The sequence below is a fragment of the Saccostrea cucullata genome, unplaced genomic scaffold (assembly GCF_032062105.1).
Source record: "Saccostrea cucullata isolate Sc308-1 unplaced genomic scaffold, CSIRO_AGI_Scuc_v1 ctg73, whole genome shotgun sequence".
NCBI classification, from domain to species: domain Eukaryota; kingdom Metazoa; phylum Mollusca; class Bivalvia; order Ostreida; family Ostreidae; genus Saccostrea; species Saccostrea cuccullata.
In genome coordinates this window covers 295526-367614 of record NW_026930974.1, presented here as the reverse complement: position 1 = coordinate 367614, position 72089 = coordinate 295526, and the positions used below count along the sequence as shown (strand labels likewise).

Here is a 72089-nt window from a genome sequence, read left to right as displayed (position 1 = left end):
TGTCAAGTAGTTAGTGATTTAAAATGTAAACAATACTCATAAAAAAATACAAATAAAAAGTAAACTGTTTTACGAAGGACTCGCGAAATGAAATGTTAAGAACTTTTCTTAAATTTAAATACATGTAAGTGTATTGTGAAAATTTTGCATCTATTTGGGTTCACTTGTCTGCACGTCTATTTTTTTTTATTTTTAGAGAACTGATAATTATTTCACAAGATTAACACTATCCACAATAAAGTTAAAAATAAAAGATCTTTTATAAACTTTTGCGTATCATTTAAATAGTGCATGCCAGGACATTGCCCCATCAGAACTGATACCCAAATTTTGGTATAACAAAATTGTGCTAATGCTCCAGCAAACATTTAGGATCAAATATCCATTTGACACCCCATATTGCACTGAGGATCAAATATAATAATTTGACACATCATATTGCACAGGATTCTAAAAGATTATTTAAATAACATAAAGACTAACCACGAGAGATCGGTGGTTGACGTATGCAAGACCTGAATTTCATTTTATTTTCAGTATGTATTTTCATTGACACTTCTCTTTAATTTGTGGTGATTCTTTATACATTTTAAATCACTATGGTATCAAATTTTCATTTTGAATACATATATGACAATTTCTTCGGAGGAGAAAATTTTGTTAGAAATAATGACGCAAACTGTAAACTTATTTTCACTGATATGAAAGAGGAAGTGAGCATTAGAATATCTTTCTGTAAATTTTTTTCTTAATTGCTTAAAGCTAAAAAGAAAACGAAGTGTATGAAAAACCATATCAGACCAATATTTAAAATCATAAACTCAGATGTCTTGTTTTATACAATTTTTTGGGGTGGGGGTGGGGTTCTCTGTGATTTAAAGTTTTTACGGTAGAAAGAATACAGTATTGTTTCTCCTTCTTTATTTAATATTTGTATATATGATAATTGATAATTAAATGATGATTATGGATAAATAATATTTCCAATTTCATAACAGAAGAGTTCATACGGTATAAAACAATGTATGCTTATGTCAAGGTCAATGGTGATAAAACACGCCGTTTTTATTGCTGTGTTTATATTTTGAAGTGTATAAACAAAAAGATGCATGAACAACGACCTTTTTCAGATTCATTATTTTTTCTGTTTCATATTCTAATTTATTGTAATTGTTCTGTAGAGAGAGAGAGAGAGAGAGAGAGAGAGAGAGAGAGAGAGAGAGAGTTATCAAAGTTTTTGTGCTTTTCTCATGCAATTCACTAAAAATTTTACAATCCTCGAAAACCCTGAGTTAATTAATTTAATGTCTATCACTTTTTCAAATAAAAGACGAAAAAATTGATAAAAATTAATAATTAATATTTTTTGACATTTTCTGAAAGATGAAATAATTATTGCTAAACATTAATTAATATATAGCTAGAATACAGGTATAAAATTGTGTTACACAGAATGAAATTTTGTTATTGAGAACAGAAAACACTTAGGAAACGTTTTAAAAAAGTACAATTTATGCATATGCCATTCTATAGACTTTTGGTTAAATCTACAAACTCAAGGACGCGAGATGATAAGACCAATTCTAAAGAAATAGCAGAGGTCATGGCAAACTAGTAAAAAATAAAACCATAGTAAATGTTGTTTTTATCTTCTTCTTTCTCGTAAAATAAACAAAAGGGTAAATGAACGGTTAATTTATCATTTTTACGCCACATTTTTACATTATTTACAAATATTCTCCTGCTCTTCTAAATAAATTAGAAATATTTTTGTTAGAATAGTTCATGCCTCTTCAAACTGGTTTTTTAAATAACTTTTTTTGAAAATGGAAGCATTGCATTATTAATTTAAATATGAAATATGACTTCCTTTAAAACAAAATTTTGGAAGATTGTTAATCTAATGCAAAGAGTTGGAAAAGGTTGTCAATAATCCAATATCTTATAAAAGATGGAAAGAAATAATCCAGACTTTTTATATATCCTATTCATTAACTTATTTTGATTTATGTTTAGGTCATGGAATTGGGAAAAAAAGTATCTTAAGTTGTCCATGACAAGAAGGGGATATTTTCAAGAACGTTTTTTTTTCAAAGCTCCCTTGCCAATGCAACAATAAAAAAGAACCGATTTAACTTAAGATATAAATATTTAGAAGGTAGGCTTTGTACAAGGCATGATGTTACCCCATTATCATTGATACTCATGTTTCGAGAAAGTAATACTGTGCTAATCAGATAGAAAACGTTGTGGATTAAGTTTTCTCTTAAAAGATCATATTTCAGAGGTATCTTGATATCGGATAATTATGTTTAAGACTCAAAACAGTATTCAGTACGAGGACGCGATGTGTATGTAAAAAGATATCTGGGAGAAAGAATTTATATAATGCAATTAAGAGTTTAATGAATAAAATACTTTATGACATATTTTGAAGATATATAAAGCTATTTAAGCTTTTAAAAGTAAAAATAAATCTATGAAATTGAATTTAAAGGAAAACAAAGGGTTTGTATTATCCTTTGCTAATCAGTCAATTTGTCCCATCAACTTGGAAAAGCAAAAACCAAATACAAATAGCCGAAACATGGATATTTTTAAGACCTTTGAAAGCACGGGTCAAGGCAAAATCTTAGCATGATGGATCTAAATGAGTATTGTTTTGAACTTGTTTCTTCTGACAGAATGTAAACAGAGGGGTTAGACGACCACTGACCTTAGATTGATCGATTTTTTTCTTCACATTTTTGAAATTTTTATTCACAAATTTATATCTTCTGTTTAACGAGAGAAAAGGTATACATCACTTCTTTCTGTAGATTTTGTGGATTCGATTAATATACTAATACATGTATGTATATGTTAAGTTGGAAAACAAACAAAAAACACACATGAATGCATGGGTCGTTTCCAAAAAGAAATAATCTTGATAGTTTTTTTTCATGATTGTGATATATTACAATCTGCAGTAAGTAATTATAAAACTTTTTATCAGTTTGGTAATGTAACAATACACAATACAATCTATATTAAAATTTTCATTAAAATGATTTTATTGCATTTTAATAAATAAGAACACTGTGTAATTCTCATCTTTAAGATTGAACATTCATGCTAACTTGATTAAGACACCTATTTAGACCATTTTCACTTTCTTTTTTGTGGGGCGGGGGCATGTTTACGCATCAACATTTAGAAATAGAATTAATAAAAATGATTTAAAGACACTTTCATAATATTTTCTATTAGTTAACAGGAAAAAAAGTGTTATCTTGCTGCTTTTTTGTCTTGATGAAATATACTTGTCGATATTTTTCACTAAATATAAGTATATTCTAAAAATGTTTTATTTAGATTTATTTCAACTGGGGTTCTTCAACTCGTTAGATTTGCCATTTATATTTAAATGAAGAGGAAAAAGTGTACTTATAATTGTGACCAACTAATATTTAACTATTTAGAAAAAAAGTATCTAAATGCATAGATTAAACACACAAATTAAGTACAAATGAAGGTTAAAGAGAATTCATCCTTAGCAGTATTCTTGGCTTGCGATGTTTTTGTTTTTGTAAAATAAATCTGAAAAGGACAGTGACTTTATATTTTATTGCTAAATGTGAATTTAAATTTTAATATGAAATAATGTTATACAAATGCATAAGACCACCAATAACTGAAAGAAAATTGAGTATTTTGTTGAGATATTTTTTTCCAAAAAGAGCATTAAAGCATAATCCCATGATTGCTTAGTTTGCTTCAGTATCTAAAAAAGTCGTTTTCTGAAAGATATGTCCATATATTCTTTTAACCATGTGCACCCTTTCACAGATTGCGTAATAATTTTTTTTACGTTATATTATCGTTCTTTCATTTCTCTCCTTCTATAATGATCACCATCTGCTTGTCCGTAAGATTTAGAATATAAGGTGCACATTATAACATTATAAAATTTGTACTTCTACAACAGAAGCATAAATGTGCTGTAGAAGATGCTGAAGGTAATTGTGTGTAAAGACATTAACCTGTGCCTAACAATTTTATGGCACATAAACCATGCACTCCTGATGACGAATCTGTTTCTTAACGAGAGCGATAGTCTCGTGAAAAGTATTGTGTAACTTTTTATTATTAACATGATTTCAACTAAAGCAATATAATGAACGAAAATTATGTAGAAGTGAAATCAATGTTATACGTACCATTACTACTTTAATCATCTACTGAGGTACAAAAGTGAGGTATTGCAAGTCTACAATAAAGGCACCAAGCATACATTGTGACAATTGTTACCAAAATGGTCCGTTTTTTATGCATGCCCAGATTTTTTTTTTTTTTTTTGGTTTAGGTACAGAATAATTTTTTTTAACACTTGCATCAATTGCTAAAATAGAGTTTAATTAAAGTTAGGCACCTTTAATGTCATTTTTGTGTCTTTCATGTTTGATAAACTCGGATATTGCTCTATACGAATTGATGCCTGTATAAGGATACTGATATTCATATTTATTTTATGTTATCCAACGATAATGCGCCAATAAAAGCTACAAATTCCAGTTAAAACCTGGTGCTTTATATTTTGTGGTTCTTGAGATAATCTCGACTCATGTCTTTGCACCAAAAATCTGAATGACCACAGATACCAATAAAAGAAGGCTTAAACTTATTTGATAGAAATTGTGTCTAAACCATTTAGCTGTAAGAGGTCATTGTTCTGCACAATCAAAATCCCGATATGTGACTTAGTAAAATGTATTTTGTCTCCGAGCTTGCCGATGTGTCAATTTAAGATTTTAACACCATAAAACATGTTTTACAAGGTTAAACACCTCCATATAGAGACATCATAGGCCGTTGCTCCAATAACGTATATGTTTAATCACAGGAACACCCCATACATTAAACTGTTTTACTCAGCTTTGACCACGATGCCTAATAAACGTGAAAGGTGAGAAACCTTGTAAATCTGTAAAGGTACAATGCACTTAGCTTGCAGTTGCACTAGACTACTGCTTTGAATTAACTAGGGCAAAAAATGTATCGATCTTCAAACTGAATCAAGTTTTTCAGAGATAATAGTTTTTGATTGTATATTTTTTTGAATAAGAACAACTAGTACCTCCAAATACCATTGCAAGTTTGTTTTGAGCTTTTTTTAAAGAATATTTTTCGAATAAAGCAATAACATGTTTAATTATGAATGCTATTATTAAAAACAAACAACAGTAACTTTGTAATAATTATAAATAAATATCATAAAAAATATTATGTGAAATTATTACAAATGGAATTCGAAGTTGTTTTCAAAGTAGATTTGTCTAGGGAACATACTGTCCATCTTATCAATATGTAGGGTTCATGGTGGATGTCACCAGTCAAGAGGGAATGCTTGCTTCTCCTTGGCACCTGATTTTATCTCTGAATTATTTGAGGGTCGATATTTCATGCTCTGTATGCATATTTGTATTGTTTTAAATGATTAATTGGTTGATTGTTAGTTGTTTTACGCCCCATTCAAAAATCTTTCACTCACTAACATGTAGAGACGTCACCATACTACTGTGAGGGGCTTCAAAATTTGACCTTTACTCGGTACTTCCGGCCTTGAGCAGCGAGGGATCTTTTAATGTGCAAACACCTACCGTGACACGGAGCCTCGGTTTTTAAGCTCTCCTCCAAAGGACCCGCAACTTTCACTTCAAGGTGTATAATTGTTTTTGTTTTTTTTTAATTGAATCAAAATAATTCTTTCAGTAGCAAATTTGTCCTTTGTTTTTAGGTTCAATGGATTTGTCATGAGCAAGCTCAATGAACGATAAGTAAACATATCCAGGAAAAAAGGGATTGGAATCTAAAAGTGCGTTATGCATTTCACTTTTTTTGTTTTTGTGGGATTTTTGTGTTTGTTTCAACAAGTTAAATTGTTTATTTTTGTTAATTCTAAATATCAAGCTAAAAATTTTAAACAAAGATTACTATGCCCATTTTAAAATTGGTTAAGAAATCGAGTATATACAAAAATAATGCGTTGTGACGCTGTATGAGGTCATCATTACACAAGATTTAACGGAGTTATACATTACAAATATTATATTATAAATTAAAGTTTGCTGAAGTACAAAGCAATGAAAGATAGGTTCAAGGTAAAATATCACGGCAATTAAAAACAGATTTAACATTGTTTTAACTTATGTTTTTATTTTGCAAAATATAAACAGAAGAGCAAAGCGAACAACGACCTAAACTTATGGTTATTTTTATTAACCTTATGAAATATGTACTCATGCTCTGTTTAAGGTAAGGAAAAGAGAGCTAACTCTTCTAAAATTTATTCTCTCGTAGACAAGCATATGGAACTTAAAAGAATGAAAAACATTTATACATTTGTTCTTAAAGTACAATAATATCTTTCAAAAATTACAAAAATGAAAAAAAAAATGCATTTTCCTTAGTTCTTCTAATCATGTTACGGGCAGTATGGATAGACTAAAAGTTGTGCTATAGCTTTCTTGAAGAAAAAGACAACTTGAAAGAAACCTTGCATAAATCTTTAAATCATATCTTCATATCACTTTGTAAATCAAATTGTAAGTCAATAGATTTTTTATTTGTGATGAGTCGATAAAATATAGGTGACAACTGCTTCTTCGCCAAGCGCTCGGTGCTTTGAAGTGAAAATTTCGGGTCCTTCAGATGAGACCTTAAAAACCGAGGCCCATTCTCACTCCAGACGTTGGCACGATAAAGAACCATCACTTCTCAATGGCCCTGGGTGCCTAAAAAGGTTGAAGTTCTGTACCAGTATATGGTGAGGTCTGTATAAGAGGTTCATTCAGTAAGTAATGCAACACACAGTATATCAGGATAAATGTTCAGGCATTTATTTATATTTTTCCACAGTTAAAAAATTCTGTTAAGGAGGTCTAAAACACAGAAAACCCCATACAATTTCCTACTGTCGTCGTAAAGAAATTCCTGTTCAAATAAGCATGGTCACTACACTGAGCGGTAAACTCTTTATAAATTATCTCTACCAAGAAGACGAAAATAACAGTGTATGTAAAAACAGTGCTTTTTACATGAATCGCAGAACTCATATTAAAGATATGAGTGTATGTATGTAGAAAAAAATATCTTTAATGCTGTACTTTTCAGATGGATTCAATAATTCAGAAGAAAAAAAGGAGAGTTAAAGATATATGTGCAAAATGCTAAATTTAAATGGAAAGACATCGTTCAGATAATAAACATTTAATCGTCACAGCATTTTGTGGAATTTTGACAAAGGAAAAAAAAAATAATATTTTTATCAGATAGGTGTCCTTTTTATGTTACAAATGCCTTAGAGAAAACATGCGTTAAATGTGACAACGGTCTATTTAAAAAAATGTTTTTAATAAATAAAAGATTTCTTAAAATTGCTTGATAAATGACAAAACATATGTGCACTTTTTAATAGCCAAAAAATAGGATTAATAATAAACATGTGGGATCAGAGAATAGGTTTCATTTTATTATGATAATAACAAGCAAGGACTCCAAACACGTTTTATTAGTTTTTGTGTATTCAGAGATGTCTATTAGAATATGTACATATATATCAAAATAAAGAACTAGCAATGGTAACTTTTATGTTCTAATAGCACTAAGTAAAGTTAAACAGATTTCCTGCAACGGTAGTCCAAAATTTGATGACCATGGAACTTTCCCTTTGGCCTGATAATGCAGTTGCATATAAGCTTATAGCAATAAATAAGATTTTGAAGAAAAGAAAGAAAACAAAATTTTTCCGACGCTCACGTTAGATAGATCTAAGCCATTGTGAGATCTTTTTATTCCCAAAACACATGAAATCAATCAAAGGAAGATTGTACAATGTTTGATATATATGTAATGGAAAATGATATTCGTCAGTTCCTTTGGGACATCCCTAAAGATGAGTATGCTGGAGATTTCTGTGCACGGATACAAAGTTAAATTTTGTTGTCTTGACAGTTAAAATTTAAAAATATTAACTATATACGTACTTTTTTAATTTTTAGATGACTTGTTGCTTTATTTGTTGAACGACCCTCGTATAAGTGAAACAACGTAAAACAACAATTAATCAATCAGAAAAAAAAACTCATAAGACATATTTCGTTTTTTTTTTTCAATTTTCAAATCTTCTTCTTAACTAGTAAAGGAATTCTGTATTCCCTATACTTTGCAATGATGATCATTATCTACAGAAAATCTTATTCAAATTTATCATACTTTAAATTTTCACTCAATTATATCTCGCAAGAAAATCAGGTATTAACAACAGCATGTTACTCAACTCGTTATACATGCTTAATGTGCGTCAAAATATTACCGGTCCATTTTAATATCACGAAGAATTATCAAGGCTATGCATGAAAATATTTTTTGAAAGTAATAATGATAGAAAAAGTTTAAAACTGATTTTTAAATTTAAAAAAAATGTAACCAGAAATTAATCTTGCAATATATTTTATTATATAAAAAAGACACGTGTGTTTCATATGCATAAGTATATTGAGAATTATATATATATAATATTTTTCTTTTATAAAAGATAAACATTCTTTTGATAGTCTTAAACATAATTATTTAGAATAAATAAAATTACAATAATGGCGTAACACTCACTACATGAATATGTATCTAAAATTATAAAAAATTAAATTTAATATAGATAATTTGGGGTATATTTAAAGTACATGTAACCATCACTTAATGGTTTTTTTTGGATACTATTCTTGAGATTCACGTGAATAATTAAAATGTAAATTAAGGAGAACTAAAAAAGGAAATATGAGTAAGTTTTATTTATTGTTCGTGTACATTACAGAGTTACAAACACATTAACCATTGTTTTGTACGAAACATAAAAAATATAAACGACACAGTCAGCATTCAACATCTATTTTTAGAACCAAAATGCACTTACTTGACTTAGAACTAAATTTAAAAAAAAAAGGTACTTCAAAACAAATACACATGTCAATAAATCATATTTTATTTTTTATTAAACATTAAATACACAATTAGAATGTACTAATAGTTGCGATCGGTATTCAAAATATTTATCACCGATATAGCTAATGCTAATATAAGTATACACTTTTCTTTTAAAAAGTCCACATTTTATTTGAGCATTCAGTTTCGCTCGATGCTTTTTTTTTCTCCGAAGAAAAAAGAAGCATTTCTACAGAAATAGAATTCAAAGTACTTCTATTGTAAATATTTGTAGAGTGATATTCTTTTTAAAATTTAAAAAGTACAAATGCGAACAAACAGTGCGCCTCGATAATATACCTGATTCAAAGAAATATAAAACGAGTCACGAACGCCCTCAAAGACCTTCCGTGGAAGAATCAAAATACAAAAAGGAAGAAAAATGATAGGTTAGCAAACAAGTTTTCGATTGATGTACATTTAGCAAAAGGATACTTGGCCACCCAAACTGGATTACAGATTTTTTTCAACTCCTTAAAACAAAAAAAAAAATCATCTACGAAAAAAATGAAAGATAACTGCATATACCTGGTTAAATGACTTTTTAGTAAACCAATGATTAGGTCACCTTTAAAATAATGTTTGGTCTCCTGACTCAGGGTGAAATATTTGGGTGGATAGGTAGATGGGATTTATTTCTGCCAGAAATTTTTTACATCAATGCTGATTTTTCAAATCTATTTTTACGTTATTGAAACATTGCTTCGGACCAATTTAGACAGTCGGAAGGGAGAGAGCAATCAGACAATCTTTGAGCAATAGACTAACCGAAATGATTTAAAGAATCATCTTAAAACATCACAGAAATGATAATTTTACAAGTAATTAAGCCTTATAAAAAAAATCATTGAGAGGCCTTGCAAAGCATTGTTTATATTACTGCACAAAATTTTACTAAAACGATAAACAATTATATATGAGTCGTTTTTTTTTATTAAAATAGAAAATATAAAATCTTTTAAAACATCAGGAAGGAAAAGTTAACAAGTTCATGTTTATAATTCATTTAATTTATTTTGAAAAAAAATGATTTATGTGAAAAGTTCATATCATAATTCAAACCGGGAAAAAAATTGCAATCGAATTTGCATAAATAATACGATTGCGAGATGTCGGCTATTTGTTTTACTTTCCTGTACTTCTGTTATGTTTAACAATGGTATGTGCAAAGCCACCGCCTGAATATCTTAACACATAAAGTGGTTTGTAATAATTTCCTATCATGATTTCAGTTTTCATAAAACGCGTTCATCGTTAACTTGATAGTGTCATTACAAATAAACCCTTCATATGTTAATTGTTTATTCTGGCATGATAAATGAATTGTCATCTCTATTCAAAAAGATATAATCCAGTTTCTTTGACTTCAAAGCAAAGAATGGTGGTTGATAAATTGTCCGAAAATTTTATTTTATACTTTTAATTTCAAATTTGTGTTTTTGCGTCTTTATAACACTTAGTTATCATAATATTGTTAACATTAATGAAGCAAGCATGTCAGGAAAACATAAATTCTTTTGGTTTCGCTCTTCTTAAACCAAGTTAAAAGAAAACAAAAAAATTGTTGTGGAAATTCTTCAAATTTCCTTTTCATTATATGAACTTTATACTCTTCGTGCGGGTTGTTCGTAGGGGACCTATCGGGAAGTAAATATTATGAAAGTTTGTGTATCGTACACATTTGAACCTAGTTGACACATTTTTCTTTCTTTGTAGACTTCAAATGCAGTAGAAGGACATTTAATAATTAAACCACATGTTATTCCGCAGCTTCAAGAATATCAAAACTTGATATTTCAATCTAAGATGTTTCATTTTATAAAAGCTTAGTATGTGGTTTGCAATCGTACCTGAATGCACTATTAATCTGACAATGCCCTTTCATACATGTATCGTATGACTACAGGTAATATCGAAAAGGTTTAGATGTAAGGTTCAGTTAAATACACTTCATGCTCTGAAGACAAGGAACTATTATGCGTTTTACGTCACAGCAGTAATTGATATAAATAGGGCTGCCGCCAAGGACGCTTATCATTTTGTGAGATTTCCTTCGACTAATTGTTAAATTTTATTTAATCTGCAATTCGTCTTTAAACATGGTCGTTTCAATGCAGAAATCTATGCAGTGTACTGTAGTGGGTGATGGATTTGTTGGAAAATCCTGCATGGTGCAGAAAATGGCGAGTGGTCAGTTTCATAAGGAATACATTGCCACTTTGAAAGACCACTACAAAACAAGCATATCTATCAACGGTGACCGTTTTGATATCAACATCACCGATATTGCTGGAGAGGTGAGCAAATTTTCAGTTTGAATTAAAATATAATAGAATCGAATTTTTTTAATTCTTATTTTTGTTTTTTTGACAGCAGAAGTAAATAAAGCATTTTTTTTTCTTTTTGTAGCATGAAGACCTATCTTCTCTGAAAATACCCGACATCTACATTGTATGCTTTAGTTTGGTTGACAGAGATTCACTGGATAGTGTAGAAGACTTTTGGATACCTAAAATTGAAGCACTGGAAAAGAACATTCCAGTAATTCTTGTAGGAACGCAGATGGATCTGAGAAAGTCCATGAAAAAAGGACACGTCAAGACTGAAGAAGGTCAGAAAATGGCTAAGAAACTGGGAGTCGATTATTATGTTGAATGTTCAGCGAAAGAAAACAATGGAATCCTTGAAATTTTTCAAAAGGCTCTGCTGGCTAAAGTGAGAAATGACAAGAGGAAATTAAATTTAATCAAGCGAATGCTGAACAGATGAACAACAGGGGACTCTTTTTCTTGAGAAAGTGAACCGTGTTTCACTGTTGGTAAAGCAAAACTTTTGCAGAACCAAAAATGCCGAGATGTTCAGAAAGTGGTTGCAAACCTGTATATTTTCTCATGATTGATAAGGAAAAGTATTGAGAGAGAAATACTCTTGTTCTTCATGCCGAATGCTTGTGAAAATTCAGCGAGCTGAAGATAAGACTTGTTTCTATGTCATTGTATGGTTTTTGCAGAAACCTTCAGAATCAAGAATTATATATATGTAACGAAAGACTTGACAGTATTTGAACTTCACGTGGAAGCTGCATATTTAGCAATTATCAGATTTTAAATGTTCTGTTATGAATATGTTACATCGAACTAGCAAAAATAAAGATTGAGGTAATGTGACTTGGTTTTAGATTGTTTGTTTGAGAACACAGAAGTTTGTTCTACGCATGTTTGCTTCATTACAAATTTAACGTGAAGAATCAGAACAAAAATGATAACGTTAAATCCTTTACTGCTGTGAAGAAATATATATACCTTAGGTTTACATTACAATCTAGTATAAGTTTGCCACAGTCGAAAAATGCTCAAGGTTACCTTATGCTATAAAACTTACATACCCATGTAGATGTAAGTGGCGTGTGTCATTATCCTTGAAACCCGATTATCGAATGCATTTTGTCAAATTACTATATTACTTTACAAATAAACTTACCTAGAAGCACCAAAAAAAGGACTCAAGCGTCTCTTATTTAAGAAACACATTGCTGATCAGGTGCCTCTTAAATTGTCCGTTTATAGTATTTAAAGATCTTTTGCACATAAATTAAAACTTGTGAATAGATTTGATGAATTTTCAAAAGCCCCTACTACAATGTACATGTACACATGCCTTTAAACATTCCTTACATGATTTTGAGATAAAATCTGCAAGATGATAAATTTAGATATACACACTGTTAGTAGAATAAAAGGCTTTACAGAATCCCTTTATTAATTCCTGGTATCTCTCCTTGACTTTTGGGCGTTATCGATGTTTGCAAGCTTCAGCAAAATAAGTTCTGCACTTTTGGCTTTTCGTGTCAGAGCGACCTTCTGTCTACGTAAGAGGCACCTGTCAAAGGTATATGCTGTTCTGTGACGGGTACCTGTTTTTTATACCCCTCTTTGTTTCATGAATTTTGTGTACTTTAACTTTATGGATATCTCAACAGAATCTGTTTACCGGTGTTTCAAATTACAGACTGAAGGATTCTTTACATTTCAGTAAGAATAAGCAATGAAACAAAGTCGCTGTTGTTCCTCTACCTCTGGGGAATATTCTTGTAAGGTACGTGTATAACTGTGCACTTTGTAAGGGAGAAGTGTTGACTTAAACATTTTTTTCTGTCAATTTCAATGTATAAACGTATTATATAAAACTTGAAACAGCCAAGAAAGGGATACACGTTGCATTATTGCCAATTTTGAAGTTTTATAGAGGAATGCGAAGCGCATCCAATACTAGTATTTCCATAAATATGAAACTTGCTTTAGTCAGTAGATACCAGATTCCAATAATAAACATTACATACATGTGTAGAAAAATAATGAATTGTTTCAGACCGCGTTATGTATTTTGAATTACTGATCAATTTCACACTAGTATGGTGAATCAAATAGTTATTTAAAAATAAATCACTATTAGTTATGCTTTCCAGCATTGTCGCAAATTGAGTATATGAAGATAAATACAATTTTCCCAGCAAAAGTATTTCATTTTTATAAAAGCTGCATACCATCGAAGTAAAGCAAGGGAACTGAAAGATTTCTATTAAGAATGCACATACTTTATTTTCATATGTTTGTATTTCTTCCCAGGTAGCATATATTTCAATTCCAAATTTATTACTTTACGTGTATCTTTTGAAATGTTAAATAATAATTGTCAAGATGGTGATAGTTCTAAATTAATTTAAATTATAGCCTAGCAAAATTTACAAAGCATTAGTCTCTTCTGATAATATTTTTCATTTATGTATTATAATCTTCTTAATTCAATCAAGAACATGAAAAATTGCAAGAATTTTTTTTACATATCATATATTATAATATTCTTAATGCAGAAATATAAATCAAACTAATTGCTTGATTTTTCTAGTACATTTCCAAAATTAACGTTGACAATGTATGTAAAATGTGAAAAATTAAGTTAATAAGATTGATAAGCCTGAAGAAAAAGGTAAAAATTGTTTTATGGGCATGTGGTGGCATTATTAACATTATTATTTTCATAAAAAATATCTTACTCAGAAATTGGAAATTTAAATTTAAAATATCGTACAATGAATTTATGAAGGACAGTATATGTTTTTGATTTGAATTATTTCATAATAGCAATTTGACATAGATCCATTTATAATAATTCTTTGGTACGTGATTGTCTGCCTTAAATATTTTAAAACCTAGACTGTTCGGTATATTTTTGCTAGAACAGGTTAAAACAGGCAAAAATTTCCGAAATGATAATCGAGAAAAATATAAGGAAAATAATAATAAGGATGTTATTGAAAATATTTTTGGTACCAATTATTGATAACGTATCATAATATTTCCTTACATTATAAATTCGAAACTTAACTTAAATGTTCAACAGCTCAGTTTCTTCTTATTTTCTGATGAACAGTATAAGCCACTTTTATTCTTTAAACATTTTGGGATGTCTTTTTTAACATATTTTCAACTATCAGATTTGTTTCATATCGTAGAGGTTAATCTATCATAATTTTGACTTTTGGGAGAGCAAAGGACAACATTCTATGTTGCAAACAATGTTGATATTCTTTTTTTTCAGATAAAATGTCATTTTTGTAAAGCGAAAGGTCACAGTAAAATATAAGTATATTTACAAGTTATTCAACTTTGCATTGTACACTTTTTAATAACGAATAACAGTGTTCCCCCATCTACCCTCCCTGGGAATAAATTAACAATATATGCTTGCAATGAAAGAGATACTACATGTATACCGGTACCAAGAAACCAATGCCGATTTCTCTTTTGAACAGTGCATTTTATTTCAGTGAAAATATTAAAAGAAATGCAGACAAGAAAGACCAAAAAGATTCTTTTATAACAGCTCTTTATCATGGATGCTTAAAAAAAATAAGTTTTAAAATGCACATTAATTTGTAAAATGAAAATGCTCGATTATACAAAACCATCAGATTAAAAAGTAATTAATGGGTAGTTAAGTTAAACATGAACATAATTATATTTCATATAAACGTGACCAAAATTATTACAATGATATCATTCAGTCTACACTACTTATAAAGCATATCATCAACTTAATGTAATAATATTTGCTGTAATTATAAAAACGTGATTCATTCTCAATTGAAAACGAAAAAAAGAACCATGCTTGAAGTGGCTTTCCTTTATTTATGGATCATGTCTTTGAATATACAAATGTAAATGCTTTCATTTTGTAGAATACCTCTGATATATCTTTGTTCGTTTTATTTTAAGGTTTAAAATTATTTTGATAACTGTATGGAATGTAATTGCGTTACATTGAATATTAATCTATTCTAATATCTAATCTATGCTATTTCCATTTTTATTTTAAAAAAATGAATATACTGAGTATCAAAAGTTTTATATACATTCTATATCTCACATTCATAATCATAACTATCATTTATGTGGTCTCTCTCTCTCTCTCTCTCTGTCTCTCTCTCTCTCTCTCTCTCTGTTCTCTATGTTTTTCTCTTTAAGCACTCTTTTGTTAACATTGAAATTACAAAACAAGAATTATAACTTCAATGTGTTCATTCTGGACAACAACAAAGTCAGATATATTTTTAAAAAATAAAACATAGATTCATATTATTAAAAATACGAACATTTTGTATTTATGAAAAAATCAATTCAAAGAAATTAATTTGACTCATTTAAGAAGACTTTGAAAAATATACACTCGGACTGTAAAAAAAACTTTTACACTAAAAATTAAAGTCAATAAAAATAGCATCACAAGATATAGAGAAATGGACATAGAGTGACCAAGTGCTTGAAATAAAAATCCTATCAGAAAGGTTCAGCAAAAGGCAATTCTAGAGTTCGTGAAACTTTTCCTACATCTGTACTTCAGAAGCAATTGATAGACATTTATAGTTTTAATAATGTGTTCCCTTTCCCACTTGTGTCAGTTATTTCATAGCAAATTAAATGAACCATATACATGTATGTCATAGAAGATTTGTGGCAATTTAGGATGTAAGCGATATATTCTTAAAGAGTTTGTTGTCAAAACTTTAATGGAACATCTTAATTGAATTAATTGAAGTGGCAATGAAAAGAAATATTCTTTTAATAAAATTGTTTAAAATGCATTCAATAGTGAGAAAATTTGTTTATAACACATTTACATTTAAATTCATATCCCCGTGTAATATCATATGACATTCCTTTAATAATTTAAGGGTATGTATCGTTACTTCTAACTTTGAACAAAGATGTAAGTTTCTACACTTTAAGGTAGCTTTTGTGTTTATGGCCTTGTCTCAGTTGCTCTTTATTACAGACACCTGTTACGCGCACTGATTGATGTGTGACGAGTACCTCTTTTTCTTTATCATAGACACCTGTTTCGGGTACCAGTTCATGGGTGACGGGTACCTGTTCTTTTGTGTTCCACTCTATCCCTCCACTGTACTTTAACTCCAGCCGATAACAATCTAAACAGAATCAAGTGATTCCTGTTTACAGCATCGGGTGACATCATTAAAGATTCTTTACATTTCATCGATAATAAACAAAGCAACAGAGACGACATTGTTCCTTAACCTTGCCGGACATTCTTTCAGGTTGTAATAGTGCAAACTGTCAAACTTTGAGTGTTACTTGAACAGTTATTTTCCATTCATATTCCCAGCCTCACACAATGCCGTCGATGGGAAGATAACTTTAATCTTGCTGTCTGCATGATAGTTTTTGTTTAAATTTTGACATGAAGGACTTTTTTGTTTATCTTTCATTCATATATTTTACGATTTAAGAAAATATTTATGTGTTGAAGAGGATGGATTTAATTTCAATAAGCAGATATACGATATCAAGGACTAGTCCCTCATTTTTTTTATATAAACATTTTATTTTTATAGATAAACAAGTAGATTATTACATTGGCAATGGGATAAATCACGTAGGACTTATTTGTTGATTTAAAACAACACTTAAAAATAAATATCAATTACGAATACTAGTCGAGCTTATCCGGTCGCCAAGCTAATGTCTCTACTCCTGTTGTCTTTTTATTTATTATGATTATTGTGTAATGACATGATTATGATTAGGAATTTTCACATACACTCTGAAGAATACTCCTAATATTCAGTAGAGGAAATCATTTTAAAAAATCATTCACGTACTGAATCGTCTTCATTTAATTCCATAGATTCCAAAGTGATTCCTATGTAATTTAACCTTGATATCTCAAACACTCGATTATTTGATTTTTTTTCTTCGTTTGAGGTAAAGAAGTTTGGTTGTAAATAGTTTTGAAAATGAATTTAATAAATAGCGCCGATTTTATCCAAATCAGTCATTAATGTTATACAATTTTGCGATGTATATGTCAAAACGAATCAACCTTGAATTGCTATTCTTGCTATTTTATTTAGATTGACCAACATGTATAATGCAAGTCTTCAAATTATATGATATAGTATGTAGGGGAATCGTAAATAAAATGTATTTTTAGACAATCTCCACGTCCATAATCCATAATTTTATTACAAAATATACCTAATCTTAATAAGAAAAAATATGAATTAAAGTTTAAATAAGGTGAAGTAATGAATAAAGCAATTGTTTGATGGGTTTGAATTGGACAGAATAGGTAAATTAAAAAATTCGGTATCGTTATTCTAAAATTATTAAATTGTTAAATAGATTTGGAGCGTTTATATTTAAATGTACAAACATCAAAACTGTAATGGCTTTAATCTTACATTTTTTTCCTACTGAATAACTCATTGGATGATGTTTTACACCCCATACGAGAATTTTTCACACAACTAGAGACGTCACCGTGCACGTCATCAGTGATTGGATTCAAATTTAAACCTTTACTCGGCATTCAGGACAACTGAGTTCTTTATAGTAAACAAGCCTATCATTACACAGGAACTCAGTTTTAAGTTTCATCGAAATGTCTCATGACTTCAAATGAAACCAGGCACCCAGAAAGAGTCCTCACCCAAGATAAAGTCTAAGTTTTAAATCATTGCGACGAACGAGAATCGAACCCTTATAAAGACGCGAACGCCTTACCACAAGGCTATTGTTCATAAACCCTAGCTTGCAATAATACTTTCATGTGGTGAAATAGGTGTTCTGAAATAAGATTTTTTTTAAATTTTCCAAACAAAAAAACTTTGTTCTATAAATAAATAGAATATAAATTTAATCCGACAATAAATGTTATGATATTATAATTTCTAATTATTAGTTATTAGCATCTTTGAATGTTCTGTGACAAGTAAGAGTATTCCTATATGCGATGCCATTAGAAGATAATGAATATTTTTTATGGACAACTCTTTGTCTAAGTATTCAAAACAATAAAAAAGTCAACCTCGAAATGTCATTTATTACTTATTATACTTATTATTCTGGTAATCAGTACCAGCCCTCGATTATCTTTTGAATTGGAAATGTTCCACGTATTCTTATCAGATTTAGTATTTGTCCCATGACCAAGGACGTCAATTTGTTTAGTATATTCTATAATGTTATTTATAAGTTTGAAATCATTGTCCTAAACGTCAAGCTGTCATAGTGTAGACCTTGTCAATTATTATGGCGATAGAAAACAAATGTAAAATGTTCTTAAACATTTGTCTTATATGAAGGTAAACTTTAAAGAAACACATTATTGATAATAAATATATAATTAAGAAGTAATCAAAACAAAGAGAGATATGCTAGCATTCTGAAAATTGACAAATTGGAGATCGTAACCAATAAAGGAAATAAATCACTTTTTATGTTGGATTTTGTTGTTTTTTCCATTTGATTTTTAAACACTCTATTTACAGAGTAAATTTTTTGTTTGTTAAAATTTTCAAATTTTGATTATTACCTTTAAAATTGGTCCTCAGTCCTATGTTATGTGACGAAGAATATTAAACGATGAAAAAATACAGAAATGAAACATCGCTTATTGATATTTTTTCTATAGCAACCATTTATTACCTCTAAAAAATCTCACATTGAATCATTAAAAATATTTTAAGAAAATTTTTATCTTTTACTTATTACATTTCAACTTATAATGTTTGTCTGATCGAGATGGATTAAATGCACCACAGTTGTTGTTTTCCCCTAAAAAAATTATCATGTATTTGAAACAAATAGTCTTCAATTTTCGGAACCAATCTCTCTTACTTTTATGCATGGTTGCAAACGTTACGGAATGGACTGAAAACAATTTGGTTTTTCTTAACTTCAGATTATACTTTTTAGGATATGTACACATTTTAGGATATGTACACATTGTCAGTAATATTAAATTGAAAATTACTGCCAATTTTTGCCTGTTATGACTTTTTGATACTACCACATATATACCTTTATATAAACGAATTTGAAATTACTTGACCACATGTTTGTCTGTCGTGGCTCAACACAGGTATAATGGATGGACTCGTTTCAGATTCTTTTTATTTATTTTCGAAATGGTTTATTGGTAAAATGATATTGATGCTATCAGACAAATGTGCAAAAAAGGCTAAAAAGCAAATAATATTGATGATGATATTTAAAGAATTATAAACAACGCAATACAGCATGCGGCTTCTGAGTTTTATTATTGAGTCAAAGAATTAAATTAAAATTAATTTTTCATCCCTAAATCCTCGAGAGAGAGAAAGAGAGAGAGAGTATTTTTAAAGGGAAGCCGTAGTTCAATGCGATCGGCAACAAGAAATAAATCTGTCATTATCTTTTGTTCATTTGTACCGTTTCACTATGAATAAATAAGTAATCGTCTTAAGCTTATACGTTGGAAATTCATTATCATTTTATCGTCATCGGGCAAAAGAAGAAAATTTACTTTTTGCGTCACTTGGTTTATTCTTTTAATGTGTCGCTATCAGATATATCGGATATTTTTAGTGGAGGCGGTGGTGAGGGAAAAAACCCATCTCACCCTCCTACAAACACAGAATTGTCCAAATCTGAGATTAACGTTTCCCACACGAAATTGGTCATTTCTATTACCAAAGAGTTCACTTATTGTCATATATGTAATTTGACAGTGCTATCTATTTTAAAATGCGGCTTCAACAACTTTAATTTTAATTATTTTAATGCTTCTTTTGTTTTGTAAATCATGATATCAATTATCGTTTGTTTCTTGATGATATTTTCTTAAAACATGTGTATTATGCTAATTTCGGTTGTAAAATTCTAAAGACAAAAAATTATGAAAATTTAAAACACATAAAAATAATCTGTTATAAGTAGATCTATCGAATCGATTTGATTAAAACATATGTAACAAAAACTGTACCTTTCTCTAAATTGCTTCTTTTTTACGTTTATTTGATATCTTTAGCTAATTTGGAAATTTACAAATTTTGGTAACAGCTAACTCCCAACATATATACATTTGGTGACTTTGACATTTTTTTTACCCTTTTGAAAAACAAAAGGCATTCTTTTAAACTTAAAAAGGTTCTAAAATCAAGGACTAAATGTAAAAATGAAATCTAAAATGTTAATTGTAAATAAAACGGAATGTCAAGTTTACGGTTAGATTTTTGTTTTAGGGTCATCTGAAATGTTAAAATGAAGTTAGATCATTATGACGTTGTTTTTGTATCGTACTGGATGAACTATCTAAAAAGGTCATTGTTTTACTTTTCACTTTAAGACCATGTGAGATTTAAGTCTTTTTAGAAAGGACTTGATGAACATCTTAAACTTAAAATGTGTCTTCAGTTGATGAAATGAGTGTGAATAATTTTAAAAATCTACATTTTTATTGATTAATGTTGAACTATTTATCAATGTAATCCATTTGATTTAAATGTAAGAATATTTAGGATAAGGTTGACGTCATTTTACTTCAATTTTTGCCATTTCTATCACAACATTATGTAACGATTGTCAACTCAAGAATTCTTAAATTAAGATATTTCATAGGTTCAAGAAGTTCGGTATTAGTAAATTTACATTTTCAATTAAGATAAGACAGGCCAAGAAAAAGCAGTGGCAGAGAAAACGTCGAATCATGATTGTCCTAGCGGAGTAAGCGATTATGTATGGAATCCAACAAATCTCAGGAAATCCCTTTAGTAGAATAATTTCCTTAGGTTCAGAATTTAAAAGTCCCTTTGATTCAAAGGGAATAATGATGTCACCAGGTGCTTGCTATGTACTACATCTTTTGTAGATACATCTATATCGAGACTGTTGAAACATAAAATACATTAAATTTTATTATTTGGTTTTTCAATCCAAAAAAAAGTACTGATTTTTAAAAAGTTTTTTTATTGTTTTAATTAGCAGTTTACAATGTGGTTTGGCTCTGCACTTGCCATTTCCCATTTCCCTGCTCAACAGTATTTGCTTTGTTCTTTTCTACAAAAGGTATGAAACAATTATGTCTTTCATGTTATTTTGACAACTTCATTTGATGTATTGACAGAAACGTTAAATATTGAGAAACAACAAATTATATTTCAATGAGATGGCACTACAAAGTTCCTTGACTGGTTGGAAACTAAACACAAAAGGACAGTTGGCACCTGCTCAGATTCCTTTTATCTCTAGGTATACTTGTGCAAAAAAATGTTTCATGAAAATAAATACCTTCTTTGTGCGTCTTGTAGCATCTCTGGTGCCCTATGTCCCTCTATGTAGCCGCAGTGTCGTAGACGATGGATTGTAAATTTGATACATCTTTTGTTGTTTCCGTTCATGCTGTCTGTACTTCAAAGATGTCTGTACTTTAAGAGGTTGTTACAACAAAAGGATACACTGATATGTTGTACGTATCTAGAAACATTCAGGAATGCATTCTTGCAAATAAATGCATTGAATGAAAAAGATTTCATAAAGTTCAACTGTCCGTAATTAAATACAGATGGAATGTGGAACGTTTCAGTTTATGTTTACCATCAAACCAATGATGGGTTTAAAAAATAATAAAATCTGAAAAAGAAAAGAGCCGAATAGAAAACTTTTAAAATAATGATTCAAAAGATCTAATCGAAAGTGGACAGTTAAGTGTAAAAATTTAGTTGAGATAGCGAAATGCACGTAAAAAGGGCAGAACAATTCTTTATATATAACGCTTATATAGAGATGTTAAGCTTATTTTACTTTTGTATAAATGAGCTTTGTATCATATAATTGTCATTTCTAGTTACAGAAGCTAAATTGTGAATAGCTAAATTTACCAATCGCATTGTAAACTATTGCAACTTTGTTTTGATGTTATCGAAATATATATATATATATAATTATGCAATGTTGTATCTTAGTTGTATTCATTTTACATTTTTTTTTATTTTGAAAGTTTTTTGTCTCTATTTTGACTTTTTGTTATTTAACCTAGTATGTTTCAATCTCATATATATAATAATTTATATATTATGTTTTAGAATGAACTGGACATTTATACTGTATATGATTTGAATTGGAAACTAAAATAAAAGGAAGCAAGGTAATATAGCAATACAATAAATATTTGTACTGAGGTGCCTTATTTTGGTGTCAAAACATACATGGAAGATTATTGACAATCTCATATTGCACACAAAAACTGGCAAATATTTAACAAAATATTGATAGGTGTATCAGTGCAGTGTCATTGATGTATGTGTGATTGAATTATTTACCTGTCAATCGGGCACTGTGAACTTTGATAGCTTTGGGTTTAATAGGGTCAAAGCAAAAACAGAGTACAGCGTACAGGTAGAGGTAAATTGTTTTACAGCATTCCTCGTTTTTTTGTACCGTCATATATCTTGAAACTGTCGATTTTTCAACATGAACTGTTATAAAAAATCATTTGAAAATATAAAGTACAACATTTTTCATTTAAAATTTGTGAAGAATCCATAATTATCAATGCTTAAATGCTGTCCAAAACGAGGCCCTGTGGTTATACACGTTTAAATTCTGAGCTTTTTTCTCAACTAAATTAAAAAAAATATAAGCAGCCACACCAATGATAAAAAGATATTTTTGAATAAAAGGTTGAATAAAAGGAAACCAAACATTTTATAAAAAATACATTGAATAAATGATTTACAAGATAACATATACAGTACATAAAATATAGGACAGCCCTTTCCTTTGAAAGGAGCAATTATTCAGCATAAGAAAGTTTGACGTATATTTCAATGTCGTTAAGCCACTGAATTTACATTACAATGTACATTTGGAGTAGACTGTTAGACATATTCTTCTCCTAGAATAGAATTACAGATGTATGATATTATAACATCCTTGGTGATTTACGTCATTGATATCTAATTCTACATCATCAATAATAAAATTATATGCTGATGGTAATGAAATAATAATATCCATCATTTGTCAAGATCTTTGGAATAATGTAGCTCCATTATCATGATGACAAGAGAAAAGAAGATAAGTCTTGAAGGTAAGGAGCAAATTAAAAAAGAATATGGAGCATCGTCAAACAACCTTTATTATTGAAATGATGTGGTTAAACCCTGCCCCACACCTAACTTTGATGACTTTAGTCTTAGAAATATAGACGTAAAGAAATTCAGAACCAATGGTCTGCTATAGTATAAGTTCTTGTTCTTCATTTCATTGAAGAGTCAAATAAAAAATAAGGAATGAATCTTTAAATTATAGTTCATCAATTTTGATAATCTAATAGTATTTTAAAAGAAATGCTTTATTCTTAAAATCCATACATGCAAATGAAATAGTATTATTTCGATATTGCACATCTAGGGTTATTAAAACTCTTAACCGATTCCAAATTGATTTCATTAATGTAATTTGTATTATGATTTGTAATGCAATCGATTCTTTGACTGAATAAACATGATAATATTGCTTCTATAAAATTATCAATTTGAATAAAAGTATAAAAGAAATACTCTAGTACGTAAAGAAGTGATTTTGCCTGACAAAGAATATCATAGAGAAAACTTCATTCTTACTTTGTGACACAAGGTGCATGCTGGTACATTTACTGCAGGGAACCTCTACGAAAGCAATCTTCTTTATTAATTTGAATAAACAACAAACTATCAGTTACATATAGAGTACAGGGCAGATACACGAGAGAACAAATAACGAATGAACTCAAACCCAACCTCGGTCATTCAGTATTCTTTTATACTGTTTTATATTAATACGTACAGTTGACATGTGATTATGTTAAGATAAAATCAGATCAACGTTTCTTTTATTGCCATATATTCTTTTTAAAATATTTCTATCGGGGTATTGCATTATTTATCTTTACTTTTCACTCTATTAATAAGTCAAAGGTTGATTGACATATCATACGTAGAACAAAGAAATGTACAATCTAAAATTGGATGATTGTTTGGCAACTTCATCAAGTAACGCCAGACGAAGTTTTAAGAATAAACATTTACTTAACAATGCTTAGACACACACTGACACTGTTTGCAACATGGCAACTTTTTAATGTCTGCTCCCCATGACAATATTTTGTTTTCATGCTTAGTTTCCATTATATTATGAATTATTAACTTATAATTTCATAAGTTAATACCGATTTAAATAAGATATGAAAGATCTTGTTGAATTGTGAGCATAAAAAGTTATTTTTATGATTCATATTTAAGATTTAAATAAGAACTAAAATAAATGTCCATAGAAATATTGACCCTTTTGACACATATATTTTCCAGACAATGGGTAATAATAACAGAGGAAAGTAATAATTTCTCCTTTGCTGTTAAAATATTTTGAAAGGATATGCAAACATATAAAAAGGTGTATTCTACTCCAAATAAAATTCAAAGGGTCAAGCCGATGGACTCAGTGCTTTAATAATCTGACAATGTCCTTTCGTCCATGTATTAAAAGACTGTGACTAAATCGGATCTTTTGAACTGTAATCGTACGGTGCCTGCGTCACGGCTGCTATAAAAAGGAGACGAAGAATTATCTCACCACCATTTAACTGGAAACTCCCAAACGCCTTACACTTAAACTGAATTCCGCTCATATATCTGTTTGATATACTGTTGCTTCTGCTACCGAAACGCAAAATGGTACATGCTTCAGAGAAAGTTGTGCGTTGCACTGTCGTCGGTGATGGTTTTGTTGGAAAGTCAAGTGTGATTAAGAAATTTATTGGTGGACAATTCAGCTCTGAATACGTCGCTACTATTAAGGATGAATACTCCAGTAAAGTGTATGCAAATGGAGACGTTTATGATCTGCATGTCACTGATATTGCAGGAGAGGTGAGGGTAGTCTTAAACTATAATTGTTTTTAAGAATTAAATGAAGCATATTCTTGCTTAATGTATATTTTTCAATGACATATGATTAAAATTATTTATTTGTCATCTTTTATTTCATCAGCATGAAGACCTGTCGTCTCTTCCCACACCTGATGTATTTGTCGTCTGCTTTAGTTTGGTTGATAAAGACTCCATGGACAGTATTGAAAATTTCTGGCTTCCAAAAGTTCGATCCTTGGGGAAACACATTCCCTTAGTGCTTGTGGCTACTCAATCCGATCTGCGAAAGGAAAATGAGAATGGACATATTTCTACTGAAAATGGACAAAAAATTAGCAAAACTCTGGGAACAGAGAGCTACGTAGAATGTTCCGCAAAAATGAACCTTGGAATTCAAGAGGTTTTTGAGAAAATAGTGTGTGCAAAAATTCGCCATAGCAAGAAAAGGATAAACATTATAAAACGTGTCTTTGGACGCTGACGAAAATATCCAGCACTTTGACAAGGTGGCCCTTGAGTCACTACTGAATAAAATGACGAGAATCTAAGAGGGACTTCCGAAGTTCCCAGGAGGATGTCCAATTCCCCCGTCGACGCCCTTTCTGCGGCTATCTCCAAATAAGCTGTCAATAGAAAGACTAGGCTTCCAAACTGTCGCATAAGGAAATACAGGTCTCAAACGCCAGCGGTCCAGGGAGATGTTCAGCCACGAAACTGCCTCAATCCAAGTGAAGAGGTGCAGTAAACCACAGAGAAATACCCCTCCGCTGAAGATATTGTACGAAAACACTCATGTGTTTGATTAACATTAAGCATTGTAAATAAATTTGTAAATATTATCTGTGTTTTGATTAAAATTATTAAGATAATGTTTTTGTATCATCAAATAAAAACAATTAAAATATCTTCGTCTACGGTATGATCTGTTAAATTTTGTTTAGTGATAAACGTATATTTTCAGCAAAAGTATACTTTTATAATAATGTGAAGACATGATTTTTTTTTCTCATTAATTTTATTATTGTTTGCTTATTTATAGTTACTCCTTTAAAGTAAATTAATTCATTGTAATCCAAAAATCGACGTCAGCATTTTCTTTAAAAAAAACTTCAATAAAATGTCTGGAATTTTATTAACATACCTTGAATACTTTTAACGGTCCACGCATGTTATCATGTTGTATAACAGGTTATCTCGAAGTGTCAATATTAAAATTCTTATTCTTTATATACAAATAGTAACATTGATGAGAATTCCTCAGATTAAATCCTTTTCATACATTCAGAATGTAATTTAATAATTGAAGTTCGTTCAACTGTTCAAACCATTAACTTCATACAATCTATCATCGATCAAGTTTGTTAACAAATTGTGAAAATGGCAAATGGCAGGCCATGTTCTTATTAAGTATGAAAATAACCCAATGAAATATGTTGATTGATTTTACCTGGATTAAATACTTCAAGAATTAAATAAACTTTAAGTCAATGTTATCGTGGATTAATTTGATACCTTTCATTGTTATTGTGCTGAGTATCAAAATAGTCTATTTAGGCGTGGAATTGCTTAATGTTCAACATATTGTTAAACGTATCAGCAATGATATGTACAAATTTCTATCCATGATATTAAATAGAACAAAAAATATTAATTAATGGGAAATGACGACAAAGACATTTCAAACAATTTAAAATTATGTCTGAATTATTAACATGTAGCTCTGCGTAAATTTTAACAAACCATCCCCATTTATATTTTGATGTAGAACAATATTTGTTACTTTGCTGGGAATGACAGTATAAAAACTATCTCCCAGGAAGAAGTTTCATAACGGGATTATTCATGCACAAATTTGAATAGTTATCCTTAAATCAGCTTAAACCTATCAAACATACTTATTGCGTTGAAGATAATTTAATGATAAAAAGGTCGAAGGGTCTAATACTTTTTAATGCTCAGCTTAAATACTATTGTGTGAACAAAGTGCAGACTACACGAAGAACTTCAAGAATCTTTCAATGTCTCAACTATTTTTGCAAAAATGCACTGTCACTACTTTACAATTCGAATGAATGAAGGAATGCTGTTTCTAAAGGACTTTTTTGCCATTGTATGTGGATGAAAATTTATACTAGGTAGATACATATTACACAAGAAACCCAAACTTTGTGCACACAAACCGAATTAGACTAAAAGCCCGTCCTAAAAAGTATAAGCTACTGGTATGCATTTATATTGATATCGTATGAAATATTCATGATTTTTGATGTCAAGGCCTTTTAATGTAAATTAAGAATTAAAGAATTTTCAAAATTTCAAAAAATCTTACGCTGCTATTCCAAGCTATACGATTTTTTTTTCAAAAATAGTGTTTCATGCATGCCAAAAATTTAAATCTTCAATGCCAATGCCTTTCAATGTAAATTACGAATATAAGAATTTGCAAATGGAAAAAACAACTGTCGATGCAAATCCTTTTTTTTAATGGGAAAATTGTGTCTAAAAATAAATACCAATTGCAAACACTCGTATCTTCATTTTTTCAGGTGGCGTTTTTCCCGTTCAAAATATAAAATGCTTGGCATCCACACTCATTGAAATGATATATCCATAAAAACTTGGTTATTTTGTTCATCATATGACAGAATACTGCTTATACCCTGAAAGATTTTGACTTTTATTTCCAGGGTGTTAACCTCGGTCATTTATGTAACACCTTAATCTGTGGCCTTTACCTTAGATGACCACTAAGCTGCATGATACTGTCAGCTTGAGAACGATTATTCTTAGGAATGGTGTTCCCTTACTTAACTTGTTTACGACGCAGAAAGAATTTAAAGGATTAAGCAATATGTGGCATGTAGAAGCATTAACTACCCAGGTGGCGAGAGTAACAGATAAAATTTAAAACCATTAAATCATTATTGATATGTCGTTGTCCGAACACAAGCAAAGATAACTGCATGCAACAATTTTCAACCTACAATTAAATGAAAAATTTAGAGCAATGATATTGAACAAATGATATTTAAAACCATCAAATTCTTATACATTATATATAGTTATATTGTTGGGCGAAAAAAAGCAAAGGTAACTGCATGCAACAATTTTCAACCTATTTCCAACTAAAATGAAATTTTCAGATCAATGATTTTGGACAGATAAAATTTCAAACCATCAAATTATTGTTGTTATGTTGTTGACCGAACATAAGCAAAGGTAACTTTATGCTACATCTCTCCATTTATTTCTACAAATGTAACTAACTTAGAGCGTTTTCTCTACAGTCGCAGAGTGAGGAAATGAGACGTGGAGACCATGAGAAGTTATAAACCGAGAGTTCATGCCACAGATTCCTGGCCTGGGATCATGAAACGTCTTAAGTATAAGTCAAAATCTTCATGTTTTATTTAGATGTAGTAGAAGTCAAGCATTTTTAAAAAATATTTCACCACATCGTTTTCCAAAGTGTTGTTATTTGCAAATTTAGAGATGTATTCAAAAATTAATAAACATTATACATGCAGGCAATTCAAAATTTGATGACTTACGTCTTACTCTGTTTCTTGATCCTGGGGCCTGATTCGTCATTGCACAAGACCGATAATGCCGAGTACAGGTCTAAATTTGCAGCCCTCCACCGGCAAGTGGAAGCATCTCAATACGAGTAGAATTTTAATCATTTTTGAGAGAACGTTTTCAAAACAAACAAAAACAAATATTTATCATCTTCAAAAACATCTTCAACATACTTTTCAGGCATACTTCATGTTTCAAAAATTGATTTCAAAAAGCATAATTGTTGATAACGTACTATTTTTAGGCTCTTTTCCTTTTTTACTTTTTCTCTCCATATGTTTCATTACCTCAACTGTAAAACTACATGAATATTTGAACAGCTGCTAGAAAGTTTTTTTTAAAGACGTACATCTGTATGTTTCGGCAAATTGGCTCTTTTCGCGGTATTTATCATGTGCACTAGGTTCCTCAAAATATTATTATTGCAGATTAATCTTCCAAATATAACTAATTAAATATTCCTTTATATTATAAAAACGTGCAAGGTTTTCACATGAGGACAAATGTATTGCTTTATCTTCAAAGTGCTGACAATGTGTCCTAATATTTATTTCTCTAGATACAAACGGGTCTTTTTAATTAAACAATAATTATAAACATTATCATTTTTAATGGAAGCCTGGATGCTAAAAATAAATTGCAAGACGCTTATAGAGTTATTAAAAGCGAACGGATTTATAAGTGTACGGTGTGGGATACTTAATTTTTTTTTTTAATTTTGCTATTTCTTAATCAACTGAAGTCATCAATGCTTTCAACTGGACTTTTTATGATAAAGTATTTGACAAGCTAGAGATGATTTTGTAACCATTTATTACATAATTTTAGTAGAGAGATCTGAAAACGATAGGGGCAATTAAAGCATGAACTTTCTTAAAGGGCACAGCACTAAATTCACTTTTTTTATATCAACAAAGAAGTTTAAAAGGTTAAATGGCTTATCTGTAATAAAACCGGAGAAAATAATAAATATAAAAGGATCTTACTCAAAACATTTCAAACTTCGATAATAATAGTTTTTTTTTCTTATATGATCAAAGATTATTGCAGTTACCATTTCAATGAAAAGTGTATCCAGAGGGAGAAAAGTTATTTGTAAGAGTATCACGTGAAGTAAAGTTAAATAGGTTATTGTGCAAAGAATATTACTAAAGGTTATCCATATCCCAAAGAAACATATCCTCCTACTTTATTCCAAAGTATGCAATTATAGTGCAACATTTTTAATTATATATTGATATATCTATTTTCAGCTTAAATTCCTACAAAACTAAAGAAGCACTTATTTTAACAGAAAAGCGCTGTTGTTTTCATTTACGTGGTTTATTTCCTAGAACAGATGATCCTTAAAAATTTCTAAAGCTTATGACTGCAGACATGAGTTGTTATATGATCTGTCAAATATCTTTATATGTTTCTTTATATATTAAATATCTTTTGAGACATATAAAATATATGTCACATATCAGACAGAACTCGCGCCACAAACGTTGAAATGCTTATTCATTTTAACAGCCATAAATAATGATAACTGAATTTTATTTTTAAGATTGAAATTGTATATCAAAAGCATGCGAATTTTTCACGTGATGTACGAGAAAGGAAATAAATTGTTGTGGACTTATTAATTCGGATTTCTGACAGATATAAGATGACCTTTACTTGTATTAATATAGGGTTGACGATTGAACATATTTCATTTGCATTTATAATCACTTTAACAATCATTTTTGTCAAGAGTATGTTTTATATCAACATAATCCAGACAATCTGGCGGGAATATTTTTTTCTAAAAAATATTGATGAAGCAAAGCTTCCTTGAAAAGTTCTCTGGACAGCTCCAATTTCTTTGATCATTAAAACATTTTTGCATTTCAAATATCGATTCAAATTTGTCTCTTAATATGCTATTTATTAAGGACACGATTTCGATTATTTTAGAACATTTTTTATACATCCTTGATGCTTTCATCCAGTAAAAAGATAAATAGAAACAGAAATTGAAGTCGAGTTTAAGATTTATTGATTTTCAATTCAATTTTGATATGCATTATAAATTTGATGAAGAATTCAGGAATTAAACGGTATAATTGACGGCTTTCCTGTAGTATTGCTTTCCTTTTAAAAGATTTGCACTTACTCTGAGAAGTATTTCTGTAGTCCTACTCTTCCTTCTAAAGGATTTGCACATTATATTAGAATTTTGGTTGGTTATTGCGATATTTTAAACTTTATCGCAATATCTTTAATATTATTTGATAGGAGGTGTTCATCAAATGTGGATATACACTTCAGAAGTCCAAGAGCTTTTACAAAATTAGAAACCTACAAAATTACCAAAATTAACAGCATCAAAAGGTATAAATTTGCGACAAAATAATTTTAAAGGTTTCTATATAAACGAAGCAGACTACATAGAAGTTGATGATAAAAGGTATTCACACTTTCGAAGTCCAAGAGTTTGCTGTTAATGTTGACATATATCTTTATTTCTAAAAATGTAAGGCCATTTTTTTGAATTCTAAATTGACTATGAATTTCTCCTATACTCTATTATGACATGGCAAACAATTCCGATAGGGGACGCTTATTCCTCTTTGGTACCTTATCCCACGATCGATATTATCAGAGGTCCGTTAATGCCCTGATCCCAATTGTGGTAAGCATGATTACTGTTCGTTAACTAAACATCTAACAATATTTTCTCATTTATAAGAAATTTAAATGGAGAATGCTGAGAAAATCGTGTTCAATGAATTGAAAATTAGAATACCAATAATACAGGTATTACATATACAATGTATCTTGAGAACATAATTTTCTGTTTATAATTTTTTTTTTTTCAATTTTCCAAAGTTGTTTGGGTAAAAAGTTAAAAATATCATTATTAATTATCATGTGCTTTCTTCGAAGTTTCCATTACGTTATATTAGTTTCAGTTATGATGAGTGTACAGATGTAAGATCTATTTTTAACTTTTGCATATTGTAAGTCTGCATAATGATTGTGTCTCTATGACACTAAATATAGTTCCTTTTTCTGTTCTTTCCATATGTTAACAAATGACGCCTGTTTCTATTTTTGACAATGAAAATCGCATGCTAATTGTCACCTATTTTAATTTAAGAGCCATTTTATTATGCAAGTTTTCTAAATTTAAAAAAATATAATGATGTCATCATTGTTTTAAAATTACTTTGCTAGTTGATTTGTTTCCTTTAACCCATGTCTTGATTTTTCATATCTTTGACAACTAATAATGTTGTCAGTAGTAGGATTTTGGAGAACAAAGATCTACAACTCTTGCTCATTTTACAGTTTTATTCAATAGCAAGCATAAGCTGTATGAACAAAATAGAGCAAGCATTAAAGCATTATTGAATGCCATTTCATTCAATTACAATCACTGTTGTAACGTTTTTATGGCTTAGTCTCTAGATTTTACTGTAACAGTCTTTACTGGCGTCAGCACAAATCTTCAAACGGAAAAGGGAGCATCTAGAGAGACGCGAAGCAGACCTTTTCTTCCAGGGCCTCGAACGTAGACGATTTCCTTGATTTTGGAAAGCTTGACGTTCGTATGAAGAGATAATTCTTGAGTGGTGCACGAACCACTTTATCACAAGTCAATGAAAGTCATCACTTCAGCGACCCAGAACTCGTTTGAGAATGTTAACTTTTCTCTTGCTTTGTCTGATACTCGCCATTACGGCACTGTGAAAAATTTCCTGCACGCCAGTTCCCGATTTTGCGGAGCATTCCACGTAAACATCGGCGCCAATTGTCCTGGCCAGAGTGAGGCCTTCAGTGGTAGAAATGTGCCCTGAATGTCCATTCTTTCGTAAGTCTTCTTGTGTACCAACAAGGACTACTGGGACGTGCTTTCCAAGTGCTTTGATTTTTGGAACCCAGAAATTCAGCACACTATCCATAGAGTCATCATCAACGAGGCTGAAGCAAACAATGTAGGTATCTGGAGTTGTTAGAGAAGATAAGTCTTCATGCTGTAATATAGAAAAAAAACTTATGAATTTACATTCAGATCGAGGTTTGGATAAAATACGAAATAAAGATGAGTATTATTATTAGCCATAAATAGATATAAAATTCTTTGCTCAGCTTACCTCTCCAGCAATATCAGAAACGTTCAAACGATAGGTATCCCCATTAGCGGACAATTTCGTGTTGTAATCGTCCTTAAGAGTAGCGACATATTCTTGATTAAATTGTCCATTGACAAATTTCTGAATCAGACTTGATTTGCCAACAAAACCATCACCAACCACAATACACTGCACAGATTTCTGCTGCATTGCAACAACCATTATAACGTTCCTTGCTGATTGTTAAATCTTCTAGTAACTGGTGAACGTACGAGTGATCTAATGGCAATTCACCTCGTGTTCAGAGCCTTATATATAGTATTCCCACAGGTGACGCAGACCTTGCAATATTTCCGTGTTTTCTAGACCATGACCATAATACCAAAACATTCTAATTTTACGTTGAGTCATGTTACACTTAAAAACATCCCAGGATTTAACCATACATCCTGGCAGCGTTTTATATTTCAAAAGTATTGACTTAACCTAGGAAATATCCATTGCAGGAGACCTGAGATCCCCCTGAAGGAAATTATCACTAAATGGATAAAATGTGTTTCTTTTCTTTAAACTCTTTACTTAAGGTATTTAAATTATGCACTCATAAAACAATATTTAGATATCAAAAGTGTTCTCCTGAAAGGCTAAATTTTAAGATTTTTTTTTCAAGGTTAACGTTTTTGAAGTGTTTGGTGGTCCAGATTCAAACAAAGGGAATGGTGTTATAAAACATGCACTTGATCAAGATATGACCCTAAAATCTCTAAGATTCACCCATACATATCTCAGCATTAAGTGGCACACAGAGAGGATCTAATAGGATCAGAACACTTACAAACTCAGAGGAGGGGATCTCTCCCTCTCTCTCTCTCTCTCTCTCTCTCTCTTAGGAAAACTTTTAGTCCTATATCACGTTGTTGACATCGCAAAAGTTCGCTTCAAGTAAATAAATACTATTTAAAGGCACAATCAAGGATTCCTTTTGGATTAACACTTTTGGTGTATTTAGAAGGCCGTGAGTCAGGAGTTGCTTTCTTGGTGTATATGAAAAGTAGGATTTTAAATGATTAAATTGGTAAACAACTTTTACTCTGAATATACAGTTTGAATGGATCGATTTCCATTGGATAGTACATGTAAATAGCCACCCGGATTCTAAATTCTTTTGAATTAAAAGGATTTAAATGAATAAATTAACAGATTTAAAAGTAGAGCATTCCCTAACCGAGATGATAAACATCAACATCTCCATCCCGTTTGACGAAATCACGGTTACGTAATGATAGTGTGAAAAAATGTGTCAATACATTCCTTATTATCATAATAAATACGTTAACACCTTTTCCAAACCAAAGACTTGTTATAATTTTTTTTATGTTTATCAGAGATTTTCATGCAATAACGCTTTCAACACAATCAACATGTTGATGTTATCTTCTACCTATAAATACACCTCGATTTACTGATGTCAGAGTGTGCTTGCACTCGCCTTTCCTTTCTTTGTTAATTTGTTATGTTACAAATCAAGCATTGCAAAAAAGACTCTCTATTGTGTAAAACAGTTTCTTGACATTTACGAAACAAAGTCATAAAAGTTAACAATACAATATTTTTACTGGTTTTAAAATTTTAATGCTTTTCAAAATCGTGTGCAAGCAAATGCAGTATTACATGTGCTTCGTATATTAATAGGTGTAATTAACAAATGATGAATTTTTATTACTTACAATTGACCGAATTTGCATACATTTATGATACATGCAAAAAGATGTCAAAACTGCCGCCTGCTTGTCTCGACTCTTTAGACCCTCTAGTGTGGGTTGAATTCTGTTTGGTTACCTGTGACGCGTGAGTAGAACTAAAGACGTCTGGACGAGATGATTATGTCAGCGTTAAAATGGTACTGACAATACCAGCAGACAGCATAAAAATGGACAGATTTTTTTTTAATAACTCAATTTAGCATTTGCAATTAAACTTTTTAAAAACCTTATTAAAGTTGTATAATTGCATTATTAATCAAGCATTTTCCTAAGAGAGGGGGGGGGGGTAAAAAGTCTACATAAACAAATAAATTCTAGTATTTTGAGAATCCCTGAGTTTTGCAAGCGAAAGTACTAAATATAAGTGTCAGTTTTTTAATCAGCTAGTAGCTAAAGAATAGAATTATTGCTAAGTTACATAAAAATAGCGAGCGTGACCAGATGGCAAGAATTGCTCACTTAATAATGGCAACAGATCCTATTATTTTGATATTTTAGATGTCCGTGCTTGCTCTGCTCCTGATACGTACTATTTGAATGGACTTTTTAAGTCCGAATACTGTTCGTTATCTTCGTATTCTTAAAATGTGCACTTGATGAAAAAGGTAACGTTTTGCAAAGAATATACACAATAAAGAAAAACAAATTTGTTTACGCAATTATAAAAATTATCATTACTAATGGTTCCGAGACAAACGGTATCATTGAAAATATGTTTTGCATTTTAACCTTGGAGGTCAATCGTCGACAATGTACCTTTCAAACAACTACGCCAAGAAATCTGTGTCATTATTAATATAAAACTTAATTAAAACTAAAATAGACAAGGCTCCACTTTCTTCGACTGTTTGTTAATAAAAAATTAGTTGTTACGGTTTTGACAGAAATAGAATAAAACACAAAGAAAAACAATTAAAAAACAGGATATTAAGTGGGCTTATTGTGACAAAATGTAGGTGTGGATTACTCATATAGTACATAAACAGCATTAAAAAAGGGGATATAGCTCTCATGAAGTGAAGCCCGAAATGTCCACCTCTGATTTTGACATTGCTGACGATATTCAGATGGTAATGATGATGAGATCATTTATAAGTAACGATATACAATAATTCTGTAATTAAATAATTATATCAATTTCATTGAGGTAATAGGTAAAATTAAATACCACGAAACCATATGAATAAAATTTAATTCATTCGTCTTGAAATTCTCTTAAAACATACACATATATACATTCATATCCAGCAATGTATTTTGATAGTTTCTTACATAGGTTAAAGAGAGAATGGTTTGTTTATTTTTGCTATTATGTAATTATTGCATACTAGTATTTACACGACTCTATCTTTTTTATGGGAAAACAGAATCTTATAGTACTAAATGACATTTTTGTTTTACCTCTCCTTCAAGCTATCTCTAATGTGAAGTGTCCATCTCTGAAACGAAAATATATCTGTATTATTTGTATTAAAACGTCATTTTCATTATCAGATATTAGAAAAATTAATTATTTTACAGATCAGAAAATCTTTTACATCGAGAAAATGCATGAAATACATAAAATTTTGAAGGGAAAATTAAATCTTATTTTCAGTCATCGATTTTTGGGCATATTTACATGTATTGAGAATTGTATATGATTAACGTTTTTAAATATTCCTTAAATAATTATTTGAACACCTTTGTTTTCTAAATATAACTTCATCAATAGTACCAGAGGAAAGGTGATGCTACTTCGTGTATATGATTGTCAGTGCAGTATGAGGGCAAGGAAGTACACACGGAGCATCATCAACAGACAATGTATGTATACAGAGATAGTATTAATAACAACCTAATAAAAGGTGTCAAATTTAAAGTCTCCTACCACATTAAACCCGCCCTCATTATGTTTGATGTTGTGATAAGCAGACCCAGATACCCTGTTTTTCGTTTCAGTGAATTACCTTCCTATTATGAAAAACGAGATGACTTTGCATTTGGATTGTAAAGTTGTTTTGATCGAAGATGAAAAGGGGTTAAAAACTTGGGTACACAGTTAAACTAGTTAAACCATTGTGGTTCGTTATCATATATTTCTTGTCTGCAGCAAATCTGTCTTTAAAATAGCTCAGAGGATTTGAGAAGTATATTTTAGTTTGAAGACCGCACTGATCGTTTAACCTTGGCGGTGAGTTACTTATGCGATTATTCCGCTGTGTTTACTGTTTTTCCACTTTCAAATTCTGTCCTGCTGAGAAAGGAATTTGACATAAGCCTTGAAATGTTGAAGGACTGAACTCATCCTAAACTAGTCTTAAACAGTTTTAACTAGTATTTTAAGTAAAAAATTATATGTGAACATGTATAATTATATTAAAAGAATTTAGAAAGTCCATGAAGTGATATTTCTACAATTTGGATTCAATGAAATTTCCTCTACACCTTTTTTTCCTAATATAATTGTAAAATATATACCCGATAAACAATAATTATTGTCAATATCATTAATATTTTTAGAGACCAAATGCTTAAAGGCCAGATCCTCTTTAAATTGCATTAATTTGGTGATTCATGAAATGATTCAGGGGTTTCAACAATTGAAAAAAAATGTTTTGCTTCACTCTTAAATTTTTGTTTAGTATATCTAAAATGACTTAAAGCCAGTATATGTTTATCAATTACTCGCAGCAAGTACAGCTCTTCTCCTTTCATAATTGAAATAAAAGATAAAAAAAAACATAGGAATTTTTTTTATTGATACAATTCTTCATATGATTAAATATAACCATAAATACATGTAATATATCTTAAGAATTCGTCGGTGATATTAAATATTTATATTCAAGCAGTACAAAATACAAAGGCTTCTTTGTACGTTGGAAGTCTCAAGAAAAAGAAATTATTAAGTCTCTTAAAATTCTTAATTCTGTTGTAATATTTCCTGATTTAGCATGTGGAGACAATTAATGTCCTTCTTATTTGTCCTGATTGACAGCAATTAACGTGAAGGCCTGTCTGTCTCGTGAAGAATGGACGCTTGACTCCTGGAATTCTGAGTGACGAAACATCTCGTGAGAATTCGTCACTGCAAATGTATCTGAACACAGATTATTATGAATTCGAACTATGGCTCAAGGACCATAGCGCCAATTTCTGTCCAGCTTTTCATCTATCATAAATGCGTTTAAAGAGACTTGGTTTTCCCATGGTGCACTGGTTACTGGCCAGCAGGATGCTGTAAAAGGCTACATCTACCCCCATGGTGTCTTTTGCTGAGCACTCCACATATGCAGCAGCACCAATGGATGTGGCCAAAGTGAAGCCTTCATCAGTAGAAACGTGTTCTTTTCTGTTTGCTCGTCTCTTGTCTGATTGGGTGCCAATCAGAACAATAGGTGTTTCTTTATCTTGGAGCTTGATTCTTGGAATCCAAAAGTTGAGCACACTTTCCATGGAGTCTTTGTCCGCAAGACTGAAGCAGACGACAAAAACGTCAGGTGTTTCCATGGATGTCAGGTCGTCATGCTGTAAAGAATAGAAACAAAACTTATAATTTCTTGCTTTATAAATCATTTTGTCTAAATTATGAAAACAAAAATATAAATCATGAAGAGAGAATACATTTTTAAAAGACCCTGAACATACCTCTCCAGCAATATCAGTGATGTTCACGAAGAGGTTCTCCCCGTTGACTTTGCATTTTGCAGTGTAATCATCCTGTAACGTGGCTACATACTCGTTATTGAAATCTCCTCCAAGAAATCGTTCTACTAAACTAGACTTTCCCACAAAGCCATCTCCTAACACGGTACACTGAAGAGATTTAGAAACAGACAACACCATCTTTGAATCGTTTTTGACTCTTTCCTCAGATTTTACGGTAAGGTTGTGTGTGCATGATTTGTCACGTCGCCATTTTATAGCAGAAGGCACGTGACGTAAGCACTTTATTTCCTGGTGGACTGGAGCGTGAAATTTAGTCTAATGAGCATATGTCAAATGAATTATTACAGAATAAGAGAATGCTGTCACCATGCTAATGGTATAAAAAATATAGATCAAATAAGTGCTAGCTCTTCATAATGTGTTAATTACTACAATTGCAAGAATAAGGTCATTTTCCCAAATAATAGGTCATTGAAAATAGGTATATCATCAAAACAATGCAAAGTTATAGATAAAAGAAATAAAGGAGTTCTTCATGAAGTAATTGCTTAATTAATAAATGAGCTAGGTGAAGGATATTTTATCTTGAGTTTTCATTAATCTTTGTTATAAAAACCATTTTAAAATTACGTGACATAAATTGCAATTAAAGAAATAGGATCCTTTAAAGTGACGTAAAAATTACTTATTTGATAGAAGTCCTTGAACAAGATTTCCATCATCCAAAATTTTATTAACCTCGAAAATTTTCTTTTTTCCTAAAATCAATTACTTCTTCCTTGACCTAAATATATTCAGGTTGGAGTGGTTCAAACTACTTTGCAGCGTTTATGCAATCATTTAAATTCTAAATTAACAAGTGCTCGAAGCGTCAAGTTCACTTGATTATTAGGCTTATTAACAACGCCTTTTGTGCAATAAACTGGTTTTTGTGTAATTCAAATTTTCAGAAAATTTTTAAATATTCTTCTGCATGATTTCTAACTAACAACAAATTACTTAAGGTTAATCGTAAATGTAATGAATAAAGACAATATTAAATAGCTGATGCATATATTACCTTCAAAAATTAATTTAGAAGTAAAATTAAAAGAATAGTTTTAATTTTAATTTACCTGTTATTTAATTTTAACAGTGCAGTTAATATATCATATGCTTATGAGACGCCAAAATGACTAGATTAGTCTGAATTAAAAATCCCATATCCACCTAGTACCATGGAATTATCATCGGTAATATACAAACATGGGGTAATACAGAAACTCTTATTCACCGGCACCACTCTCACAGAAAAGCACGAAAGGATGAGTGTTGATGATGGATTGTTTTCTTGGATCAAGTTCAAAATGACTTAATTGCTTTTAAATAATAATCTGTAAATTATAGTAGATTTGTCCAAATAATCTTGACTTCATGAGTATAAATGTCAAAAGATCATGTATGTTTTTGATTGAAGACTTTTATGTGGTTGTGTGACAAGACATTGATTTGGTGCGAACTCACTTTATAATACCTGTCAGTCTTTCTACTGAGCTCCATTTTAAACTCACTTTATAATACTAATGTCTAGTCTTATTAATGGGCTCCTTTTTATACTTTAGTTACCTTTGGTACCCGTTGTTTTTGCAAACATGTCATTTCCTTTGTTAGTATTATAGTGTACAATGACAGAATATTGTTTTTGGTTGAAAGGTTAAGGATACTTTTTTTTCAAAATTTTAAGATCACCAGTGGGGAACACCAATATACAGATGTTGTATCAAGCTCTTCCTTTTTCTTATTTTGCTGCTTAGATTAAATGGCAATTTATGTTTCTCCCCGTTTTCATATGCATTTGACCCTTTTTTTAGCTCTTTTTAGCAATTTCCTGCCCAACTTCATCAAAAAAGTGCTTTCAATTTTCCTTATTCTATATTCGCCCTCATCGTGACTACAACCTTTCCCCCCTCTTAATTTCCCTGCAACAGCTGTTAATTAAGAGGAAGAAGAAAATCATCAAATATTAATTAATTAACAACATGACAAGATACATTTGACCTGCTCTTTATTTACATAACATATCAGTCACGGTTTGCAAGGTAAACGTCCTTAAAGGACCTATACACCGTAAGATGAATCTTACCTGCAAAACATACAAAATATTATGCAATGATTTAAGAGCTGGTGGGCTTAGATGAGAGTCGGTCGTCTTTGAGTGGGATCATTTTTATAGATCATTTACTATTTTTGGTTTTTTGAAACAAATAATATGCTGTTGATGAACAAATGATGACTTTGCTAATAAAATTTTAATTGATGGAGCCTCTGATTGAAATTTAGATTATTTGCTTTTTTGTTTCCTTTATGATTTGTGCGAATATTTTTACTTCGGAAAACTACATACGTTCTATACTTTTTTTTTAACTTTGAGGATTTATATTTTTAAGCATTTTATATGTTTTCATAGAAAATATACTAATTTTTCTATTTGATTGCTGGTAGAGCGTTCGCATCGTGATTGGGAGGCCCGGGTTCGATTCTCGTTCGCGGCGCCGCGTCATACCTAAGACGTAAACATAGGTGGTGACTGTTCCTTCGCCAAGCGCTCGGCACTAGAAGTGAAAGTCACGGCTTTTGGATATGTCCATAAAAACTTTAGGTCCCGTATATATGTGTGCGTTTTCTCTTAATAATTTCACTGCTCAATGGCCCTAAGTGTCGAGTATAGGTCTAAATTTGAAACCCTTCACCGGCATATGGTGACGTCTCTATATGAGTGAAAAATTCGAGAGATGGACGTTTAACAATATACAATCAATCAATCAATCTATTTGATTGCATAATATTGTACCTCAAAAAAATATAGACTTTATATGAACCGATAAAAAGTAATTTCTTGAAGACATATGCAAATGTACTTTCAAAGATAAGATTGAAGAATGATTTTTTTTAATTCCAGAGGGTCTTTTACGATCTTAAAAAACAAAAATGTAAGACGGCTTGGCCGAGATCAGGTGCCCATGTTGGTTGCAGATTAACCAAAAAATGAAGTTAAATGAATATTACTTCAAGTATGTTCTATGTAACACTACATCCTTTTGGCAGATTTTCTGAAATTTCTGTCCATTTCTGTCAAGCGGTTTAAAAGATTTCACTCTTACTATAACAGAGACCCAAGTAGGCTACGGACTATACACATTCAAGCATAACATTTATTTTTATCACATTCAACTGAATAAAAATTTATAAATCGAATACAACTCTTCAAAAAATATTGTTTGAGCAAAAACAAAAAAAATCACATAATATAGTAATATAGTAAATCATTTCCATTAAAGATATTACAGTATATATAAAGGACATGGGTTAATCTGTTAATCTTTGAGTGTTTTTTTCTACACTTGATATTTGGACATTTGAAGAAAAAATGAATTGAAGTACTTTCATTTTTTCTAAAGAAAAATTATATGGGAATGAGAATTTCAAACTTATTTGATAATACTCAAAGAAAAACTATGTCAGGGATTTTTATTGACTATTTTGAGACCCGGGACTACGGACTATACACAGAGTATTTTTCATTTTAGGAGTGATCATAGAAAAAATAGTTGCTTGTATCAGTAAATATTTGTAAAAATTATCATTTTGGAGTTAACATGTGTTTCAAAGATCCTATCCGTTGAATATTTAAAATCAATTTATACAAAAATCCTGTGAAATTTAATAAAATTAACTAAAACTTAATTTAAATTCCCAATACGAGTAAAATATGAATTGTCAGAACAAAATAATACATGTCAGAACTACATGTAATTGGTATTTTGATATTATTATGAATTTATTCAAACATTGATAAATCTTAGATTATATAACAAATGTATATCTGCACACATTTATTCATAATTTCCACAATTTTATCCATTTTCATTTCTGTAAAAAATAAACTTAATCAGAATGATTTCTCCACAACAAACTATATCTATTTTGGAATGTTTCATTTAAAATAATTTTAACCATTTTTTTAAAATGTAAAAAATCAAGTGCAACAGCATAACTTCAAAAAATATGAACTTGAGACTCTATTTTGTTATTTTTTCAAAGATGCAGGTAGTATATATGTAATATAATATACCAATGGAAAGCTCTCAATCTCCTTTTTGCAATGCAACTAGAAATTTAGATTAATTTTAAAGAGTTACGTATATATAATATCATTCATGTGCAAATGGGCACCTGATCTTGGCCAAGCCGAAGAACAAAATTATCAAAAGAGAGAAGGATTTTGCTGAAAATGTATTTTTAGTTGTAAACACATATTAATGAAAGACATTTAAAATTGCTTATCAAGCAAATACTACTGATCCAAATTCTTTTAGTTAGTAAACAAACTACTTAAACAAACTAGAAATAGGCACTGCTGAATTATCCTTTCTATTTTAAATAAAATCTTAGGCTATTCAGTTCCAGATGTACATTGTAGCCAATTAGACACGCTTGGTTTGGGTTCTAGCACTGTGTTCTAGACTGAACGGGTCCATAATGTTTAAAAAAGGATTCTTGGTATAGAACTGAGTCAAATTAAGCTTCTTATCTGTATACAAGTATGAATCTTTTGGGATTCACTGTAAGAAAGTAGTTGTAAATGAAAAGTTAACCGGCAAACAAGGCTTAAAACTTTTATCTGGAAATAATCATAATTATGATTACACAAAAATTTATTCAAATCTTTTACATGGTCTGAGGTAAAGCCGTTGGTACGTGTATACCTGATGCAACATGTGTTGGTTTTTAGTGCTGTGTTGTTTTTTGCATCAAACTGCGTTTCAGATTAGTAGATTTAACAATGTAAACGAACATTATACAGATTTTTTTTCTGTGATCAGGATATTTTGCATATTGTTCATCATATAGTAAAACATCGACTCTCGTGGTATTATAATGGTGCGACAAAACTTCTGGCATTACTAAATACGTAAAATCAATTATTTTATGTCGCAGTTTTAATGAAAAGAAAATCACGTAGACAATATCTTGAATTTGTATTCACCAAATCCATGATCTGAGTTAACAACTTTTGGTACATTTATGTTTGATGTGACAATGTTTTTCTTGAAAGTGTTTCGTTGTTTTAGCATCATACTGCGTTTCATATCGACAGATTTTAACATTGCGCAGTCTGGATGTTTTTTTTTCTTTATTGTGATCAGAACATTTTAGATAATGTATATCTAATGAAAATTTACTAGCACGTTTATTACTCCTTGTCGGCAGGGCATCTGCCTTTACTTAATAAGTTTCAGGAGCGTTTTACGTCGAATTTACAATACATCATTGGGATCTTAAATTCGTTATGCCCCTAGAATGGCGCCCCTTTCACTCGAAAGATTTACAACCGAACGGACCATCAAAACAAAATACATGCATGCAAAACCAATGGCACCGCAAAGCAGAGCATCCCTTCGAAAAAGAGCATATCTGTAAATTAAGACAGCAGTTAACACCAATCCTGGTGCAAATAATATCACTTCCGTTTTGCGACCAAGGACAAACTAACTAATGATAACTGAATGGTGACTGAATAAGTAGCAGAGTTAATATGCTATTCAGTCGCCTTTCCAGACCTTGTAGTTATCATTAAGCTGACTGGAAGTGAATTGGTGAATTTCATCCTGTGTTTGGTTTACTATGAAACTTTCTGTTAGATTATTTAGTTGAGATTTACAGTTTTATTATCTTGTTGATTCCAAATATAATGTAATTTTGGCAATTAAATGGTAATAAACAAGAAATATTTCTATTTAATATAAAGAAAAACCGCATGTAATAATCAGAAAAAATGAAACATGATAATTGGAATTTATCTGTAAAAAACAACTTTTTTCAAGCACTTGTTAATCAAGTTAAAAATGCGCAATAACATTATAAAATTGATTTGAAAACATTGTCTGCCGTAATACGAAAACAAATAAGCTCACAAAATATTTTTAATATATGTACCCAAAAGCATAGTTTACATGAGTTTCTTCCGTAAACTTGGACAATTTTATTGCATTGCAAAACAATTAAATGTCCAAAGTGGCTTGAACGTCGTCAAGGAAACATCTAGGTTTCATGATATGAACACTAATTTCGGACCACCTGGATACCAAAATTGCGCATTTTTCTTCAGTGCCCATATAGAGTTTCCAAAGGGCTCAACCTCTGTTCATGTTTTTATGGCAGTGGGGTTCCCCTTCAAAATTATGCAGATAAAAATAGTCACCTTCGAAGTGTGCATTAACCTTAAGATGATATTTCATTGGGGTGATTATAATTTCATGGTTTTATATCTGGCGATTATTATTAATTTTGTTTATTTATTTACAGAGTAATAAAAATAACATTTGTGGCTTTTTGTATATTGTAACGATGAAATCATTTGCAGAGAAATGTGCATAAAAACTTAGTATTGCGTAGTAATAAAGCGTTAATGACCAATTAACAACAAAACTGTATGAGGTACAGAATGACTTTAGCTTTTCCAACTTTTCCTTTTTACATGTTTGTAGTAATGTGACACAATTACATCAATATACATGCATATGGTATTATGTCTCCCGCTTGCCTTGTTTTAAAAATAAATTTTAATGGGAATATTTTCTTGAGTAACAAGTGTAAAATTTATAAGCTGATCTTACAATCCGATTTTCAACTATTCCTTTTAAGGACAGTTGATTTTTTTGTACCATATGTCCTTAAAATCAGCATTTCACAAATGCAGTGTTCTTTTAATAAGCTTGTTTACAAAAACTGGATTATTAATTCATTAAGTGCAATCTTAGGTTTATTTGTTTGTTTTTGTTTTATTCAATGTCCCTTCAAGAATTTTCACATACACTGAGATGGCACCACTTCCCGGTGGAGGGCTGCAAATTTAGACCCGTATTCAGCACTTGCGGCCTTTGAGCAATGAGGGATCTTTTTTTTTCTTGACTTACTGTGGAACTCGTATTATATGGTCTCATTCAAAGGTCCAGTCTTTAGGTACCGCAGTGGGATTCGAACCTGTGAGGTAAGGCTTAACTCCTTACAGCGCAAATCTTGCAAACGCTCTAATCATTGCGCCGTACGGGCAAATCAGTCTTAAATAAAGCATCGTTATTAAGACTTTAAAGAAGTCTAAATTTTGGACAGCTCTAAGAAATGTTCCCAAAGCCATCGATGGGCCATATATTTTGAATGACATATTGTCCACCAATAGTTCTGTTACTGTGTTATACATTTTGACTTTATAATATTCCACTTACCTGATCAATACAGAGGTACAGGTCGAATAGGGGATGCTTCCTTTTCGTAGGCTTCTGATCCCATTCCCAGGATTATGGATTTCAAAAGTAAGTGTTTTGCCCTTTTCATGATTCCTTTAGTGCCTGGAATTATAGGTTTAATCATGGTTGTAATCTTTATTGTTTTCACATTTAAAGAATTGCAGCAATCTATTTCTACTAGACAATAGTACAAAAGTATATAATATTGGCATCGTTTGACTTTTTTGCACCAGAGGTACATAACAGGACTTATTTTCCTAAAGGACTGAAATATATTTCAATTATAGCGCACTAATGATTTTTTCAAAATAATTCTCATTAAAGAACTTTATTGTTCATTTTAACATTAAAACAATATATTATTTTCTTAGTTAATTTTATACGACAGTTCAGCAATAAAAAATTATAATTAAATTTATGAGGGTCGTAATGTTAGGTTTGTTTATGAAACTGACGCGCTCTCCTTGTGGCCAAACTATGAGTCATATTCAAAAATTAGTTTAATGAATTGGTATCATGATACGAGTTTTACTAGTTTGGACCACAATAAAACCATAATAGTATGCAAGAAGAATATAAACTTAGGTATAGTTATTTAATGTTCATTATTTACAAGATCTAATAATGTTTCAACTATTTTTCTGTTGCAGTTTATTCGGTACTTTGTCATCGTAATTATGTTTTTACTCCCTATTTTTATATATTTCAGATATGCCTCATCAGAGTAAATCTAGTTAAGTACAATGATCGAAGATGGAATGGTATAATGGAAATCAACCTAAAACAAGAGATGTTTGTAAAACACTTATGCCCCTTCCCCCAAATAATTAAAATCTTTCAAAGTCCATGGGGCACAACTCTGTCAAAAATGGCTCGATCGTAACCAGAACTTGACCTAAATATTTTTATGATAAATCTTTATACTTAATTTCATTTCGGTATGTGCAGCCTCTGCAAAGAAAATGAACAGAAACTGCAAATAATTGGAATGTTTCAAAGTCCAAGGGACATAACTCTGTCAAAAATAGCCCGATCGAACCCAAAACAAAACCTGACCTAGATATTCTTACGATAAACTGTATACCAAATTTCATTTCGATATGTGCAGCCTCTGCGAACAAAAATGAACGGAAAAGTTTACTGTAAATAATGTGATTTTTTTCTATGTCCAAGTGGCAGAACTCTGTCAAAAATGCCCCGATCGTACCAAAAACAGAACTTGACCCAGATATTCTTATGATAAACCTGTAAATCAATATTTAATTTCAATATGTGCAACCTCTTCGAAGAAAATGAACGGAAACTGGTGGTGGACCGACATACAGACCGACAGACAGACGGCAGCAAAGCAATATGCCTCCATTCTTCGAAAGGGGGGCATAAATACATTTTTAAATGTGCATTATTGTCCAAAGGTTAATTTTTTTTTTTCAATTATATTTATGATATAAGCTGTAGTAGGTGACCTAAAAACATCTATTTCATATAACTTTAAGTAACTTAGTAAAAATATTTAAGAAAAAATAATTATACTCATTTAACAAATAACAGAAATTTTAAACTTTCATTTTATAGTCAAAAGATTTTTTATGAAAAGGGCCACTTCCTTTAAATTCTTTTCTATGCACGTGCAGCATTGCATGACAGGTAAATTGCAAACGCCATTACCCAGCTGAATGTGATTTTTTACTTGAAAATAATAATTCATTTATTGTTTTATTTCTATCTTGATAGTTACAATTATGTGCATAGTGTTATTGGCCAGCAACTGACCAAATATGCGTGCGTTTTCAGTTTATCTCCAAATTGTCCTTGATATGATGTATGCAGTCTGCACACCCACCAATAAAATGTACAAGATGAAATCTTATGAGCTTTTAATTATCCTTTTTTAGAAAGTGGAATACACTCTTTGACGTATCTTTTGATGTAATAATATCATGGAATTAGAATTTTGAGAATACATTTCGGATTCCAGATGGCCTGATGAAGTTTGTCATTGGTTCTTCCTATGTTCTATACTTGAAAAGTTCATTTCGCATCGTAATACCCTAATTGTTGCGTTTTCTACTTAGACATAGGTCGTGTCATCCTTAACATAATTACACAGAAAATTAACAAATAAACAACTCCTAGAATCAAGGCCACAATTTGGTGTTTCTTGTTTTACCCTGTATTTGCTCAGTTGAGCCAATCAAAATGATGAAATGTGAAAAATATGGGAAATCACCTAATTTTAGTGTTTATACAGAAATGCAATGCATTATTATTTATTTATTTTATTGCACACCATTTGTTTAAGCACATTCTCTTTATTAGATGAAATTGACCATTGCATATAATTAAAAGATGTGATTAGCATTTAAGAACTCATAAAAGCTTCCAAAAATTTTTCTTTTTTCACATGTTTATTTTCCTCGTAAGATTCCTAGAAGCCTAGGCATATACATGAAGTTAATGAATATATATACTCAAAAAATTTGTATTACAGGTTTTTGCTGTACTATAGTTAATTTTTAAGTAACTTTTAACAATGAGGTAGGGGCTCCATTGGCGAAAATCGGCCCCAGCTCAAAAAAAAAATTATTTTTTTGATTATATGTTGTGGATGTCTATTTTTTAAAAATAACACCAATTTGTCCGAAAAACTTAATTTAAGGAGAAAATTAAGGCATTGATTGACCGTCGTTAATAGTTAACGTTAACGTTAAAAAGTAGCGTCATTACGTTATACACACACAGTTACTCGGTACCCTATTCAGAGAACACTGAGTTAACCATACTCACTAATATTGATAAGAACAACAAAACTTTTTTGATAGGTTACACCCGCTAAATTTCTTTTGTCAGGATATGATGATGATAATCTGATGGTTGTCATAGCAACCAACTTTCTTCATAAATATGTCTCTGACTACATTAATAACAGAAAGGAAATATCTCAAAAACTTGACAATTTTGGTCGCTTTCAAAACGTTGATATGTTTTCAATTTGTTGCAATATAGAGGTTATCAGTAAATTGATATGAAGACTTCTGTTCAGTATTTAATTTCTCTTAATAAAACAATTTTTTCTAATGGTAGCTAAACGCAGTTTAGTATAAAATTCAGGGGGGGGGGGGGGGGGGGGGGGGCCCAAAGAGAAGCATGCTGGGTAGGGATTTTCCTGCTATTTATAGGAGTCTAGATGAAAACTGCATCTTTTTTGGTTTTTTTTCGCATAAAGTAGAGTCTTCTCTTAATATTTAAAGAAAAAAAATGTGCATTCATTTTTAGAAAAAAAAATTGTGAGACTTTTTAATAGGGGGAGATAACTCCCCAAACATCTTGTTTTCACATGTGCAGAATTGCATGAGTCAATTAACAGGTAATGTAGCTCTTTCAAGAGGTGGAAAATGTACCCTAAAAGCACACTAAAAGAAAACCTTAGGACTTGTTCTGTGAAATGCACATAACTTATTTTGTCAGATTTTTTCTGTTTTTGTTGAGCGGGGGGGGGGGGGGGGTAAAAATGCTGAAAATGGATACATAAACAACCCAATATCCCCCATATTTCAGGTGTCAAATACTCCCTAGTAGTAATTGATGAATGTATTATAGTTAAATATTTATTAAATTCACAATTTTATCTTTCCATTGATATGCAGAAGTATATGTAACAAGCCTCCATTTTATTTCTTTACAGGGGCCAGTTTTGCTTGTCCCTCACCAAGTAACGTCCTGATAACGTCATACATAAAACTGTGTTTTGCACCCAATATCGTCCATGAAATATGACTTTTGAACGTCATTTAGGATTTTTAAGTACTAGTCTTGTTAATATCTTAATATGGATATTAAAAGATGCACAGGTCTAATTACTTCTTTACAATAGAGTTTTAGGGGATATTGGAAGGCAATTGTGTGTGTTTGTATTTAAGGACTAATTCTGTGTTAATTCTGTGCAAAACGGAGGTGACGTAATTTGCATCGGTATCGATGTCCAATGCTGCCTTAAGCTTGATCAATATAATTGCAAGGGGATGCTTAGCCTTAATTCTATCGTCCCTGTTATTCTTTTGATTTACATAATACACGTATTGTTGTGTGGACATTACTAAACCTTTTTCATTTTGATAATCCGAAAAAAATATATATTAAAATCAAGCACGTAAGACTGGGAATAGGTGATGTTTTAAAAATATTTTATTTCTGATTTTATACATGTTATCATTTAAAAAATATTTTACTAAACTACTAAAAAAATAACGTCTCTAATACAACCACAAATCGATCGGCCGCTCCTGCGGCCGAAAATAATGCTATAAAATGGACCCCTCGAAATCAAATTGCTTTAAATATATAGTGATTTTTTTTTCATTATTTTTTTGAGTAAACATTTAACTATAACATTTTTTCATGTGATCAAGACAAACCCCTTCCTATTCAGACCTTATCATTAGATACGTCGTGGGATTAAATTAACTGCGGGACGTTGAGACTGTTCGGATGAGATCATATAAATCGGTGTCCCCTGTTGTTTTTTCACGAAAAAGATCCCTCACTGTTCAAAGTCTCTTTTCTTTGGTTTAGTATATGAATTTGCTAACTCTGCAAATTCCGGGGGGGGGGGGGGGGCCAAACTACCCCTATCCCTTTTAGATCTGCAAATGAGCAAGTTGTGTTTCCATGAGTGAAGGATTCTCGAGGGGGTCAATAAACAACAATTAATCCCCCCTTACGAGTTGAAACAACTTAGCTTCAGCATATGAAATTAATAGCTATCTGATTTACATAAAATTTTTCATCCTTGGAAAAGAATGTCTCTGATTTTTTTTAAATACAACATTCCATTTATTCATATCATACGAAAGCCCAATGAGCTCATTTTCGTAGGTAAGAAAAATAATTTTTTTTCGCGTTATAACGCGTACCTTTCGCGAATAAACGCGTAACTTTCGCGATATAACGTGAAACTTTTGTGAATAAACGCGTAACTTTCGCGTTATAACGCGAAACTTTCGCGATATAATACGTAACTTTCGCGTTATAACGCGAAACTTTCGCGATATAACGCGTAACTTTCGCGTTATAACGCGAACCTTTCGCGATATAACGCGTAACCTTCCCGTTATAACGCGAAATTTTCGCGAATAAACGCGTAACTTCACGATTTAACGCGAAACTTTCGCGAATAAACGCGTAACTTTCGCGTTATTTTGCGAAAAAATATTATGCTAGAATAGGATAGATTAGTCATCAGAATATTTTATTTTATTTTAAAAATCTTACTATTGAATTAATAAAATGAATTTTACTTTCTTGTACATGTTTTTCAATTGTTAAATTCTTTAGACTGATTATTTCTTAAGGAAAATCTCCATTTGACATTTTTTCTAGCTGTTTTTTAATCAGTAACATTTACTTCAACTGTACCACTAGTAAAATAAGCAATCAATCATTTTGGACAAAAAATTATACACTGTAGAAACATAACTTAAAAGTGAATGAACAATGTATAATTTCATTGTCTCCAATATTGGGTTATAGAGAAGTTCGTGGACTAGCCATAAATAAAAACTATGAAGGTATACAGCAGAGTTTGTATACTTTGAATTATCAATCATTTCGTAAGCAATGGAATGAAAACGTGGTGCAACCTCAAAATAGGATATCTAATTTCCACAGTGAATCTAAAGGAGACAAATGAAAATCTGCTATCCAATTTTCACAAATGCGGTGGAACACAATTGACAAATTTACCTCATTTTGACAATTTTCTGAAATCTTGATCTCTATAGAATAAAATTATTTCAAATTCTCTAGAGAGTGCATAAAAAAAAACGGAAAAGGGGTGATTTTCCCCGAAATTAATAAGCTTGAAGTTTAACTTTTGGAACTCGCATTAACTTTGAATTGGTTGAACAGCGTTGAGAAAGACAAATTGTGACGGTTAAGATGGATTCAATAGCAAGAAAGCTTAAAATTTAACTTGTGATAGTCCAAGATCAAAATAGCCTTTTGTTTATCATTGTATTAAATGAATAAAATTGATGACAAAATCAAAAGAACGTTGAGACTAAAGCAAATGTCTCGTTAAACAGCAAAAGTTTCGCGTTATGACGCGAAAGTTACGCGTTATATCGCGAAAGTTTCGCGTTATAACGCGAAAGTAACGCGTTTATTCGCGAAAGTTTCGCGTTATAACGCGAAAGTAACGCGTTTATTCGCGAAAGTTACGCGTTTATTCGCGAAAGTTTCGCGTTATAACGCGAAAAATTTATTTTTTTTACCTACGAAAATGAGCTCACTGGGCTTTCGTAATATCATGTAATGTACAATTGAGTTGAAATTTCACTGTTATCTTTTATTTTAAGTATAAACTATTTCCAAATGGTTAATGTAAACAACATTCAATCAACAATCACTTATACCACATTCAATGATTGACTTTTCATAGTCATTTCACATAGAGGTTTATCTGTTTTCGAGGAGGGTTCCACGGCATCCAATTTATTTCCGCTCAAATTACTTTTTTAATTTCTTTTTTATAAACAGAAAAGCACATGCTGATTTACTATCATTTTGTTTTAATTGTGTTCAATTGTTGCGCTGTTTACTTAAGTTTTTTTTATGAAAGACTAATTACACGCAGAATTGTAATGTGGTGTGTGGATCAAATATTTACAGGTACATACATTCATTTTATTTCGAATCATCTTTTTTATTTTAACTGTGAATGTTAAATGTTATATAATACTTATTAAGATGCAGAATTCAGTATATTTAATATATGAAAGCCAGTTGTCCCAGTTGACAAAAAAAATCATATTCATATAATAGAACAAGATATCTTCGACAAATCGGCGCATTAGAAAGAAGGGGGGGTGGTATTTACATGACTGACGCTGACCGATATTAACCCGGTTTTGACTTTGGAATAGTTTTCGCTTTGTTTTATAAAAACGTTACTTACATACCCTTTAAGTTGCATTTAAAGAAACCAATATTAATTTATTACACGTATAGAACATTGTACATAAATAAATTGTGTGTGCAGAATGAGCAATTAATTCAGCTGCAGTCTTGTACACGTGATTCGAAAATAGATAATACCAAACTGTAGGGAGTGGGGTACAATAGCAGTCATAACTTTGTATATTTTTAGGTGTTATCAAACAGATAATGTTCTTGGAAGTTCATTCTATCGTAACCTAATTCATTATGTTTTATCCATCAACAATTCACAACTGATTAGGCAAAAACGTCACGACTTCGATGGGAAGTCCAATGCATCGTTTTCATACGAGTTGATTTTCGAAAAGGGTAGCAAATTATGAATGATATTGTTGAAGCTAGAGTTTAATTAATACATTATGCCTTTTTATTTTTGCATGTAATATTCACAAACCATTCTGTTTAAAAATAAAGGTTGGATTGACACAGGTGTGCATGTTAATGCGAGGTACAGCGGTATATAAGGTAAATGACTGCGTGAGTGTAGCAAAATTCGGACTGATTTGGAATTATTATACCCAAAATCACAGCATATTTCAGCTACCATGTCCTAAATTGATAACAATTTCTTACATTTATTAGTAGATATATTAAAACATGTTTTTAAAATATGTACGGTGATATTAAAACACAATATCATATCTATTGGAAATTATATTGATGTAAATTATGATAATTGATTACTTGGAATGACAGGAAAGCTTTTCGTTCATCGATCGATTTTTCATGCTCCGCAGGCCTCCACCAATACGATACTTCAATTATTGATAGATTTGTTAATAATGAACATTTACAAGAAATTTTGTTTTGGTGGGTGTGTGCGGAGGTATTTTTTTTAATCAATTTATGGCAAAAATTATGAGATTTTGATGATTTTTGCCAAATTACGTCAGGTTTACGTCACAAATATGACGTCATAAGTAGTCAATCTCCCGAACTTTTGCTATTTGTGGAATGCAATGATGGTAAACTGTGAAATATAAGTAAAGTCGATTTTATTAACTAGCTTTGAAAATTCGAAAAATTTGGGGCCTATTTTCGCACATGGAGCCCCTACCTCTTTCTAATACCTGCATTTGTAAATCTGTTGTTCCTAGAAATCAATTATTGCAAAGAGTAACTGGAAAAAGTGGAATTTAATAATGTACTTTGATCATTCAAGAAAACGGGTTCCTTTTATTAAAATATACAAATGGAACGATTTTTGTTTACTGAACTGTTTACTCGCTTTCTTTTCCGACCGAGTACTCTGTTACTTGTATGGTTTTGCATTTGAATATTAAACGAAATATCCTAGCTTGCAAAAATATTTCAGATATTATTAATGTAAGAAATAAAACGTCTTATTAATTTAATTAGTCTCAATATATCGAATGAATTTTTATATCGAATGAATTTGTCGCCCGCGTGGCGCAGTGGTTAGAGCGTCTGCTCTAGAGTCGCGAGGTAAGGAATTAATTCTTACGTAGCGGGTTCGAATCCCACTGTGGCACGTGCAGACCGGTCCTTCGGATGAGACCGTATAAACCGAGGCCCCGTGTCGCAGTAGGTGCTGGCACGAAAAAGATCCCTCCCTGCTCAATGGCCCTAAGTTCCGAGCATAGGACAAAATCTGCAGCTCTCCACCGGCAAGTGGTGGCGTCTCCATATGAGTGAAAAATTCTACAATTAAACAATATACAATCAATCAATCGAATGAATTTAAGACAAATACGCTACATTTGAGCATTATTATATCCCCCGCTTGAAAAGTGGGAGGGTATACTGTAATCGGTATGTTCGTCCGTCCGTCCGTCCGTCAGTCTGTTACGGTTTGGGGTACCAATCTCTTATCCGCAACTCCTCTCAAACCACTGAATGAAATTTGATGAAACTTTCACGGAATCTTTTTATACATATCGCCATTGTGCACCTCCTATTTTACTTTTTGATCCGACACTGCCATTATATACATATGGGAGGCGGGGGGCATCATTTAGTGAGCTCATTGCTCACAGTACCTCTAGTTTACATTAATAAGAAAAGTTTCTAAATATATTTTTGATATCGATCATAAATTGAAGACGAGCATTTTTTATGGTTCAAGAAAATACTTCAAAAAAACATGTAGCTGACTGTTTGCTTGATATGGATATTAGTTATCTTTAAAAATATCTCAAAGATTTTAATTTGTTGGATGTTATCTTGTTTAAAAAGTTCATGTATAAAATAATTATGTATCCTTATTTTTTACAAAAGGCGCATGCCCCTTCGAAATATAACCTTTCAAATATCTGTAAAGATGTAACAGAAATAGTGCATCAAAATTAAGGCATTATTGTAAGAAAAAAAATGCATATTGTAGCTATGTTCTACTTTTTAAAGTACACCAAACACCGACATTAATTCGGTTGGAATTTTGAACAAACACTTGCAAGCAGAGATGAAGTGGCGACAAACTATTGTCATTTATTTCTTTTTCCAACCTCAGTCATCGCTGGTACTAGGTGAAGTTCTAATTTAAGAGGAATAACTTTACAAAAAATAAAAATAAACAGAGTTTAGCACAGTACGCAACAATTAATGGAGTGTTCATTCATGTAAATTATTAATAAAAAAAAAAGATAAAATTGCCTGTTAATATGGATATTTCTGTCATCTGCTGTCTGTATATTTTTCTTTTTTTCTCCTTTTGACGCAGTTACGACACATATAGTTGAAAATGGATCCGATGAAAAGTCAAACTGCTGTAAATTTATATATAAAGGTTTAAAGTTTGGAAACTAGCAAACAAGAAATAAAATTTATTCTCTAAAATATTCAAATACTCATGCAAATACGTGTAAGAAAGTAAATAAAATCTAACCACTTGTGGAAAAATACGAAATTATCGATGTTCGATGTTAAGCATTAGGTTGTCTCTTTTTCTACAACCCTTATTCTAAAAGTATTCATATCTCATTTGTCTTGATCCCTTACCTTCCTTAAATTTGCTTTATGGTTGCGGAATTAACGATAATCTTACGGTCGCGAGTAGAGACCTTAAAAGATCACGAAACAACGGAGAAGATACACAGTAAAAGACCAACGCACAAAGTGAAGTGTAGTATAAATTACTTATAATCAGACTGTGGTTTAACACACTAAAACCAAAGCCCAAAAGTTCTCCTAGAATCTTAAGATGTCAAAGAGAAAATACAGAATACATTATTTTTTATTAATGTAAAACGTCCGTTCTTGTGATTTCTTTGATTTCACAGCTGCTTTTTATTAATCTATCAAATACAAACTTTCATAAACTAAATTTTATGAAGCACTATTTTTGACTTTTTTCATTAATAACTTATTGGATAAACTTTAGGAAATGACGTCTGTTTTTCGTACTTTTTGTCCTTCAATAATACTTTTATCAATGAAATTAAAGTACACAGGGTGTCGATACATCATAGTACATGTATTTTGAACATTATCACATTTCTGTATTCCTTTAAATGCATATTTTAATTTACGATTTTGCATACAATTTCCATGAAATAATCCTTTTTTATGTTTTTATTTTTTATATTTCTTTGGACAAAATCTTTTATTTAAAAGTGTGTATAACCTAAAGATAATTAAGACAGTAAACTCAGCGCATTTTTAAAAAAAAAAACGAAATAAAATTGTTAATGTTACAATAAAAGAATTAAATACAGTAATATATCAATCCGTTCAAAATGTCACAAGTTCAAATTCCTTTCCGGTTGTTGATTTTAATTTATCTTGATTAACCATCGAACAATTAATCAGGGGTCGAGGCTGAGTGCAAACTCCCATGATGCCGAGGGTGCAGTCATCCATCTTGGCCCCGGTCACCGGTTGACACAGTTTGTGACATATTACCATTAATGACCCAATCACTGTTGATTTGTAAAGCTAAACTATTTAAAATTTACAGAGTTTTGTTGACAGATGACATAACGAGTTCTTCGTGCACTCGGAGTTTAACAGCCGATTGACCTGCTGACCGCCAGAACCAGTCGAGGTGTGAAATTCCTCCGCCGTAAGGTTATATATCTAAACAATTCCCGCTTGCACTTCTTTTGATGATCGGAACGCCTCGGGATATATGGACCGACTGGTTATGTATTGGTTACAAAGTCAGTGAACGATGCCAATTAAAATTCTCTTTTAGGACAGATGGCTATCTGCAATATTTAGAAGTTCTTCACAAATTTGTTGCTATTTCTAGAAAGGTCTTTAGGTTAAGGCAATAAAATGCCACTGAACTCGGAAAAGGCTGAGCTAGCAAATAATATTGTAAAGTTTTCTCGTGTGTCCAATTTACCCCCATTTCAACCCGGTCATCATAAAAAAAAAAGATTCCCTCTCTTTAAATAGACACCAAAATTTAATTCCATTCACTTAAAAAGCTGAAATGATTTTTTTTTTCATGTTGACTTTTTGGTAATATTCATATTTATGTTTATAAAATATGGAGAGTAAAAAAAGAATTAAAGTTTTTTTGTCTACTTTTTTCAGCTTGTTCGAAATTTTTTTCTTGTCACTCGTATCAAATCTGTCAAATGAATGGCGTGTCTTTGGGGAACGCCTCGGAAAAAATTTGAATCAAAACCGAGGAAAATTAATTCTAAATGGAATTGATTGGAAACTAAAAACAATCGATCATTCATTTCTCAATGAATCGCCCAAAAGAGAGTTCAATTCAATTAGTTTATAAAATGACATATAAAAAGTATCAATGTACTACATGTAGAAAATTAACATACAGATTAATTTGATTTGACACATTTGCTTGGAAATAGAAAAGAACAGTGTTATTTTTAAATGTTATCAAAATGAAAGGGGAAATTTGATCCTTTAAGTTAAAAAATAAAAAAAATCTAAATCTATCTTCCAATTGCGTACATCTTAGTAAATGAAAAACCACTGACATTATAATAAAGCTGGGTTTTAAAGGACATATTTATTAATTAAAAATATTTTTTATCCTATCGAATAAAAAAATTGAACTTTATTCTTTATTCATTTTTTAATATACCTGTTTGTTTTTCATGATGACACTTTATCGATTCTATGTATTAGTATATTTGTCTCATTTTAAACTTTTTTGGCGTCATTTTGACCCTCCGTGGTCTAATATAAGAACTTGTAAGATAGGAAACTAAGTCCTACATGTGCATATATATGTACAGTATAAATATAAGGCATACTATAATACCGGTCGTTTCAATAATTGAATAGATATGCACATGAAATACGGCACCGTGGTAATAGAATAAAACATCACGATAGCAGGCAGAGCCTTTGGGTTTCTTTGTTTTTATTTTGTTGACCATAGACCCTGTAGAAATAAGATCCTAGTATACATATAACGTCTACTGAAGACCATAAGTCTTGTTTGATCCGACCGATATAAGTTATTTTACTTCCATGTGATTGTCATTCGATCGTGTCTTATTAATTTATTAATTAATTATTTATTTTACTGTTGTTGAATGCATTATGGGTAATAAAAATGCATGTTTTATGGCGCGGCATATCGTGTAAGCTTGTATGTACAGATATATATAATTATCGGTCCCAGATAGCGAAATATACACAATGTAAACAAAGCTACACTACTACGGGTTTATTGCATGTAACTAGTGCAGTTGAGAGAAGCGTATACCGTTAAAGCGAAGACTACATGTATGCCTTTCATAACGCTTTTTTTTGTGGTTAATCATAAAAAAAGTAATTAATTCATATCTTTTACATCTAAATTAATTATAAAACAATATGTAAAAAGTAATTAAATCAACGCACATTCAAATTAATTTACAAAACAATATCTTTTAATTTAAAACAAAGGCGTCATTCAGGAACACAATGCATCTTTTTTTTTTTTTAAATCATGAGTATTTTTGATTTTCTTTGTCATCGTAAACCAGCATGTCAAATTAATAGTTTTCCACTTGGAAAATTGAATTAACTTTTACCAATGATGAATTCCTCTTTAAAAGGCAATCAATCAAAAAGATCAATTAAATATATATTCCCAACATTGACATTTTCCCATCCAAATTGACTTAAGAACAAGTCAATCATATCATTAATGTCAGCGTGAGTATATAAGCTTTAGGTTTATTTTAAGTTTTGCACATTTCCATTTCGGATCTGGTTAAAGACACTTCTGTTCAAAAGCATTAAATTGATTCAGTGGGATGTGCCCATTGAAAGAGGGGGGTGGGGGGGGGGGGCAGATGCAGAAACGATGAAAATCAGCAACAACCTTGACGCTGTAAACATGTATTTAAACCTTGCTATTTTGTAATATTTCTATTTCGTTTTTGGCACGGTACATAAAGTTTTCAAGGGTATCCTTTTCAATACTTGAATCTTTTTTTTTTCAGTTCATTCAAAGTTTACATTTAAAGCCATCAAAGTAAAAATTAATAGAAAATTGAAATCAGTTTCGCTCTTCTTTATCAAAAATTGAAAGACTACACAAAGGGGTTCTCTAATATGTAGTTATACAAAATTTTCTATCAACAAACATGTTTTGAAACCTGGATATGAGTGCACTTTCCTTTTCCTGTGCGCTATTTCCAAATACTCACTAAAGGAGTTCAACTGTGTAAATGTGAAATTGATTTATCAAAGTAGATTAATAACAAGTCATTAAATAAATTAGCGAAATTTATTTCTAACATGGATGATTTTCATTTCAAGGTACAAGAATAAATTATGTCAAGGCCGACATAATAATATCTGTAGCATCTTAAACTACTGTGCGTATATGTCTGAAAACAGATAGCTTTGTACACGTTTTCAGGATATGTACGTTTTTCAATTTAATATCATAAAACTTCTCTGCTACAGTAAGTTAATTTGTAAGCATCTCCTTGATCTAGACTACTCCTTTGTCATGTTAAACTAGTAATTAAGTATTAGCCTTGGCACAGTCATTCTTTATAAGGCTTCTTGTCCATAAACATGAGAAAAAACTTGTCAAAATTTTTATGCTAAATACCGTGATTTTTATTTCAAACGCATGTTTCAAAAATTATATGTTTATATATTACTCAAAAATATTTTTTATAAGTTCCATCAACTTGAAATTGTGACGTTTCATGTGCATGATTTTGAGGCTAGATCAACACTGTGAATAATGGGGTTTTAGCAAGACAAACATCATAAAGAAAATAAAAGATACATTTTAATGTTTAAAAAAACTTCACTTCCTGCAAAGATGATAAAAATCTGAACTTCTGAAGATAATTGCTCGTTGGCTGCTCTTATAAATAGAGAATTGCATTGATTGTAATCAGAAACCTACAAGATGTCATGAAACCTGGGATCTTTTTCTAATCACAAGCTTAATTATATTTTAGTGCAGATGTTCGCCTATTCATCATTGACAATTATACTGTACATTGTCAGACCTACAATACATCCATAAGTTTGGCAAAAGAGGCCCCTTTTTTCACGAAGAAGAAGAGTGACACCAATTTTAACCAATTTTGAAGATCAACCTTGAAATGATCATCCTTAAGTAGTAGTATTAATCATTCTCGTATTATAAATCTGCTTGTGTAAGCGCGAGTGTGACAACCTTGGATTTTAAAGCCCCCTTTTATGCAATCTAAAGAGACATTTTACAGATTAGGAAGAAAGGTGATGATCGTAAGACATTTTGAATACACAACAAGAAAAAAATTAAAAGACAGGTAAAATACTTTTTTATGCATTTATTCTTCGAATAGCATGATAATATCTTTACAAATGTTAAATTGCAGAGACAATTTTACATTAATAGATCATTATTGCAATAAATCAAATAGTGTCAGGGTCTCACATATTGTAAAGTCATGCCACTTAAAAAGAAAATCATGATGATGGAATATTATTTTACACCTGATGGGCTTCATCAAAGAAGGTACTATAGCTGGAAGGTGAATTATCGCTTCAGGAAAGTTCAGATCCATTAAATGGTTTGGTGAAAGGGAACACGTTATACGCCCTGTACTGTTCGATGAGGATGTACCTTTGTTATGACGAAAACATTGTCTCAATGTTCTTTAATGAAAAGGCACAGTTTTTGACTTGCAAAAAAACAACGTCTTTAGAATTATTGTTAAATTGCTGATGTTGACTTCTGCGAAAGCAAAATGTCTTTTTTGAATATTCTGTTCAAGAACGTCGTATTTTTGAGCTGATGATGGCGACTCAATATAAATTGATAGTATCCTCAGTCACGACCAGCTATTTCGAATCATGAGTTCCCACTTGAGGGTCCGAAAGTTCTCGCCAGTCCATGACGGGTTTTTGGACACTGAGAATTCTTATGATCGGGGTAATCATAATAAAGTTAAATCCAAGCACTGCTGCAGTAGGATCTTCATCGGCTGAACACTCGCTTGATTAAGCTGGATCGGCGTTTTCTGCACTTAAGGGTTGCCATCACGACTTGTTCGAAAATGTCTTTGACGCCAGTTTTCTGCATTGCTGAGCACTCCAGATAACTAAAGGCCCCAATCTGCTTGGCAAGATTTTCACCTTCTTCTTTAGATACATGGCTAGAGTTCTCCTTCCTGAGGTCGGTTTGAGTTGCCACCAAAACCATAGGACGTTTTCTGTCGATCTGGCGGATTTCGGGGATCCAAAAATCTTTCACATTTTCCAAGGACTCCCGATCAACTGTGCTGAAGCAGACAACAAAAATGTCATTGCTTCTGTACTCCTGTGTTCTGACTTTCTCAAAGTCATGCTGAAAAAATAAAAAGAACGCTATTACTTTTTCGTCGGTAACATGCTTGAAATTCACTGAACTCATAAAAAAAAGAATTCAAGTAGATTATAAATTCAAAAAGACAATTACCTGTCCAGATAAATCCAGGATGCTGAGAGAATATTTGTCGCCTGCCACTGACATGGAAGCAGTAAAGCTCTCCTCAGTTGTGGCGATATATCCATCGTCCAGACCTTGTCCGGTGATGGCTTTAGCGAGGGAAGATTTCCCCACCATTCCATCTCCCACCAAAGAACACTGTACGGTAAATTTATCCATTGCTACAACCATTATAAACTCAAGCTCTTAGTAGTAGTGTGAATTTTCTTCCACAGTAATCTTTCGATTATTAAGCGTAAAACAGGCGGTTCTCGGTATTTATAAGGTGGCAATATAAGCAACCAATCGCAGGTCGTTTCGGTCGATCTAATTTTACCCTCTGGGTTTTACCTGTATTTTACTTATTTCCTTTTCTTTGCACAGGTAAAACTGAGGGACGGCGCGTGGCGACCGTCACTCAGCCGTGAAGACAATAAATCGCCGTTTGTTTGTTTTTACTTCTCATATCATCTTAATTTTCTTTTTGAAGAGTTTGAGGAGGAAATAACATGTCAGAGAAAATCTCGTCTGACAGCAATGACTGTATTATTCTTATACAGGCCACAAGAGCCCTTGTTTAGCATTCTCATTGTAATTTATTTAATTATGAACATGATAAGGACATATGTCCGTCTATTTAGAAAGCTGTCCTCAGCTATGTAAAGTAGCTAAAGTTAATGGATTTTGCATTTTACCTATCTCTTTATCTTTTTTTCAATTTTTAGTGCTAAAATAATGTTGATGGACATTGGTTGACCAATTTTTGTTTATGGATAAAATGTGTTTTACTCTGCATTGCAAAATTAATTTCTTTTTTTCGTTTAAAATTTTATTTGCATTTATTATTTAATTTTTTTTTTTACAAACATTTAAAATTCAGTGCGGGTAGGTACAACTAAAATAGTAATATTAAAGTTGTAAAAAAAATAATCATAAATGTGTCATTGTAATTAAATTAGAAGTAAAACTGCGAGAGTGAAATTAAAATACCTATGTAGATATTCAAATCATTGTGAAGACCTTAATTTGTTGCCATTAATATTTTATCTGACACCATTTTTATGCAAATCTGTCATCAAAAATAAATAAATTCCCTTCACATTTTGTATCACTAATGGCTATTTTATCGGTCATTACTAATAGTAACTGTCAAAATGGACACCCCTGCGGCACGCTTTCTCTTTTGTATTTCGGCTAAATACCATTTAGCAAAGAACTGTTCCTTTCCAGGAGGTATACGATCATCATCAACGATTAATATCACTGATAAAAACAAGGTGACAAAACGCATGGTCAACTTGCCCCAATTCCTAGAAAAAAAACAAGGTTTTTGTTGAAAAATTTACATCCTGATATAAAGCCTCATTAATAAAGAAAAAAGTAAAAAGGAGGCGATTAATGTTATCTTGAACCTTATTAATTATTAAACAGACGCAAAAGACGGGTCACCGCAAAACACAATTAACAACAAAACAAAAAATTAATTAGAACTTATGTCCTTATCTTTAAGGTTAATTTTTTGCATTGAGAGTTCTTTTTTGAATTTTGATGAACATATTCTTCGACAATCATATTATTAATCATTTCACATAATGATTGAATTTTAAGATAAGACCAGATATTTTTTTCTTCACTCGTGATGACAATTTTAAGACTGAGACAAAAGTGAAAAGGGAGAATGGAGAATTTTTTTTTAATATAAAAATATATAACATAAAATACGTTTGTGGTTCTTTATGTTATTGAAGTCCTCAAATATATCACGCTTATCAAACAGCGTCCATGCAGGATAATCACTTTAAAAGTCAATGAAAGTTATATAATTCCAGGTGTAATACTGTAAAACTATCACCTACATCACTGTTCGGAATCATTTAAGACGAGAAATCTTCGAAATTCGTAGAATTTAGACATGAAATTCTAACTTCATAAATATCTTACATTTTAAGACTTTTTTTAACTAAGACTATTTGAATGTTATTAAACTGATCGCCTTTGTACCTCGAGACAGAAATATACTGTTTTCTAATGTTCGGAATATTTCAATACCAGACTGCACTTTGATGGAATCGCACTACACTATTATTAAAATATCTTCTTTTATCTAGAACACAAATACAAAGAAGACAGCGAAGGCCAAGGAACGGGCGTTGCATATTGAACTGAAAGAAACTAAATAAAATGCAAATAGATATAATTTTGGTGCAAGTAAAATTCATCTCCGTAAACATTTTGTTAAAGGAACGGGTAACTGAGGTACTGTTGTTTGTTCGATAAGAAGGAAGCACGTTTCGGTCTGGCAGCTATACATAAATACAACGATGTTTTGTGTAAATGTACCAACCTGCCATATCTCTGTAACAGGGCTGGTTTATGATTTATAACTATAAATAAATAATCAATAGGTATCACAGTAATTCAATTTATTAAATTGAATATTTGGTATCACTTCGTATTTTCTGTATATTGATGTTCAAAATGTTTCAATACCAGACTGCACTTTGATGAAATTGCACATACAATCATTAAAACATTTTCTCTTATCTAGTAAATAAATGTAAAAAAGGTAAGGAATCGACGGTTTAAACATTTGAAACAAACTCCATTCTGTATTGCATAACGTTTACATTCCTTAGCTTATTACCTCAAAAGATTATAACCAAAAATAATTGATATTTACATTTTACTAATATATTTTGTCTATGATGAAGATGTCAATTAATGCAGGAATTAAATATTCATTATTAATAGGTCTGCATGACATCAATAAATGATACTATGACCTTATTTTGGTCTTTAATTAGACTAGAAAATATAGAAACAGAAACGAAGTGAAATTAAAACATCAAATGTAAATATAATATATTTAGTACAATTTACATGTGTATAAGTCAAGCAGTACCAGTTTGCTAATACAATTAATACCATATGCTTATACAATTACATGTAGTTGTCTTCAACCCACCAACCCCATACTCCTTGAAAATCTTGAACCTTTCATAAACAAGACTGAACTAGGTATAAAACACTTAAGAACAGTTGTCCTATATTCCTGATGGAAAGACATCTAAATTGTAATATATTCTAAAAATAGCCATCATGACTTCTTTCCTATTTCATAATGCATAAGTACCTTATTTTATTACATATACAACTTAAAATTATTATACTGATTACATGTATGAATGTCAAATGTTAATTTTTTTAATTGTAGGATTATGTGTGAATTCCGCAACTCCGAGAAATAACTGTCCTTCATTAATAATATTTATGGGGATGAAAATAAAGCAGAACTAAATATTTCTAGAATGGTATGTTTCGTAAATTATTAAGGCCTCGAAAACCACTTTTTTCTCGATGTTTATGAATGCATTGGTATGTGGCATGTTGAACTATGGATTTAACCTTGAATGATGACTGATGCAATAAAAAAGGCAAAAGACAAATTGAAACTTATGAGCTAAAACGAAAAGTATTTTTTTTTTCTGATTAAAATCTAATGGTAGCTATATGTATTTTATAATTATTCTTATGAGCATTCCAGTTCTTTTAATTTTGATTGCAGTTCTTTAAAGATATCAAGGTAGGGAGAGGGTTTCATGATCCTAAATTCTTTTCAAGGGCGTGTTTTCAAAAACTGAAATATTTTCTTTTTGGATTAACATCAGTGTTGTTATATATCTATTAGTGTAGAACATAATCTACAAAATTATTATTTTACATTAAAAAATTTCCGGATGCATAGTTGCGTTATTCTTTCTGTCATGTCTATCTCAACAATAGGATGTTTTGCTATGTAAAATAGCATTTCCTTTAGAAATTTGCAAACAGCAAGACGTTACTTTCTTACTTCGCGAAACAAATGTTCAGTATCTTTTTCTTTTTCAGAACTCATTCTAACCAATTTGTTATTTGTCTTTAGTGATGTAGCATTTTGATCTTAGTAGAAATAAATTTGTCCTCACTATAGAGTACATAACCAGCAGACATTTTTCATTCATCGGACTTCTGTAACTCTCGTGTTTCCGGTGTGGTTTCGTTTACTTGACAACTTGAACATTACTTTATTCTCACCAAGTTTAATGTTCTTTTTGTAACAAATGTGTTTTTGATTGTCTTTCCGCTTAGAAGCTATCTCGTTGTGTTACGGTAAAATTATTGCGTTTTCATTCACGTTTTTCATCATGATTTTAAATATTTAAGTGGTAATTTTAACTTTTTTAATGATAATATTTTATATTCAAAAGCCACAACAAAAACATTATGTGTGTCTATTTCAGGTAAATTTTGAACGAAAAGGGGAAACATGTACTCTTTTGCATGAGTACTTTACTTATTATATTTTTTTATATTCCTAGTCTGCAATGAAATGCTATTACGTCGACTCGAATTGTATATAGGTACATCTCTATTGAGAATTACCCCCTCTACGAAAGAAACAAAATGATTAAATTACTTTAATGAAAAAGATTGATTGACAGAGTTCGATCACTCAATCACCTTTTTCAGTTGTTTAAAATGTGCAGGGGATACACATTCCTCGATGGCACCCGATCCCACCACTGATGTTTTGGAGGTCTGTGTTTGCTCTGCTTCCATTTTGTATAATTGTTTAATGGACTTTTGAGCTTGAATACTGTTATGTAATACATGTTCTTCAAATATTATTAAGATCCAAATATACCTATAGCTTTCTCTCTGGATAAAATAGCTCAATACAAGATTTGTGTGGATTGTCATTTATTGAAAATAAAAATTAGCATTAACAATACAATAACTGGGGAGATCCAAAAACCTTATACAAATGTTCTTTTACATACATATAACAAAGTAAACTTGTATAATGATCTCCCCTGTTACATGCAAAAATAATAACAAAAATAATGTAAATTTCAATAATAATGTCTGCAAAATCTGTTCTTTTTGATTATGAAACATTTTAAAATATAAATTTATACAATTTAAAGGGGAATATTACTGTCCCGTATAAACCATATGCTAATAATAATAAAATCTTGTGTTATATCTTTTTTTTTTTTGATACAATTGATATTCATTTTTTTTTGTAAGCAATATACATGAGAACAAATTATTTTAAATTTTAATGTCATGATAAAAATGTCATTGATGACATTTTATTTCAATGGTTTTCTGGAGACAAAATTTCCCTTATTTCTGGTTTGTTAAGAATTCAATTAAAGATATGCAGAATGCGGTTTATTAATTAGTTTTGTGGTGTATTCTGTAAAGGGTGTGTATCGAACATCAAAGAACATACATATCTGTCGATTTTTTTCCATTGATACAAAATGACAGGTTACACAATGTCTATTTTCAATAGACAGTTTATTTCTGTAGTTAAGGAAAAGTTAAACAATGTAATACTGTGTTTGCTAACTGGGAAATCTTTAACGTTTGTAAAGTAGTCCATGATTGATACACGCCTTAAATATGAAAGATATCTTTCATTTCAAATAATTTATAACAACTGCATTAAATCTCAAACAGCCTGAATGACATATTCTTGTGCCAATATTTACAAAGGAAAAATTGCTTTTCTTGCTTATTTCAGAAAAAAGACATGCTTTTAAATATTTTTGAATTACAAACTTTTGGGCCATATACCTGGATAATTCGTTAATGGGTTTCTGTAGTACCTTTGAACAAATTGTTACAGGAAGTCAAATTGCTTTAACCTTTCTTACATTTTTCCAGCGGGATAACTTTTTGAAATATGCCGTATATTCACGACAGTTAACTTCTTTATAATTAATATAGACTTTTCATAGCACCTGCAAGTTCAGTGATAATTCTAGGGGAGTTAGGCTTCATTGACAATGGGTTTAATTTTAAACAATAGCTGATGCAATTTGACACAAATGCTTGTAAGACGCAAATATCGTTAGTGTAGGGGTGTAGTCATGCACCTGGATCCAGCTGACCGTGCATCCTTATTTATGGCTTTCCACCCTCATTCTTTCGGTGTTTTCTGAAGTCAGCATTATTATAGCATCTAGAAAAAGTACAAAGAACAGATAACAGACAGAGATATGATATAATCTTAATACAGTAAACCAATGATCTGATGAAATTTGAAAGAAACATTTAGAGAACATTGACCTCAATAAAGGAAAATAATGGTTTTACAAGCTTCTTAATATAGCGATAGTGGGATTCGTCGCATAAATAAATATTTTAAGATAATTCAATACATAATTTTTAAGCAAACTTTTTATTTATGTCGTATGAAAAATCCATGGTATTTGGATTTTTTTTCATATACCTATAAATTTATGTAATGAGAATTTGATATACAAAGTAGATAAACGAGACTAGATCTAACGATAATCACTGAATAATTAAAGCTTTCTGATCAGTTTGCCGTTTTTTTTTTTAAAAAGTAAGGCGAATTATATTTTCAAAATGTATTTTAATGAACAATGGCCGTTGTTCTTTATAGCAACCAAAACAAGGTCTTTTTATGATAAACTTGCAACAAATAAAGCTACAAAATAGCAAACTCTCAACGCGTCAAAAGAAACAAGCAAAAGATCATTAATTTTAAATATTTTTATCTTGACATTTTTTATGTAATTTGTTAGGTTAAATGACACAAACAACTCAAAACCTGATTATACAATCATTTATCATTGCGACAATTAATCAACAAAGTGTTACAAGGTCTTCAAAATTCGCAAGTCATCTTCAGTAACATACAATGATACTGATAAAAATGTTAACGTTGCCTCATTGCATCATTATGGATGGATTTCACTAGGACCACTAAATAAATGAACAGATCATCAATCGACTTCTACAAACAATACGGATATCTTTGTTCGCCGAGTCAAATGCACATTAAATGTCTGCACAAATCAGACATCAGAGTCAAAAACACCTTAAATGTCTGCATATGTCAAGCATCGAGTCAAAAGCACTTTATATACCTTCACATATTATACATCGAGCCAAAAGCACCTTAAATGCCTTCACATATCATACATCGAGCTAAAAGCACCTTAAATGCCTTCACATATCATACATCGAGTCAAAACACCTTACATGTAAATGCCTTTAGGTATCATACATTGAGTCAAAAACACCTTAAATCCTAAAGCACATATCTATACATGAATCATTAATTCCATTCTGCTCACAATGCTTGCTGTCCGCAAATGTTTATCCATATATGTGTACTCTTCTTGTTCCCAAGAAATTATTCGGAAAGAAATTGTATTCCAGAATAATATTGCTACCAATATGTAACCGACGGCTAGATGCTTCAAATATGATCTTTCAGGGTGATCAACTTATTCATCAAGAGCAGTATTCAACGACCAAACATTCGCTTGATGAGACTTCGGCGCTTCCTGTTCTTTAGAGACGCCATCACAACCTGTTCGAAAACATCTTTAACGCCAGTTCTTCGTGCTGCTGAACACTCTACGTAACTGAAAGCACATATCTGTTTCGCAAGATTTTTTCCTTCTGATTTTGTAACGGAATCGGAATACTCCACTCTCAGATCGGTCTGAGTTGCCACCAATATGATAGGACGTTTTCTATCGATCTGACGGATTTCCGGAATCCAGAAATCCTGAACACTCTCCAAGGATTCGCGATCAACTACACTAAAGCAGACGACAAATATGTCATTGTCCCTATAATCCTGTGTCCTTACACCATCGTAATCATGCTACAAAAGAGAAGAGTAAATTAAAAAATCACATCTCTTTATTTCTTAAAATAGATATTTGCAGGTATTTTCTATAAAAACATAAAGAGGAAAAAATATTCACCTGTCCTGATAAATCCAAAATATTTAAAGAGTAAGTATCTTCTTTCACTGTGATAGAAGCAGAGTAACTATCCTCCGTTGTGGCGATATATCCATCATCCAGGCCTTGTCCTGTGATGGCTTTAGCGAGGGAAGATTTCCCCACCATTCCATCACCCACCAGGGAACACTGTACAGAAAATTTATTTTCCAAGACAACCATTTTTTTAATATATATTTTTTTTGTTACAACCTTAAACCAAGTGTGGACGCTAATGGTCAAGTCAAACAAAGTACATGTATATGCTTGGAACAAAACTTTGTATTTATATGATTCATTAATTAGATTCATCAGCCAATCACGAGTTTACTGCTTTTATTTAACTCCATGTAATTCACATTGAAATTCAACCTTTTATTCAAAAGAATCTCAGTTTTCGCCAGCTGTCACATTAACAAAGAGGTTAAATGAAATTTTATTTCTTTTTAAATGTTTATTTATTCATTAACCAAAGCACTCTTTATCATTATGTTGTTCTAATGTTAACATTTTAAGAGGTTGAAGATGTAAATGTTATGTATATTGATATTCGAAACGATTTGCCAATGCTTAGAACACAATAAAACAACAAAGTACAAGGACCATATGGTTTCCATTGTGTACTTGTGAAATTAAAAATTCTAGGTTTACAAATCGCATTATATATGCTTTTTATTGTTTTTAAGACGGGGCTAACGTATTTTCAAACTACAAATAATATCAAAGGAGAAAGGCCCACAGAGGCTCACAGGAAATTTTAAGTCAATTTTCAATGATTTTATACATGTACAGTTGGAATTTTAGGTTTTAAACTCTTTTACCAACTAGTAATCTTAACTAAGGCTAAACATTATGTTTAGAATATATATTGCCAATATTTAAACACTTTTTAATTTAAATGAATTAAAACGAATATCATCTCTACTTAGCGACCATTTTTAGCATAATTAAATCTCTTGACTTTGATGGAGTATCATAAAACACATTTCCCCTGATATATCTAGTCCTTTGAGATCTTACATGTAACTTAGATTATAAAACTTTCAGCTGAATTTTCAGCTGTTGGGACTCGGTAAAATGAATGCAGTTATTTCGTTTTGACATTAAAAACTTTTTTTTAATATTGAAAGAAAAAAAAGTTCTATATCATTTGAAAAGTAAACTAAACTGTGTACATATATTACCCGGAAATACAATGAAAACGTTGAATATTCATATAATCATTTAGACTATCACAGCTAAAGTAATATGCTTTAATGTAACTTCTTCTAATGTATTTGTCCTGAGGATAAGAGAAAAAGAAAATAAAGTTTAAAATAACAAACTCAAATTTAAAACTCGTCAGTTCCATACTCCCTTAAGTAATGAGTGTTATTTTTAACTTTATTTTCTTTTTTTATTTTTAACTTTATTTTCTTATTTGTAAATGTATTTATTTTAAAATATATTAATAACAACATGAAGCTTACTTGTTTGTTCGTTAAGCCAGTTTTCCATTTTAAATTTTTATATTTTTAACGGGTTAAAGCTACTGAAAAATTAGGAAGTGTCACTCATTTTATGATATAAATATGCAGGTACATGAAAAATTCAGTTTGTAAAACATGTGCACTTCTTCCTAGTTTACTACATATTATATCGACGTAATTTTCTTTGAAAACATTCTATTTACAGTCATTTAATTATCCTTTTTAGACGACTTAAAAGACTTTTGCAGTACTTCTCAGAAAAAGTCAAGGGCATGGTTTCCATTTCTCACTAAGAAGTCATGTAAATTTGTGTATGATGGGTGGGAAAAAGGAAAACCAAGTAAAAAAGGCTTGAAAATACCTTTCATGGCATAATATATGTCAGAATACAATAAAATATAATTAATAATAACTGCAACGACGCAGAAATGTTCCTTTAGACCACCATCTGTCGCAAACTTATACATTAATTGATTACCCTAACGATGCTGAATTGTAATAAATAGGAAGTAAAGAGGGATTTCATTTATCATTTCTTAAGCTTGTGGGAGCTTTAAATTTATCTTAAAGTTTGTTCCTGTTATACATGTATTTCTTTATTTTTATGCCCCCCTTCGAAGAAGGGAGGGCATATTGTTTTGCTGCTGTCTGTCGGTCAGTCTGTCTGTCGGTCCAATTAGTTTCCGTTCATTTTCTTCACAACCGTTGCACGTACTGATATGAAATTTGGTAAATGGGTTTATCAGGTAAATATCCAAGTAAAGTATTGTTTTGGGTATGATCGTGCCATTTTTGACAGAGTTATGCCCCTTAGACTTGGAAAAATTTCAATTATTTGCAGTTTCCGTTCATTTTTTTCGCAGAGGTTGCACATACTGAAATGAAATTTAGTATACAGATATATCAGATGAATATCTAGGTCAAGTTCTGTTTTGGGTACGGTCGCGCCATTTTTGACAGAGTTATACCCCTTGGACTTAGAAAAATTCCAATTATTTCCGTTCATTTTTTCTTCTCAGAGGTTGCACATACTGAAATGAAATTAAGTATACGAGGGTTGATCCAAAAGTATCCATATCTTTTATATTTGGCGTCATATTATCAAATACAATATACCAAAAGATACACAGATATAAATCTAATTAACATTGAAATTTTATTTTAATAATGTTTATTTGAATTTATTTTATAGGTGTTTAAAACAAAGAGATAAGGGGTGTCGCCGCGTCACAACGGAACGTCACGTTTTAAAGTGTATTTTTTATTTTTTTAGAATGAAAAAGACAAACACATTAAAAAGATTCTAA

The 72089-nt window shown here is 31.0% G+C and overlaps 6 protein-coding genes across 6 annotated transcripts; 2 read left to right on the top strand and 4 right to left on the bottom strand.

The window, feature by feature from the left end:
• The first annotated feature begins 11050 nt into the window (after positions 1-11050).
• LOC134230811 (rho-related GTP-binding protein RhoQ-like) lies at positions 11051-12180 on the top strand. Its single transcript, XM_062712662.1, has 2 exons — positions 11051-11315; positions 11428-12180. The coding sequence occupies exons 1-2, from the start codon at positions 11118-11120 to the stop codon at positions 11785-11787; spliced, it is 558 nt and encodes a 185-aa protein (XP_062568646.1). The 5' UTR covers positions 11051-11117; the 3' UTR covers positions 11788-12180.
• A 12834-nt stretch (positions 12181-25014) lies between these two features.
• LOC134230810 (cell division control protein 42 homolog) lies at positions 25015-26171 on the top strand. Its single transcript, XM_062712661.1, has 2 exons — positions 25015-25267; positions 25389-26171. Exons 1-2 carry the CDS (start codon positions 25070-25072, stop codon positions 25746-25748), a joined length of 558 nt encoding a protein of 185 aa, XP_062568645.1. The 5' UTR covers positions 25015-25069; the 3' UTR covers positions 25749-26171.
• A 5982-nt stretch (positions 26172-32153) lies between these two features.
• On the bottom strand, positions 32154-33246 carry LOC134230809 (rho-related GTP-binding protein RhoJ-like). The gene is made up of 2 exons (XM_062712660.1): positions 32971-33246; positions 32154-32850 (listed from the first exon to the last, which is right to left on the bottom strand). Exons 1-2 carry the CDS (start codon positions 33169-33171, stop codon positions 32491-32493), a joined length of 561 nt encoding a protein of 186 aa, XP_062568644.1. The 5' UTR covers positions 33172-33246; the 3' UTR covers positions 32154-32490.
• Positions 33247-37464: 4218 nt separating this feature from the next.
• On the bottom strand, positions 37465-38610 carry LOC134230808 (cell division control protein 42 homolog). Its single transcript, XM_062712659.1, has 2 exons — positions 38343-38610; positions 37465-38222 (listed from the first exon to the last, which is right to left on the bottom strand). Exons 1-2 carry the CDS (start codon positions 38538-38540, stop codon positions 37863-37865), a joined length of 558 nt encoding a protein of 185 aa, XP_062568643.1. The 5' UTR covers positions 38541-38610; the 3' UTR covers positions 37465-37862.
• A 21732-nt stretch (positions 38611-60342) lies between these two features.
• On the bottom strand, positions 60343-61757 carry LOC134230807 (cdc42 homolog). The gene is made up of 2 exons (XM_062712658.1): positions 61488-61757; positions 60343-61376 (listed from the first exon to the last, which is right to left on the bottom strand). The coding sequence occupies exons 1-2, from the start codon at positions 61686-61688 to the stop codon at positions 61008-61010; spliced, it is 570 nt and encodes a 189-aa protein (XP_062568642.1). The 5' UTR covers positions 61689-61757; the 3' UTR covers positions 60343-61007.
• Positions 61758-68809: 7052 nt separating this feature from the next.
• LOC134230806 (cdc42 homolog) lies at positions 68810-69496 on the bottom strand. Its single transcript, XM_062712657.1, has 2 exons — positions 69296-69496; positions 68810-69192 (listed from the first exon to the last, which is right to left on the bottom strand). Exons 1-2 carry the CDS (start codon positions 69494-69496, stop codon positions 68827-68829), a joined length of 567 nt encoding a protein of 188 aa, XP_062568641.1. The 3' UTR covers positions 68810-68826.
• Between the last annotated feature and the right edge of the window lie 2593 nt (positions 69497-72089).

Excerpts from the sequence above, each read along its gene's own strand:
- LOC134230809 (XM_062712660.1), bottom strand. The coding sequence starts at position 33,171 with ATGGTTGTTGCAATGCAGCAGAAATCTGTGCAGTGTATTGTGGTTGGT. Across the intron at positions 32,851-32,970 it reads TTTCTGATATTGCTGGAGAG|CATGAAGACTTATCTTCTCT; the intron begins GTAAGCTGAGCA and ends TCTATATTACAG.
- LOC134230810 (XM_062712661.1), top strand. The coding sequence starts at position 25,070 with ATGGTACATGCTTCAGAGAAAGTTGTGCGTTGCACTGTCGTCGGTGAT. Across the intron at positions 25,268-25,388 it reads TCACTGATATTGCAGGAGAG|CATGAAGACCTGTCGTCTCT; the intron begins GTGAGGGTAGTC and ends TTATTTCATCAG.
- LOC134230807 (XM_062712658.1), bottom strand. The coding sequence starts at position 61,688 with ATGGTTGTAGCAATGGATAAATTTACCGTACAGTGTTCTTTGGTGGGA. Across the intron at positions 61,377-61,487 it reads TCCTGGATTTATCTGGACAG|CATGACTTTGAGAAAGTCAG; the intron begins GTAATTGTCTTT and ends TTATTTTTTCAG.
- LOC134230808 (XM_062712659.1), bottom strand. The coding sequence starts at position 38,540 with ATGGTGTTGTCTGTTTCTAAATCTCTTCAGTGTACCGTGTTAGGAGAT. Across the intron at positions 38,223-38,342 it reads TCACTGATATTGCTGGAGAG|CATGACGACCTGACATCCAT; the intron begins GTATGTTCAGGG and ends TATTCTTTACAG.
- LOC134230806 (XM_062712657.1), bottom strand. The coding sequence starts at position 69,496 with ATGGTTGTCTTGGAAAATAAATTTTCTGTACAGTGTTCCCTGGTGGGT. Across the intron at positions 69,193-69,295 it reads TTTTGGATTTATCAGGACAG|CATGATTACGATGGTGTAAG; the intron begins GTGAATATTTTT and ends TCTCTTTTGTAG.
- LOC134230811 (XM_062712662.1), top strand. The coding sequence starts at position 11,118 with ATGGTCGTTTCAATGCAGAAATCTATGCAGTGTACTGTAGTGGGTGAT. Across the intron at positions 11,316-11,427 it reads TCACCGATATTGCTGGAGAG|CATGAAGACCTATCTTCTCT; the intron begins GTGAGCAAATTT and ends TTCTTTTTGTAG.